We start from the raw sequence: 69,936 nt of genomic DNA on the forward strand, positions 1-69,936 counted from the left end.
AGATCATAAAGATTTTGAGAGATAAAATCTTGATAATGACACTAACCTTTCATAACTGTGAACCATTTGTGGACAGCACTCAAATCTTGAGCGAATCTTCAGTACGCTGATAAACAAAACTATCTTAACTGTCTAAGGAAACCAGTTCTACCTGCTTTAATTACACCTCATAGCACTGACAAAGCCTGTGACATTTATTTTCATAGCAAGTCACGCTGTTCTGAGGAACATTCCTGGATATTTTTGGAAACTTGCTGAAAAGTTCAGTGTGTGGGACACATGTTGCAATTAGAGTTGATAATAGCAAACAGAAAGAGGTACGTGTTGTTCAACAATGCTTTCTGTACCAGTTTGTATTGACACACGTCATAGATGGTGCAAGACAATCGCCTTGAATTCAATTAAACTTTCCTAATATAACACACTGCATTGTTTGATTTGGTAACATCAGATACTCTTTTATTGATCCCCAGGGGGGAAATCTGGTTGTTGCATCATCACAATAACAGAAATGAAGAAAAGGTATAGAAAAGATCACAAAATAGTGCAGCTTAAATGAGAATGGTGCAATTAAAGTTGTATGAGTCAACAAGTCTCTGTAAAGAGCAAAATATATGATAGGATTAAGAAATGGAGTCATTTTTTTGTCTTTATTAAAGGATCACTGTAGTTTTGGAGAACAAATTCAAACTCAGAATTTCATTACTTACGATATAAACCAGGTAGTATTACAATCTCGGAAATATTTTTTTTTTTCCACAACACATAAACAAGCTGTTCTCAGAGGTCCGCCAAATATAAACAAGGTAATTTTCCCAGAACTACATAGTGCACCTTTAATATAAAGAAATAATAGAGGTACATTATAGCATATAAAGCAAGTCAATTTAACATTAAAACTGTACTGTGTAAATGAGATATATTTTAAGGTGAAGTTCAGTAATACAGTATGATGTAGTATGTACAGCAGGTGTGCCCAAAATGAGGTAAAGTTTTGGCAGCTAGATGTTTTTGAGAAATAAAAACTATTATTTTTAAACTATAACATCACTATTTATGCTTATTTATTTTCTGTAAGGTGAAAAAGCTCATGTAGGATCCCTAATTATTATTATCATTATAATGATATTGTAACTATAATGATAGCATAATTATAATGATATTCTAATTCAAATATTAATTGTAATTATAATTATAATTATAATTATTATTATTATTATTATTATTATTATTATTATTAAGGTAACTTGGAATTCTATGACCATTGCGCATCTTAACAATACAAGACAATACAACAGGTGTGGTATAGTACAGCAATATAACATAGTACAGTATATTGTATGTATAACCAGTGATGGAATGTAACTAAGTACATTTGCTCAACTACTGTTCTTTCATTTATTGGCAATCAGATAAAAAAGTCCAGACGTGTAATCAGTTGATCAATGGTATACAATATCTACACACACACTGTACAATAATACATAATATTAACACATAATAATATAATCGTAAGTAAATTACTTTTGAGACTAAGTTACATCTTATATCAGATACTTGAAGACTTTTACTCAAGTACTATTCATATGGGTGACATTAGCTTTTATCAAAGTCATATTTTAACACAATATTTTTACTTTCACTCAAGTCTGACTCTTTACAAACTGTATGTAACAGCAGTTTGGCATACAATATTTCATATAACATAATAATAAATACTCTGCATACACTCACACAAATACAAAAATTTGTATAAGCACAGTTTGAACTGTTTGGTTTTTTGTTAATGGAGCTTTTCAACGAAACGACGTGAAAGGGCATTAAGACAACATATGAAAGAGATACAAGAGAATATAAATGATGCATATAAATCAGATAAAACATAATAAAAATGGAAATATAAGAGTAAAAACATTCCAGTGGGGTAAGATACTTCAATAAAAAGCCACAAAAATACCACAACCTTTTTAGCAACAGATCATAAAGGTGTTTGTCCTTGTTTGTTCAGCTCTGATCATTCAATAAATCAGTTCTTTGACGTACAGGAGCTTTGGGTGTGTCCAGAGTGTTCAAAGATGAAAGCAGACACCGTCATATTTTTTGGCCAACATTGCGAACCACTTGCAGTGTGCCAAATGAAAAGAACCCACAGGGTTAATTATAGTCTTTTCAGGACAATAGCATGACGCTGGTACCTAGGAGTCTTCTTCTCCCACAAAATGCCAGTGTCTCATTCTGAGCCACACCTGACTGCATAGCTGTCACTGATGTGAGGACAGTGTTCTTATCATGTCATCAACCATTCAGGAGACATGTCATCTTGTGTAGTCACTGTGGTTACACAACACAACCACACCTGTCTTAGTTATTTGTGAAAGCACATTGCTAGATGATTGCTAGATATAATTTATGTGAGCCAGATCATGAAAGAATTAGATGTTTTCAACTGTTTTATTTATTCATTTATTTATTTATTTATTTATTGGGAGGTAAGTAACTAACTTATGGTTGCATCTGTATGTCATATTATGGAAGAGGCTAGCAGGTACAGAATATATATATTATTTTTTTTTTACAAAGTAATAGCATACTTAAAGGCGCACTATGTGGTTTGGGTGAAGATTCTTCAATGGGTGGAAAATATAGGTAGTACTACATTTACATTGTGCTGCCGACAAGAAACAATCTGTTTATTCTGATCAATAACGCATTTCTCTAACCCTTGTTTTTGTTTTCTGTTCCCACAAGCTGCAAGCTGTGTCACTCTCTACATTCTCTATAGCTTCCTCCTCCTCCTCTTCTCTCTCCTCCTTCTCTCTTCTCTCCTTCAACTTGTATCAGACTTTCTGTTAATGTAACTTGTAAACTGTGATTTGTTGCTGTTTTCTGTACACGCGACATCTATTGCATGTCTGTCCGTCCAGGAAGAGGGATCCCCCCTCTGTGGCTCTTCCTGAGGTTTCTTCCATCGTTTTTTTTTTACCCTGTTAAAAGGTTTTTTTTCCATCAACATGTGAAGTTTTTCCGCACTCGAACCAAGGGTCTAAGGACAGAGGATGTTGTTCACTGTACAGATTGTAAAGCCCATTGAGGCAATGTTATTGTGATTTTGGGCTCTATAAATAAAATTGATTTGATTTTGATTTGATTTGAAAGAACTCGGTTGACTGATTTTTTTTTTATGTCTTAACAAACTCAGTGAACAAACAACTCGTTATCATGACTTCATAAACTGTATAAACAAACTGACCTTAAAAGACAAAATAGCTTCATACTGTTTTGGTTTGTTTACATTTGGCAGACCCTACCACCTTTCTAGCTTCAAACAGTGTTCTGGGGACTTATTTTCCTGTGAGAACAACTTGTTTTGTCAGTTATGGAAAAAATAAACATTTCTGAGTTTGTTATTAACTCGTCAATATTGTAAATATTAAGAAGGTACCAATTACCACAACTACATAGCGCCCCTTTAAAGTCTTTAATTGTTTATAGGAACAAAATAGAGATAAATACATAATTTAACGTTGTTTTTTTTTCATAATTGCATTTACCTTAATGCATACGACCAAGTGCTTTTATTGACATTTTAACTACATTTCCAATAACCACCCGTTTCAATTAGTATGGAAACCCATGAGTCCAAACATCATGTATTCGCCTATTCGCGCTGCTGCTGCTACTCTTAAAGGAGACGCAACCCAAACAGGTCCAGACTCTGCCAAAGAAATATGAGGTTTGCTATAGCTTTAAGAAGTAAATAATGTTGAATGTATGTCCAATTTTATTAATCATACAACGTAACTTATTTATATGCTTGTTCACGAAATGCCTGCGTAGTGGTTGAACATTTACTCTTAACCGTGCAACCAAAACTTGGTCCCATTCGGGCCTTCTACGTAACGTTAACGTACGTTGCTCTTAAATTCTCTAGTTTATAACTAACTAATAACAAAAGTCTGCAAGGGTCATAACAGTTAAATAAGAGCGGCATGGATCCGGAGGAGGACGAGGTTTCAAATGCTCGTCTTTGCAGTAAGACAGCTGGGGACTCCACGGAGGCCGCTAACCCATCCCCGGACTCGCCTGACCCGACCAGCCGAACAAGAGGAAGAAAAAGGCGGATGAAAACCGCAGTGACCTCCGCGGACTCCGGTAACTCTCGGTCTAGTACCGACGGTCCTGTGCGTGTTTTGCGAGCCAGGGGAGCTGGAACTGGAACTGGATCTGGACCTGGCAGGACTAACGACTCCAAGAATGCTGCTGGCAAGAAAAAACCTACGAGTCTGAACCGTGGACGTGGGAGACCTGCAGGATCCAAAAATACACCCGTCATGCAGTAAGTGCGTGCCTGAGGGCACGTCAAATACTATTACAATAGGACAGATACATCACCTGCAAGAGGCTTGTTAGAAGCCCTTGTGACATTGCACTACAAGGAGGCTTGTGGCTGTATTTGACGGAAGTGTGTTATATCATTGGGGTTTCTTAAAGCTATAGGTTTACCAGACACTGAAACCAAAATAAAATGAGATGATTGCACGTGTTTTCCTGTCTGTGCTCTTGTTTTCCTGTTCTTGTTCACTGTCAAAGCGCATTGTGTAGTTTCCAAGGCATACTGGAGATTTACTTTGATTTTGCATCTCTACCCTCTCACACAGACCTGCGATAAAGAAGCCCACAGCCAAAAAAGGTAAAAAAAAAGAAAAAAAAGAAAAAGCAAAACAACACAGACTTCAGCAAATTTATCAATCAGTTTCATCCATGAGCAATAATTTACTTCCTATAATGTATTACATCAGTCTCTTCTATGTGGCCTGTCTGACTTCCTCAGCATCCAAACACGCTCTTGGATCAAAGCTTTCCAAATCTAGAAAGGGCAAAGGGCGACCATCTCGAGCGTCTCGCACCACACCAGCAGCAGCATGCAAGCCTGAAGCAGAGATGGAAGCTTCATCATGTGGTAAGATGAAGAACACCTACATTATTCTTCACTACATGGTTTACAATGGTCCAAATGGTCGTGACGTAAAGAAATACAAAATATCATAACAACGCATTCATTATTTATGTTTTTCAGGGGAGGAAACGGGTGTTTTAAAAGAAGGCAGCAACAAGTGAGTGGTGTACAGCAGACACAGCAGCAGAGAAAATGCTGGATATCTATTTGATTTGTTAGTATGAATTTTATTGCGGCCAGTATGATGTTGATGTCCATATTAGCGTTGCAGATCAAGATGCGGCTCTTGACGATGACCCTCCATTCAGAGATGACCCAAATGACCTCATCTATGAACCCGAGACAAAGACGTACGCCGAGCTCACTGTTCTTTCCAACATGAATGTTACGCTTTATGAAGACTGTCATCAGTATGAGTGTTAAAATATTTGTTTTAATATTAAATTATTATCTCTTAACCCCTTAGGGAAAAATCAAGGCGGCGTACAACGTTACAACAAAAGGAGGTCAAGAAAGAGGAGTCGGAGAAGGAGGAGGAAGAAGAAGAAGAAGAAGAAGAAAATGACATTAAAAAGGAAGAATCAGCTAAGGTTATTGTGCAAAATGAAGACGGAGTGGGGGAAAACACAGAGCAGCCCAAAAAGTAAGTTAAGTATGTTAAAGGAATGCACATTAGGACAGATGGCCGACCACATCACATCATCTTGCATCATGAAGCAAGTTAACAAAATGGATATGCTCCTTTTCTGCTTTTGGCAAAAAAGAGCATGCTTATTGTTTTGTCAGAACAAACTTATCCAAGGCCAGCATTCTCACACTTAAAAGCTATAAGATAAACTACAAGATAGTGTCGGATTGAGATGCACGATAACCGCTCCATGATCGTACTGTGGCCCTCTGAATCATAATTAAATTGAATCGTGCGGTGCCTAGAGATTTTCTAGCCCTCAACTGAACCCACAAGCAATTATGACAACAGTGCACATTACTTACTGATCATTCACGATGTTGAAATGTTGCCAGTCTGGCTCGTCTGACTCTCTGCTTTTATTTGCCATTATAAAATGGTTTGAACTATAATACCTAGAGATGAAGGTTCCTGGCTGTGATTGACAAGTGGTTGTTTGGGAAGAAGTGTTGTTCGAAGTTTTAAGTTGGTTTCAAATTCAAATCTGTTTCAGAAGAGGTAGACAACAAAGAGATGACAAAGCCCCTCGACTGCCGAAACGAAGGTAACAGTCTTTACCTTATTCACTGTAAATGACTATTTGGATCAAGTAGGATTATTACACAGGTTCCCTTTGTCATGTCTTCATAGGAAAAAGCCCCCAGTGCAGTACGTCCGCTGTGAAATGGAGGGCTGTGGTACTGTCTTGGCCCACCCACGCTACCTCCAGGTTTGCCATCCTGCCCACTGTAACCATGACAACCCCAAATACTTTCAAAGACGTGGTCTTGGTTTTGGCAATAGCAACAATATTAGCTCAACAATATACACCGGTCAAATTAAGAAACCAGTGATGGGTTTTGAATAACTGAAATGCATTCCTTGAACCAGCTCTCTCTCATTATTGCAGCACCATATAAAATACCAGCACTTGCTGAAGAAGAAGTATGTGTGTGATCACCCGTCGTGTGGGCGCTTGTTTCGTCTGCAGAAGCAGCTGTTGCGCCACGCTAAACACCACACAGGTGACGTTCATGAACAGGTGTTGACGTACACAGTGTTAAGATTGGCACAATGCCTTGTGTGTATTTGTGTTTTGTTTATGAAAGCAAGAAAGCGTTTTGTTTTGTTTCCATCTCTCAGATCAAAGGGACTACATCTGTGAGTATTGTGCTCGAGCCTTCAAGAGCTCCCATAACCTGGCCGTGCACAGGATGATTCACACAGGCGAGAAGCCAATACAGTGAGTAGGCACAACATTTTACAGAGTCGTGTCACAACGTCTCAAAGGCAAACTTGGGTACACAAAGTACACACTCGTGAGGGAATGGCTTGAATGCAGTATTAATTGAAAAAGGAAGGAAAGCATATTTTTTCAATTCAGACTTGTTTGGTTAGACTCAGGGTTTTCATTTGTATGAAGGAATCCAGCTCTGAGTAAACTTACTTCACTAAAAGTGAGTACATTTAAGTACACGCCACTCAAATACCAAAGTCAAAGTCAAATTTTTTTTTTATTTCGTCTCCCCAGGGAAATATGTCATGGGTATCGGGAAACTTCCTGCATCAATAACAACAGTAAAACATACAACATACCACATTCAACAAACAAAGGCATCCAGCCACCTATTTAAAAAAGAAAAGAAATAAAAAGAAATACACAAAACATTAGGGCTACTGTGCAAATTGCCATCCATGTGCCCATGCAAAAGAACTAACCAACATTCATCTTGTTCTGCTTTGCATGCATTACAACCACTTCTTCATGCTTACATAATCATCCATACATCCAGTCCATTCTGTATACATTTCTTTGTCCAGATACATCACTTCCCATGCGCTCAATCCTAAAAATATACATTCATTACTCCATTTCTATACCCACATACATTTAACCTTGAAAAGTTTATTACTCCCTAGTTTACAATCAGTCATATATAAATACTCCATTTCTCCATACAGCCAAACTTAAATACACTTCTGAGGTTCTTGTACTTCACATGAGTCTTTTTCATTTTAGTTGCTTCGTACTTTTGTTCCACTGCGTTTTAGATCGAATCTCTGTCCTACATACCTATTACATTTATCTGTCTGCTGTAGTTCACCAGATCTGCAGATAAAGCTAAAGTAAAAATTTGAACCACCCCCATCAGAATATAGATAAGATAGAATCAGTTTCACCTCTGTTGCAATATTGAAAAGCTTCACATAAATATATTAGTAATAATAATGGTCCAGTGGTATATGGTTTGATAATGCCTTTACTTTCCAAATGCATTTTGCTGATAACACTTCAGTTTCTTTCACATGCAGGACTTTTACACTGTTGTATTACTGCTTTTACCTAAGTAAAGTAGCTGAATTCTTCTTCCAGCACTCATTTGAAGTGAAATGAAACTGCTTAAAGGCAGTTCAGATTATAACCCACTCTTTGTCTCCACCATGTGGCAGGTGTGAGATTTGCGGCTTCACCTGCCGTCAGAAGGCATCCTTAAACTGGCACATGAAGAAGCACGATGCAGAAGCCTCCTACCAGTTCTCGTGCTCCATCTGTGGTAAAAAGTTTGAGAAAAAGGACTCAGTCGTTGCCCACAAGGCCAAGAGCCACCCTGAGGTGCTCATAGCTGAGGCCCTGGCATCTAATGGGGGCTCAGTGGTAAGCAGTCCCACCCCAATCTCAGAAACTGTCCCAGTGCTCACCCAGCCCGACCAGCCCTCAACCAGCCAGGAACGCCCGGAACGCCAGGAAGGAGCGGGTGGTATGCTCACCCCACTGCAGCAGGTGGTGCTCCCTCTCGCTCCACAGACACAGATTGACGTATCTCAAGGCCAGTTCCTTCAGCTTCCCACGCATCATGTAGTGCAGGTAGCACATCAGCAGCAAGCCCCCACTTTGCTGCACCTCACTGCCGCTTCTCCTGCTCACATTTCCAACACCAGCCACCCTCAACTCATCCAGCTCTCCGCCCTTCCTGCCAACACTGTCACATCCGTGCCCGCTGCAGACGCCCAGAGCACCCTCCTGACCCTCAGCTCCGTCACCACGCTGGCCTCCGCAGCCTCCCTGACTCCCCAGCAGGCTGTGCAGTGGGGCAGGGAGGCTCATGAGGATGCACAGCTGTCCGGGGAGGGCGAGCTGTGGGAGAGGGTGGTGGTAGGTGAGGGTCATCAGGATGTGGGGGGAATGATGTGGGAGGGGGATGTGGAGAGGAGGAAAGAAGAGGAGGGGATTGTTTGGGAGAGGGAAGGAGAGAGACAGATTCTGTTACAGTGCGCAGAGGTCCACGGAGATAGTTTAATGTAGATAGAAGAACAGGAACTTTATACTCTCAGTAAGCTGAAGAGAAAACAAATCAAAAGAAAGTTTCAATTTAATGAAGAAATAAAAGACTGAAGGACCTGTCAAAAGTTGATGAGCCGAGATTATAAATATTTCAAGAAATATATACTTAAGGAGTGTAACACATTAGTTATATGTAGAACGTAGCTACAGAGAGCTACTTTACATCAGGGAGTATGATTTATAGTACTATAGATTACATACACTTCTTATATCCCCTAACGATTTTTTTTTTACTCTTTGGTTTTGCCACATTTGTGTTTGTATATACAGTATGTGTGTATGTTTTTAGGTTTGTTCGATTAAAAAGACTGAAAAGGTGATTGCACATATCGTACAAGAAAGTAAAAAATGACATTAATGTCCTTGTGGTCGCCATGTTGTTGTTCAGGTGCATCTTTTCGCAAGGTGAATGGATGAGTGTCAACATAATTGGGTTAACTCAAGCTGTTTCTTCTGTAACTCAAAGGTGCAATGTGTAAGAATTTAACAAAAAAAAAAAAAACAACAGAATGTGAAGAACTAACAGTTTTGGTCAGTGGTGTCTGTGTACTATCTTGCAGAGATATCTACTGAAGAAAGCATGCAATTTTCATGCATCCAAAGCTCCACACCAACACTTCCCTGGTGCTCTGAGCTCACAGTCCGGACCACTGGCTGCACTGCTTACTGAGCTAAATAGCTAATGGCAGCTGTAATTAGCAACAGGTAGCCGTTACTCTGGTGATATGCTGCTCCCCATTTTGAGTATGAATTTGACAGATTCATATTCTGGCATATTCTTCTATATTGCACCTTTTAAAAGTTCTATGAAAAAATGCCCTGTGAGCAACAACTACAGCCAAATGAGGTAAAACGGTGTAAAAGAATCCTGAGACATGTTAAAAATGTATTTAATTTTTCATCTGGACCTTTACATGAAGATAAATCACAGACGAAATCTAACAAAGAGGCAAGCTCTATTCTTGATGAATATGAGACGATGGACCTTTGACCCCGCAGACATTTCGACTTGTGGTAGTAATAGCACAGTTGTTGCTTATAACATTAATGATGGCTCCATTCTGTTCAAGTGTCCCAGTTAGTCATGACAATGTGGGCACAAAACCAGGACCCCAAAGTCCTCCTATGACTTGTCAAAATGTCTTGTGAAAACAGTACCTTGGTTGATGTTGTCCAGGACGTCAGACGTGTGGTCTATTCCATCTGTTTGAATTAATGTTAAATACGTCTTCACAGTGCAGACTATGCAGGCAGCAGTATTATGATGGAATTAGTTTTTGTCAGCAATTTGCTTTTGACACAATCTTAGATGATGAAATATACCTCTGTACACTGCCACTACTACTGAGCACTCGTAATCTTAAAGCCGTAATTTATCAGGAAATGTACTCAGAATAACTATAATAAATGAAGTATGTTCTGAAGACTTTGTTTATTTGTGACTCATCCTGGAAACATAACAGAGCCGACACATACTAGCACACGTGACAGTCCTACCTCTGTTGTAACAAAGGACCACAAATTGTAATTTTACAGAGTACTGGTCAGGTGAGCTTTTATAAATACAGCCCAATATTACAATATTGCCTGAAAGGGCCTAGACCACTACTGAAGTGGATAAGGAAATAAAAAAGAAAACTTTTACAAGGGAAAAAACTGAAGCACAACAGAGGATGGAGGATAATTCAACAGAATACATTTACATTAATAATTTACAATATGGACAATTAGGCTCTATTATAAACACCTGTATACATATAATACTTAGGACACGACACATAAAAAGGGCACACAAGGATTAAATATTAGTCATAACATATGGCATGCTGACATTAAATACACATTTTTTTTCCAACATTCATAAATAATGATAGTCTGCAATTTCATAAATTATATATTTTACCACCACAGTTACTTGATTTTCACTGATACCAATCTATCTAATACCAATGGGTTAATATTGGTAGATTTATTGGCCCAGTTGATCATCACCCTAGATCTGTAATTTATAAAAGTGTAAAGAATATTAATCTATTAATACAAACCCAATGAAAATTGATGAAAACAGTTCTATTGAATAATTTGCTACCTGCGTTTCAAACAAGAATTTCTCTTGTATGATTTTATTCCAACTTTATTGTAAACAATGGACAACTAAGCCCTGTGTGTATTAAAACATATGTAGTTGAACAGCTCTCGTATTGTTTAGGGTAGTAAAATGGGGGATTGTGAATTTGTTCCAGTTTTATTAAAGGTGCACTATGTAGTTTTGGTGGAGAAATTTTAATCAGAAGCGAAAGAACCTTCATAATGTCTTACTTTGTTTACATGTGGCGGACCCTGCCACCTTCTCTAGCTTCAGACAGTGTTCTGGGGCCTTGTTTTCCTCTGAGAGCAGCTTGTGTCTTCACTTATGCAAAAAAAAGAAAAATCTGGGTTGGTATTATCATCTCATTGATACCGTTAACAGTAAAATTCTGACTTAATTTCCTCTCCAAAAACTACACAGTGTTCATTTAACATGTTGATTAAAAATAATGAGCAGTGCATCATAGACAACAAATCACACTTCATCTGAACATGTATCTGGCTCTGGTATCAGAAGGGGTTATTTTCTTGTCTTAGTATTTTATCCGTCAAAAACATTTTTAACCAAACTCCAGATTAGCGATAGTGTTTAAGAAAACCCTCCTCATATTGAGAGTGGTCATTATTTGCGGACGGATGGGTGGGCCACATATTATGGTGACGTTTTTGGGAGGAAAAAAAAAAAAAAAGGTCCTCCTGTGCGTCCCCCTAAAAACGCCCCTGTGGCTTGCGGAACCAATTAAATCCCCTCTCGTTGCGAGCGTGCCAACATGAGCACCGACACAAACACGCTGCTCTGACACTCGCCGTGAGGACCTCCGGTTCGCCTTCAACCCGCTGAAGTATCCTAAAAAAAGATTCCGCGTGTTAAAGCGTCGTTTCGGTGCCGACATTGACGACGTTGTGGGGGGGGGGGGACGTGTTTCTCTGCTCGGGTCCATCAGGCTCGCCGCTGATCCACCTATAGGAACAGGGCTGGAGTGCAAATGGCAGAGCAGGAGGAGCAGCAGATAACCGTGCCGGACGCGCCGGTGCCTGGCCCGTCGCAGACCGGGAGAGCGGTGGCTCTTGCTCGGCTCCTGCACCATGAGTGTACCCGTCTGCTCCAGTTATACGTGAGTTATCAGTCCACACACTCGTTAGCTCTCTGTGGTGAGGGACACTCACTCCCGGTCCCGTTACTCGAGGCTTGTTTCAACACGAGCATGTTGCTGTAGTGAGGCAGCTAGCTACCTGTCGCATTTGAATCATGTGTTTGACTGTATGGACATTAACTTTGAGCCCAGTAACGCACTGGTGTTGTGAGAGGGATGCTGTGGTGCAGAGTGTAATCACACTAAAAGATCCCCCCCTCTTCCTCCCCTCCATTTCCCCCTGGACTGTCTAATGGATAGAGTGTATTGGATTTTTTTTCTTCCCCCTGCTGTCCTGCATGCTTCTGTGGCTCATCTTCCTTTGAGAACACCTTTTACTTGATCAATGTAATCAATAAGGCTGTCACTTAGTGTTACATTTGTGATTGATCCAAAACAGAAATAAAGGCTCAACTGCAAGGCCAGGGCCAGCATCTATCTGCTTGCTTCTGTGCTCAGCCTAAAAGGGAAATAAATCTCTTTTCCTGGCCCTTACAGAAAGAGAGGGAGACCTTCCTGTCGGACCACGCCCCAGACGGCCAGCGCATCGTGTCCCTGTCCCCCGACTCGGAGGAGCCGAGCGTGGAGCAGCAGGTGCAGCTGCTGCATGCAGCTCTGCGGCAGTGCCTGGGGCTGCTCCACTGTGTCACTGTGAAGGAAGAGGAGGAATGGGGCGAGCTGGAGGGCGACTACGAGACCATGAGGAAGAATGTCCGGGTCCGGCTGGAGCACTTGCTCTACAGCACTAAAGATCTAGGGGAGACGGAGGACACCACCCTGGAAGTCACCCCAGACCACAAGTGTAATGAGGTACAGTGTCTGTCATCTTAGTCTTCTATTTACATATCGCCCATCCTCCCAGGTGATTTATCACACATACATAAAACAAAGCAACAGATAAAACATGCATCTTCTGATCAGTAACACATAAAAAACCAATCTACTTTTTTATACTTTCAAGGGACATATTTTGTGACAACTTTTGGATAAAGTTGTCACTGAATAGCACACACACAAAAAAAAACTGCTACAAACCCCGAGTCTATCCCGATAAAGACCATCTTTTTCTTGCTTTCTTCGAGTAGCTGACTTATTTACACATGTCCCACGCGAACAGCCAACTCAGTCTTTCTGTATTTATTTGTAGTTGTGTTTTATTCACCTGACTAATATAAGTCCAGTGTTAACTTTCCTCATTGCTCAGTTTTGGTCTCCACCACTTCCTGAGAAAAAAGTTTGGTTTCTTTAGCTGCTATAGTTCTATACTTCATTATAACACAATGCCTACGTTTACTGTAAAGGTCTTACTCATAGTGACAAATTGACAAAAATAATCTCTGAAGTTCGTCTCGGCTGTAAGGAGCTTTTTATCATCTTTTAGCTCATTGTTTTGGTTTGCAGGCCTTTTATGGTTGAATGTTATGGCACTCTTAGTGTAGCCTGCAGCAGGAAGCTGTTTTCATTGAGGAATGTACACTACACTACAATGTACACTACCTGCTCGGCACCAAACGGCACACAGACAAGGTTAGATACTAGCTGGTGAACAAGGAGTATTTAGCAGCTAAAGAGACCAATGTTTCTTCTCAGAAAGAGGTGGTGGAGACCAAAACTGAGCTGAAACGAAAGTTAACATTGGACTTACATTAGTCAGGTGACTGTAATAAATGCTAATGTGTCTCTGTACCTGCTGGACATGTAAATGAGAAACTGTTTGAATTTAATTTCAACACATTTTAAGTCCTGCGTCAAGTCTTCTTCCACTTCTTTTTCTTGCGTTGAACATCCCTCTTTTAAAGTTTTAAAGTAGATTAATGAAACTGGACCGAAAGTTAAAGTGTGAACACAACCTAACCAATGTTTTAAATAAGCCTCCACTTAACATCTTGTCTTATTCTTTTGAACTGTATTAGCACTGTGGATATTAACTTCCTCTCTTCTGTTAAGGAAACCGATAGCGCTGGCGGCGGTTTTGGGCTCAAAATGTGGACCTATCGAGTGCTGCAGGAGCTAGTCCATTGGGCTAACCACGCAGCGCAGACCCTTCATGTCCTCCACAAAGAGAGGGAAGGAACGGAAGAGATCTGACTCTTTTCACTTCAATCCCCCAAAATATCTATGAATGAACTCACTCGACACTAACAGCCAGCTTTACCGTTCGTGTATTCCAAATAAAGTATTGAGTGGTGAGGAACATACTCTTTGTACACTAGAGGTTACGAAATATTCTGCTTAACTAAAATCACAGCTAAGCTCCTTTAACAAAGCCCAGTAGACAGCTTTTCCCAGACGTTGGTATTTCCACACCAAGTGCTAAAATGACCTTTAGTTTGCCACAGTTCCCATTTCCTTTGACAGAAAAGTTTGCAGATTTTCAACTTTATAGAGGTTGGTTTGCTTTGTGAAGTGGCAGAGTTAGTCTGTTTGAGAATGTGTTCTTGTTTTGTATACTGTGTGATATTTATTTTTATTTAAGTGGATTTACCTTTTGTTTACTAATTATCTGCTGTTCATAACACTCCAAAAATCTACTAACTGCTAGAATGTAGCCAAAAAAAACATGACTGATAAACTGTGACTGACGTGCAGCTGAATCTGTAGCCATTAGCTATTTTAATAGCTCACTTTGCTTTTAATGTACCACCTTATAAACATATGTAATCGAAGTAATTCCTAATCAAATTCCACATTCTTCATGCATAGACTGAATGCTCATGTTGTTTATGGTTTGGCACAATCTGTGATGATCGAGTGTTACGTTTGCTGCTCCGGTCACCAAGTTTTCTCCTGATGTTATACTTGAATGTGCTGCTACACTGTTCACAAGTTCGACGTGAAAAGTGGTTCTCAAATCCGTTTCTGTCAAACCTTCCTCTGGAAGCATGAAGAATGTTTGAGAGCCGCTTTAGTAGACTCACAGTTTACAGTAGGATTGTCGTGTCTGTAGCCAAATGATCAAACACTCTGCACCACATCCACGTCACTGTAGTGTTAAATGCTCAAAGCGGCAAAGACTGTCAGTGTAATTGAGCTGTGACTTCCAGACTTATTGTTATAGTGAATTTCTTAATGCAGTGCTTTTCTTTTATCTCTTTGGTGAATAACTGGATGTGCATTAAAGATTAAAAGCGAGTATTAACCCACATTTTGTACACCAGAGCTTTACTCTGTACAGATGACAATGTTACATACAAACTCTTTTTTTTTTTTTTTTTACTTTAAAGGGGCACTATATAGTTTTAGAGAGGAAATTCAGAAACTCAGAAAGGTAATGTATACAATATTGATAAAGAAATAATACTAACTCAGAAAGTAAAGTAACACAATATGAAATTGTGTTGTCAACTCAGGTCAGTTTGTTTATTCAGTTGTTGAAATTAAGACAGTCTGTTTTATGTAGTTCTAGAATGAAAATCACTTCTGATTACAATGTATTCCCCAAAATTACGTAGTGCACCTTCAGTGACTTAGTAACACATTATTTTAGATTTCCCCAGTGTCCTTGGGATTTCCCTTCACCTTTCCTGAAAAGAGCAACATTCTTTTATTTAAAATAATAATAATAACAATAAAAATAAATAATAATAAAGAAAAATAGAGACAATTGGTCCATTTCCAACCAGGTAATTCCATGGCGGAGCCCCAAGAGTCTGTTAGTCAATGCACAGCAGGTAAGAATAACAGGCAAACATTCTGATAATAAATGACCAATAAATTGACATTTTCATGGGTTAAATTTGAGCAGTTCTCTCAAGTTATTTCCCCTATAATTAGAACCGATTTGGATAATCCTTTCCAGTGAGCAGCCAAGGACATTAATAGAAAAGTACAAATCATTTTCTGACATTGAAGCTCCTTGTATATGGAAAAGAATTTAGGTGGTCACCCTTCACCTGGTCCCAAACTGGGCCTGTACATTTGATAAAGGTGACAAAATATAGAAATAACCATAAAAAATCAAGTAATTGCACAAAATGATTACTTGTTTTACATTTAATCAATTAAATCCTTTTGTTTGCCAGACGTCCTCCTCAGACAAATAAATATATGTTATCATGCATAGTGATTTGCTTATCATAATAATAATAATAATACATTTTATTTAAAAGCGCTTTTCTAAATACTCAAAGACACCGTACAGAAAATGAACATCAAATCAGCACAACAATAGAAAAGAGTTAATCATGGCAGTCAGTTAGACTCAACTCTTTATTAGACTTCTCTGTATATTTGAGACAGATCATGATGCACCAATCACAATATATATATATATATATATATATATATATATATATATATACATATATAAACAAACATTATTCTTAACCATGTTTCATAGAAAAGTGAAAGGTAACTCAGTGAATTTACACACGTGATGTGAGGGAGCAACTAGGTAGGTTTCTGATGAAGACATTGAACAAAAACATAAGATTACAAATGCATTATGCAAGAATTGGCTGCCTGTTTATGGTCACTCCAAGACAAAAGAGCAGCGAACTTTTCACAGGACTAACTGCTAGATTCTGGTAACTGTAGCAGCCATTAGCCAGGTAGCTCAGTTAGCCATGCAGCTAGCGATCCAGACTGGGATCTCTGAGTGGTATTACAAGACAGGATGTGTCCGGGCTAGCTGCTTGGCATGCCAACCTTATTAGAAAAATCTCTGCAACACAAATCATAGATGTTGTTGATACAGCGTCAAACCTTTTGCTTACTTACTTACTAACTCACTGTTACATTCTCATGATAATTTCAGTTATTTTTGCGATTATGATGAACCAAAAGTCCAACATATTGCATCTTAAAAGAATGAAGCACATTGTTTGAAATTAAAACAGTAATTATTTCATATCTTGTGACGCGTTACAAAAAAGCATAGTCTAATTAAGGCCCCCTGTGTTTTAGATACTGCTGTAAACTAATCAAATGGAGCCATATACAAGATTATATGTTGCAATATTGTTGCAAGATTACGTTTTTTCTGATAATTCCCTCTTTACAATTCTATCTCACAAGCCCTCATATGTGCCCACTCCCTTAGAGAGGGGGCCCTTTAGTTTGGGAGCCACTGGACTTAACTATCTAGCTGTGGGCTAAATAAAGTAGCTTGCTACAGCTAAACTAGCTCCACCATGTCCAGCTACAACAGTTATATTCTGCTCAAGCAGAGAGGGAGAACGAGAATGTGTATTGAACACAGAGGGAATTTTTCTGCAGAGTATGTATTTTTAGTTTTGATACTTAAAGTGCATCTTGTCAATAATCATCCAGTCTACTTCTGTAGTTTTACTTGAGATGCATTTAGGTTTTTTGTGATGGACTAATGAGAATGTCAACACAGCAATTTTCAACACATACCAGGAAAAATATTAAATATAATTCCAAAAGAATGTCCAGTATGTGTCTGGAGCTCAGACTGAACATCAGGTTTACCCAGCAGTGTCTCTATGTAGGCTAACTTTATTTAAAATCACTGCTATAATAATAAATAAACAGCTATAATACCGTATTTTGAATCGGCGCGTCCACTAAATGTGAATCCTGAGGTTGTAGGTCTTCATTTTCCTCAGAGGTGAGTGCACCCCATTTTACCATTAGAGCCCCCAAAGGATGTTGTGCACATGCGCGTTGTGAGATCTACCGGAGCGCGAGAGGTAGGGAAGGGAGTCCTAATGGCGGAGACTGTACGGTCGCCTTTTGACTACCGGGAACCACCGACCCTCGACAGCGACGGGGATGGGAGCAAGCCGCCGCCGCCGAGGGGGTGAGTGAGCCGAGCCGGCCTCCGGTTCGTGGCGGCGCCGGGTGGTTTTCACCGGGGATTTGCGAGGAAAAATGCCGAGAGACGCACGCGCTGCGAGCGTGCACGTTTGTTTAGTTAACGTTAGGAGCCTTTATTCGCGTGCATGACTCCAGCGGTACACTGCAGAAAACCGAGCAGGGGAAGTGATTTCTGTCCTGGTTCTGGTTGCAGCTGCCGAGCCCCGCGGGGCTTTGTCTCCCCGCTGCCCGCCTCGGCTCCCATTTAACCGCCAGACGTTTTATTTGTGCTGTTTTGACGGGACAGAAGTCTCATCGTTAGCTGCTGGAAGCTAACAGGCTAGCCGTGGTTTAGCATTCACGTTAGCATGCACCCAGCAGGAATCAGCAGCTATGTGACTAGCTGGCCAGTTATCTGCCCCTCTTATCGATAATCCCCGTCATGTCAGATATGCGAGGCTGCAGACCCACGGACATGATATTCAGTAAAGCAGCTATGCTTCTATTATTGTGCTGTTTACACCGCTCGGCTGCTCAGCTGGTGCAGATCAGGACTCGTGGCTTGTTTGGGTTTGAGTAAACAAAGTTGCTGACCAGGAGCGATATGCATCCGAAAACAGTCGAGTGTCACCGTGCTGGGTGAATCAGGGTCGCTTTGTTGTGCTGGTCAGTCTTCTGTAAATGCATTAATAATACACTCTGACGTGATTGGATAATGGGGTGGAGCCATCTCTGATATTAAGCTTAGATAGCTTAATGATAACAGAGATAGCTGATAGCTGGTGTCTACACCAGGTGCTACATCGGATCAGGGACGGATTTACACCTGGACTGCCAGGTACACTTCCTGCAAGGACTCTAAATCAGCGTTGAGGTGGTACTAAAATGTAGTCCGGTGTTGCTCAGGTACACTCAGGCTGCAATCATTGGGGTGACAACAATTTAAATGGATGATTTAATCACTTCATTTTCCAAGAAAAGCACCAAATCAGGTGTCCAGGGTGCAACTATTTTGGTTAGAGCCCATCCAACAAGCAGTTTGGGGCTGATGCCATTACTTGTATTGGGGAGTGAGAAATTCCGATATTGATTTTGCAGTGATCCCTCCCCCATGTGGTTATCAGTTACTGGGGATAGGAATATGTAATGGAGGCAGTATTGTATGTTTGGGTGCACCTTAGGCCTGCACGATATGAGGAAAATCTGCTAAAAAAACACTTCAATATTGTGATGACGATATAACTTGCAATAAATAAACAAATATTGAGGTTTGCATGTTATTAATTATACAGTTAATGATGGCTGACGTTAGTCTTGAATTGTTGGTGTAGGTCTTTATGGTTGTATTGCAGGTGGTGATGGAGGTTGGCTTTTACACAGTACCTGTTTGTAACACGTCGTCTCTCCTGAATCCAAAATAAGTCCATGTAGCAGAAGTGCTGTTTCTCTTCACCACAAGTCTTTGTCGACCACATTTTCATGGCTTTTCTCTCCTCCCTCAGCCATCATAACCTGGAAATCACCACCATACTGATGCCAATTTATTTTGTCAGGGTAGCTAACGGCTAGCTGGGGCTTCATCTGATTGGCCCTTGTATCCATGGCTCCGTCTGATAGGCTTAATGTTGGCATGCTCAAGGTGCATGCATGGCGCATGTGAACAAAATCATTTTTCTTATTCATCGCGTTTCAGGCAGTCTTTTGCGATGTGTTTATCGCACATGTTCATATCGCGATGACGATGAAAATTCGATTTATCGGGCAGCCCTAGTGCACCTGAGTTATTTTGAAAATTAGTCAGGTGCCCTGCGAGTATTTGCTATTGTCATCCGTTCTGTTTTACGTTACTGTAAAAGGCATATCTTCGGATTCTGTCCTGTTGATCAAGCAAACATAAAAAATGTCTCCTTTGGCTCGAGGAAAGTGTGATGTGTATTTTTCACACTATTTTCCAACATGGAGGCTAAACGATGACTAGACTGATTTACAACATTAATCAGCAGCCTTATCTGTAATGGGATTAATGCTCGAAATGAAAAGCTCAAACGCAGTTGATGTGTGTGTGTCTTCTTTGTCTTTGGGCCTGTACTCTCTACACCCAGGCCAGCTGTGTATGTGGGCTGTGCAGAACTCCAGGTTTCCTAGTTTCTTTTTGATTGCCTGTCAAATCCAAGAAATGTTTTTCTTAAATGGAATGACCCCCGCTGCCGCCATCACTTGTTGAAAAAGTTCAAAGCCTTATTGTTTTTGCATGTTTCCTCGCCACATGTGTCACACGCTAGGCTCATTTTGGCTGCCCTCCATTCGCATATTTACAGGAGGTCTGTCTGGAGAGCTGCCTTGTAGCGACGTATCTTTATGCTAAATGAAGCCCTGGTTTTGTTTTTACAGCCGCGTGTGTGGGAGGAAAAGAAAGGGGACACCTGTGAAGGTGTGTGACCGAGCGTATGTAACAGAAGATGAGGAGGAGGAGAGCATGTCTGAGCACAGCTTCAGCCCTGGTATATATAGACACACACACTCACACACATTTTGCCACCTGCTGTTTATTTATTTCTTTAATCCACCCTGGTGCTTATGGTGTAATTAGCAGTGTATTGTAGTACGGAGAGCCATCTTCCATCTGTGTTTTGTGTTGTAGCAGTTAAGATGTGCCTGATTTAAACAGTCCATTGTGTCCCAGGAGATAGCCAGTATCCAGAGGGTGCAGAAGACCGCCTCCCTCCACCTGGCAGTCCCTACTACCTGCCTGACCCCACTCAGCTCTGGTAAGGGGAACCTTTTCCATGGTTCTTAGGCTCAGATTCTTTTGAAGGTTGAGGATCTGTATTGCTTATGTCCGTTTATGTGTTGTAGCGTGCCAGAGTTGGGAGAGGAAGGAGGGAGTGGCGTTCGGGGACCTGTGCTCTTCCATCCGCCACCCAACTGCCGGATTCGCGAAGTCCACTGTGGGACCCAGGTGCGGCTGGTCGTCATAGCAATCCGAGACATCGCAAAAGGGGAGGAGATCACGGTGGACTACAGCCTGACGGACTGGGGCGAGAATGCAATGGTGAGATACTAAATTCATGATAACTTGAGTTAGGGGAACAAGACATTTTTGTTCATGTTGTTATTATTCTGGGACATTTTTCTGAGCAATGGGAAAAAAATAACGATAGTCGAGAGAGTTCAGTAAAGGAGGGAGACAGAGAGGGAGATGCAGCAAAGGTCCCTGGCAAGACTCGCACTGGGGGCATTGTGGTCCATCTTCAGCATCTTGGCTCAGAGCCATAGGGTGCCTCATTTATGTTTTTGTGACCTGCTGTTATAGATTTCCAGTCTTTCTATATGAATAAATGGGTTTTGGGCTGCGAGCCAAGGACAGGGTGAGGAAGTCAGACAATTAAAGCGAAATGGGCTGAAAAAAATGATATACTCAAAATGTTGTTATCAATCCATATGCAGATTATTTTAGTGATTAATCATTTAGTCTTTGCAATCTGTCTAAAACCAGGAGGAAGAGGCCGGCCCCCACCCCCTTTCCCTCTCAGTTTCTGATTACCTTACCCCCTCGTGGTCACTATCTCCCTCATCCTCCCCACTCACGCACTCTGAGCCCAGTGACTCGGATCGCGAAGAGGATGAAGAAGAGGAGGACGATGATGATGACGACGATGACGAAGAAGAGGAGATTGAGGAGATAAGGGGTCGAATGCTACGGCGCCGCAAGAAGCGCAAGCTGCCCGCGGTGGTGAACTCAAAGAAGAAGACCGCGCCCACCTCCACCAGAGGACCGGGGCGTCCCTGCTCGTCTTTTACCCGGCCCGCACCCGTCGCATCCCCAGCCAGATCCCAGTCCCAGTCCTCAGTCAGCTCCTTGGCACCGCCGACCACCAACATCAACAACAACATAAACATAAACATTGGCAGCTCGAGCGGCACCACGGTGAGCCGGCGGCAGCACTGCCCATACTGCGGCCGCCACTATCGCTCTCTGGCGCGCCACCTGGAGAAGCACCACGCCAACCAGCCAGAGGTTAGAACTGCCATGGAGCTGGCACACCTGCACACACAAAACCCTTCAAATGGCAGCGCCGCACACCCTCACCCCTCCCCGTCGCCGTCCTCCTCCACCTCCGCTCCTCACAGCCATTCCTTTGCTGTCCCTCAGCCTTCGGCCTCCAACGCCGCTCCACCCCCTCTCTTCTCCAGGGAGAGGGAATCGCCAGCTACTCGCTCTAGCACAGGTGGCGTCTCGTTCTCCCTCTCGCTTTCACCGCCGGCTTCCACTCAGCCTGTAGCCACTAAGAAGGGGCCTAGCTTACCACTGCCCGCCACAAAACGCCCCACACCCCCGATGGTGTCACGAGTTAAGAGTCCGTCACCGCCGCCTCCAACTCCACCTAGAAGGGGTCGGAGGATGAAGAAAGAAAAGCATGAAGAGCAGCAGAAGGTGGAGGTGGAGAGCTCGAGAAGTCAAGAGGAGCTGGTCCCACCTCCTACTCCAGAGCCAGACGTAGATCCAGATGAAGATCTGGAGCTGAGTGGAGAAGGAGAAGAAGATGCACCCGAGGAGAAGAATGGAGAGATTGTAAGGTGGGGTTGGATTATTGTCTTTATACTGTAATCTCTGAAACACATGTATTACCAAGTGGAAATTCATTGGTGATGTTTTGATTTGTGCTCTGTGATTTCAACTGCTCTTTTCCTCTCTCCCCTTTGTTTCTACCAGACATCATATTTCCCCGCTGCTCTCTTCCCTCTCCTGTTTGGTCCTCTACCTCCGCCGCCAGCAGCACTCCTCATTCCTCTCCCTAACCCGTTCTCCCCACTCTGCCGAGGCCTGGCGCCTGCTCTGCCACTCCAGTCTCTCCCTGCTTATCCTCTACAACCGCCACCGGGAATGTGAGGTGGCCAAACTCACTATCCAGGACTACCGCAACCGTATCACCCCCCAGGCCAGCGTTAGCAACAGCCCCCCATCTGGCATGGAAGCCCTTCTGTCTCCCTTTGAGCGCCAGGTCCTCTCTCACCTCCCGCGGGCTGGTGTTCTGGGCAAGCGTGGTCGCGTCCAGCCGCTTATTTTCCCACCACACTGTGAGTCCTGCCTGGACCTACTCCTTCAAACCAGCCCCAATGTGGGTGTGGACCCAGAGAGCCCCTACATCTTCTCCCGGCCCTACCACTCTCCTGCCACCCCGCTCCGAGGCACAGACCTTCTTAGAAACCTGGCACGAACCAGCGGGGCTAAAAACCCTGGAGCACTGACAGCAACACGTGTTCGGCGGCAGGTAGCGATACTTACACAACTGCTACTGTTGGAGGAGGGTGAGACCCAGGGTGGGGCTACCAAACGGCTGGAGGACTTCCTGGAACGAGAGTATCATGTGACCCAAAACTGCTCCGCAATTCTACGGGATCCAGCACTGATGGGTCGTGTGGGTCGTGTTGTTCTTTATGGAGAGAGGGAGGGCGTGCTTTTCCGAGGGATGAGCCTGCAGCACATCTGCCTCGAGTTGGATGGTGAGGAGTTACATCATGTATTTTACCGTCTACTGTAGGAAATGTTGAAGCCGCTGGGCCCAGGAGCTGGTATTTCAGGCATGCGGAGTTCAGTTCAAGGCAGGCTCTGCTTCTAAGAGGCTTTTCAAGCTTTAGCTCCCAGTATCTGTTTGCCAACAAACTCTCTGTTTTCATTTAATTGGAAAACACATCTATTTTAAAGTGGTACCAATTATGTGTTTTAGACTCTAGGAGGAATATCAGCCCTTTTAAATTACTTGAAAGGGGTCAAAAAATAAAACGATACGCTAAATAAAATGTGGTTCAATAATCCACATGTCTAATTAAAAACAGCTTTACTGATGGTAGAAATAATTTAAATGTTCATAGCAAGGCTTCTGGATTATCCCCAGTTCACTCGAGCTTGTTGTTGAATTTTTCTGTTAAGAAAACAGAAGTCACTGTAGTGGATATCTCAAAACCTCTTTTGATAATAAACCAGAATTATCTCTATTGCTGGATACCAGGGTTAGGTAGGATAATGACTTTATGTTTGTGTAAATGTTTGGATTTTGGTGAACTGACCCTTGTTTAGGACTTTATGTGGGGTTGTGTGCTATATAATTTCTTGGCCTAGAGTATTGCTGTCCTGTAATGGTTGTCATTATGAGGTTGCCAGGTAACCAGTTAAGACGCCATTAAATTACTGTGCCCGTCCAAGAAATGGTCTGGCACATTATCCCCCCAGTAGAACGACAATATGTCCTCTTAACTCTTGGTTTTTGTAAATTTGTAATGTGTCCTTCACAGTGGCGGACTCAGGATGTTTGAGGGCCATGGGGAAAAAAATAAAAAGGGCACCACATGTATGCGGAGGGAGGGCACTAGTTTATTTACTATTTATTTTTCCCTCTCTTAGAGCCAGGCTAGCTGCTTCCAGTAATTATGCTTAGCTAGCCAGGAGAGTCTTCTCATCTAACTCTTTGCACAGAAGGGAGAGTTATTTCAGAACATTGAGCAGAACATATAGTCTGTATCCTTGAGCTGATTTAAGATGCAATACACATATTGGTAATGTGCACACCAACACTTCCCTACTGCTCCGAACTCCCAGTCTGGACCTTTAGCTGCACAGCTAACTGAGCTAAGTAGCTAACTTGTTTCCTGAGTATTGTATGGTAGTTTTGTTATCTTGAAAAATCTTAGTTTTTCATGATGAATCTGCCAGAAAGATTGTTGGTTCATGAAGTTTATGAAGACATTTATTAAGTAACAGTAACATGTTATGGTGTTTGTTTTGTCATTTAACCTCGGTTAATTGCCTTCTGTGTTATCTCTGCCCTACAGTAATGTCTGGCAACTCAGCAGACTCCTTTTCAGAAGATTCGGAGGTCGAGGAAGAAAAGGAGGAAGTTAAGGAGAAGGCTGAAGTGATGGTGAAGAAGAAAGGACCAGGACGACCGCCACGGAAGCGGAGAGCACCCGCTCCTGCTCCAGTCAGCCCATCGATACCCAATGTTCATAAGAGGAGATGTATTCCACCAAAATCAGGTAACCATCTCCCTGCCACATCCGTATAACTCTGAGCCTACACATTTCCATTTATTTACACTTTCATCTGCACCTCACAGGGAAGCGCGGCGTGCTGAAGCGTCCCTGGTCGGAGGCAGAGCGTGTAGCAGTGGAGACTCACCTAAAGAGAAACCTCATGGAGCTGCGAGTCCCTGCAAAGGCTGACTGCGAGCGCTGCCTCGAACTCTGCCCTCTGCTGGTGAGCAACCAGCGAGACTGGAGGGCCATAAAGTTTTACGTCCACAACCGTATCCAGCTGCTGAAGAAGCAGGGGAGGAGGGAAAGTGCTGCCTCGGTCTGCTAGGGCATAAAAAAAATAAATAAAAAAAAACAGAGACATGGCAGAGGACACGTACCATAATGTATAAACCACCAGCAATCATAATGAAGGGAAAAAGTCTTGGGCCATGGTGGTGTGCAGCTTCTCTTCTTCTGTTCATTCATGGAAGCAGTACCTGATGTTAGGTATCATCATGAGCGAGAAGTGTAATAAAAATAAGATGGACCGCTCCAGTTAAAAATCTTTCATACTCAGTGTTTGGGATAGCCAGTGTTTTCCAGATGTTTTTTTAAAGCGGTTGGACAAAACGATCTCCAAGTGTGAATATGAGTTCAGACACAGTGAATGCTTTTTTTTTTTAAGATACATTTTTGTGTCATCTTTTTATTTTATTAGATAGATGACAGGGGAGATGAGGTAAAGCAGAGGAAAGGTGATGTATAACCAAGTCAACAAATGTTCCTGGAGCGATTGCAATCCAGGAAGTGGCAGTATGCACTTTAGGCCACCAGGACATGCTACAACAAATGACCTTTGGTCTGGTGTTTACTTTCATTGAAGGCTGATGACCAAACATGAATGTGTAAAGCTTTGGAGGAAGAAACCAACGGTTCGGATCTTTTAAAAAAAAAAAAAATCCCCACTGATAGAATTTGTGTCTTCAGGATTGAGACATGTATGAACTTGTATAGTTTGTGTTTGATATTGACTGGCATTATACCCCCAACCCATTCCCCTCCAACTGACGAGTTTATTAAACAGTATTCTCAGTGTTGGACCATGATGCACCTGTGAAGTGGTTCTTGCATACCCCTTATACCATGATCATAGTCAGACTATTATGTATCAAGGCACGCCTACTTGAATTTATTGCGTATCAGAATAAAAAAAAAAAGTTTATTACATATGGTCTTATTCGCAATGTAAATACTTCCTAATCTGTGAGAAGTATACAGTAGTGATGACAAAGTTAGTATTGTGTTATGATGTATATACTGTAAATACTACCTGTACTTATTAAAGTGTATGACATTTTGCTGTGTTTTCTTAAACTGGACTGTAAAGTGAGTTTTACATCGTGGACGCAGAGTGACACAAAGAAAAAAAGAAATGCAAATAAATGCAGGATCCCATCTTGGTCGAGTTTATTCAAAAAGCTGACTTTTATTTATTTACATGTCATTTTGAGAATCGACAATCTAATTACTAACAGGAATTCAAATACCAATGTCATTCTACAGAACAAAATATAAGAGGTGAGCTTTTATTCAGACACTGCTCATCAACAGGCCTTAATGGTAGAGCTGCCTCAGTACCGATGTCAAGTTTACCGCATGCATTTGCTACATTTTGCCTTTTTAAAGTCAGTTTCTAAATAGTTGTTGGTCATTTTGTACTTTAGCAAGTCACTAAGTTCCACAAAGAGAGAAGATTAACACGGCAGTTGGAAAATGTATACAAAATGTGTTGAAGAAAGAGAACTGAAACAGCATACTATTTACAAAGTAGGAAAATTGATTTGATATTTTACACAGAGCCAGACAAGAAAAGAGGGTTTATATATTCAGGTCTTCTAGTGTCCACCTACGGTCACAAACAAGCTTTGACCTTAACAGTAGAAGTCTCTCACTGTTTGGAAGATAAACAAGCACATGTGTACTATTGAACATCATGGTTACAGGCAGGGTTGTTATGACTGCACATATAAAACACTTGCAATAAATCTTACACATAACAAAAAACGCTGAAAGAATAGGAAACGCTGATCACTGTTGCAAACAGCAAAATCTACTTCAAGATAACATGTGACAAGATAAAAATGCTTATACGGATATATACAGTTACACAAACTAGGAGAACTATTATCACTGATACTAATGATCAGGCAGAGACGCACACAGGAAATGCAACAAAGGACTGCGACTAAATAAGATGTTACAAGCACTGTATATGATGTATGTGACTTAACCACAAGATTATCAAGGCGCCACAGGTTTGGGAAATACGCTGAGATTGACATCACTCTCACATCTGCGTGGTTAACTATGAAGCTTCAGCCAGAAGGCGGTTAGCTTAGCTTAGCACAAAGACTGTTTAACTGCACAAAATCCGAAATTGCTTGAATGACAGTTGACTGTTGACAACAACAACCAGTAAGCAAGGCTAACTGTTTTACCATTTCTCACTCTTTAAGCTAAGCTAAGCTAAGCTAACTGCAGCCACACAGATGTGTGAGTGGTATCACGTAGTTTGACTCTCAGCAAGAGAGTGAATAAGCGTTTTTCCCAAGTGTATTGTCAAACTATTTGTTCAGTTGTCTTAACGTCACAAACTACAAACAGTAAAAAAAAAAAAACAACATGAAATTTAACATGTATATAAAAATGTAAGAGAATCCTGAAGTTAATAAAACCATAAAGATTGTAGTTATACATGAATTCATTTTATGCACCCTCTTTTTCCCTTCACAACAGGACTGGTTTACAGTGCAGGGTTTCTTACAACACTTGTTAATTGTGGTTAGGATTATCAAAAATGTATATTTAGGATGTATATATGTATATAGATATACACATATATTACGTATATCTGTGATAGTGTATGCTTCCAGACACGTACTACAAGGAGCTTTTAACTGGTTAGGACACAGTCTCAATTTACGATGCTTCTATGCGACCCACAGAAGCAAATCAGACCATCAGCAGCACCATTGCCTGATTCTGTTTTTTATTATAGTTATTCTCGATCCCTGTCACCGGGTTGGAGAAGCTTAGGAGGAGGCTGTGTTGTAGTGTGGTAAAAGGGTATGGCACACTATGGCAGCTTGGTATTTCAGCTAATCTGACACATCCAAAAATGCATACATTACATCATCAACATGCACCCTTCAAACAGCTGTGTTTTAAAAGAATAGTATTAAAAAAAAAACATTAGTGTGTCTTTAACTGGCTTTCTAAATCAAACGACCATTCTAGCCAGACAATAGGCAGTGGTGCTTATACTTCATTTTGACCACAGGGGCCGCCAGAATCAACAAAAAAAAAGTTTCTTGTAGCAGCTTTAAAATATATATTAAAATGTTCTGAGGAGTGTCATTCAAAATGTTTATTTGTACTGCATGAGTCTTATTATAATTTGTATTTAAAAGGACATATTGTTTTGTGAAATTAAAACCAAAAAGCTTTCCTGTTTTCATTCCTTTTAAAAGGTCAGTGTAGCGAATAGCGGATAATAATAATTATAATTGTTCAACCATGGTATTTTCTGAGGGTTATTGTACTGTGAAAATCTTGTGCCGCTATAAGCTCACTTATGATATCAAGATTCATTTGTCTGTATCAACAGACTTCGCCATGTCATTAGACGGATCCTGTTCTGTACTATGATGTAATATCTTCATAGGTGACTTGTCACCCATACCAGGATTGAAAAATGGAAAAACTTCACCTGTGAATGTTGCTGTTAAAGATCCAATGAGACTCCTCTGTTCCACATCATAAAAGGAAAGCTCTCCACTGTCCTTATCCAAATACACACCAACTGTCTGCGGTTTGGAGGAGACAGGCAGTGAAACTTTGGGTTCGGTGCTAAACTGGAGGCTATCTGCACTGCCAGGAGAGGAGGACAGAAACCAGTATCCATTAGATGCTGTTGGAGAAAAATCTACGTCCTGAGGGATGGCAGTTGTGCTTGTAACTCCTAACCACCAGGACTGTTTGAAGCCCACTGTTCCGTTCCCCAAAGAAACCTCCCAGTAGTGTCGTCCAGAGGACTTTTCAAGTTTTCCTCTGATAGCTGTGCGACAGGTGACCTTGTGTTCAACAGGTGACTGCACAGGGGCGTCTCTCAGCATAAGGTTCTTGATTGTGAGATATTGATTTCCAGTCTCGACAAGCGTCACATTCACTGTTGAAAAATGCAAAAAAAACCTCAGGATGAAATCAGAAAAAGTCAGGAAGGCAACATATGGAAGTAAATTCATAATACATTGTTAAGTGATTACCATAATGCTTCTGAAATGTTGACAGATCTGTTCGCCGGATCCCTTCTCTGAACAGTTCTGTAGAGAATAAGTAAAAAATAGATTGTATACCAACAGAATTATGTGACAGTTACTTAGTTACAGGTGACAGACTTCTGACTTCTTACCGTTTGATAAAAGCCTTTGAGTCACTGGCGGGAAGAAAAACAAAAATAGTGAATCTATGGTTTGAATTCTTTTACAGGCCACTCCGCTGATTTAATTCACAGTTCACACACTTGATAGAAATGTTCTACTGTCTACAGCTTTACGATATATTCTCCGGCTCTTGAGGGAGCTTTCCAAAACTTAAAACTGCAAGCAGTTACGGTCTGAAGCGAGATGCTATCCTGTTGTCCTTTACAGAAACATTACAAGCTCAAATTTAACACTAAAACCCTGGGGTATAAATGTAAATATTATTAATTTCAAACTCTCGCATGAATGTTGAGTAAGGATAATAATTATGTGTTAAATGTGAGTATGTGGTCTTTTCTTACCCCCACCGTCAACTCCGTCAACTCCATCGTCCGGAGCACGTTCACCTTTTGATTTGGTTTTCTTATCTAAAATATATAAAACAATTTAAGGTTTGGATTTAAGTTATACACCGACATAAATGTATTACTCTTTTCCTTTTATTTATTAATTTTTTTATTTTTTTTACCACACAGTTAATTCAGTTCACCCAAGCAGATCAATGACATTTATTTCATTAAATTATCAAAATTACTTATTTGGAATTTAGGTTTAAAAAAAAACAAAAAAAACATACAACAATTATGTAAATATAATCATACATTTACCTCTCTTTTTGTAGTACAGCACTCCAAGTCCAGCTAACGTGGCTATGAGGAGGAGAATGAAAAGCACCCATCCAGCCACTGAAGATCCAGAGTCTAAATAAAAGAAATCTGATCATTTTGAGTGTTCTAATTGAAACAGAATAAGAAAACTGATCTCATGTATGCATGCAAATGCTTCTCTTTACCCTGTTTACTGGGTTGAGTAGTGTTATCCAGGCGTATGCTCGCCTTCTTTGTCTCCTCACCAGAGAGACCTACTGAGCAGGAAACCACAGAGGGGCTGGAGACCAGCAGCCAGCTGTGGACTGACCGAAGACCAGAAGACTCGTTACTGTACTTCAGACTTTTATGGGTCAGAACCTGCTTCTGGTCTGACCAGAGCAGATTAGGCTGTGGATACCAGCCTCCAGACTCACAGCTCACATTCACCCGGTTGTCTTCGACCCACACTGCTGACAGGAGCAGAGGGTTTCCCGTCTCTAGGAAAGCAAAGAACATCGTATGTGAAGGTAAGGAGACACATTTTTTTTAACCATCCTTTGTTTTTCCATGTTTTCTCCACTTTCATGATACTCACGTGTCACATCAAGATGAATAATTTGACTTTCATGATTCTGATCACTGCTCACGTAACACGTGTAATCTCCTTCATCCTTCAGCGTGACATCCACCAGCTTCAGGCTCACGTCGCCCGCCGCCAGCCCCCCAGATGCTGTATCCATTAAACCAAACGAGACTCGGCCCGCGTAGGAAGCTTCCTGGGATGAATTCTCAAACTTTTTGCCCCGGTAAAGCATGACCGGAGAATGAAAGCCATCTGTGCGGTACCAGCGCACCTCCACACCCTCCGCACTTTGTGATGGTTCGAGCCAGCATGGTAATGTGGTTGCATGGCCGCGCTGCACCAAGACAGGGGTCTTCCTCATGACAACAAAGCTTTCTGAAACTGTGAGACAGTCAACAAGAATATTGTTCAGCAAGTTTATGTTTTTAGCATTTTTTTTCCTGATATTTGCGACACCTACGACAACTTGGTTAGGTTTAGACACCAATACTACTCATTAAGCAGTGGGAAAAGATTATTCTTTAAGTTAAAAAACGACCCTTTGTCCCATCACATCACTTCCTCACCTTATGTTTAAGGTATCTACATGAATGGCATTTCTCACACAACATTACATTATCAACATTGACACTTGCGACCCACCCAAACTACCCTCCAACCTGGATTATTGGTATTAATACTTCTGCTTCATGAAAAAACATGAGCAGGTTAACTGGCAAGGCTGTTGTGATTTGTGAGTATTTGGGACTGAGATCTGGCTTTTGACTTATACACATCAATATATAAACTTAAACTTAGATGTTTTGGTAATATATAATTATTAAATTCCTCAATAAATATAAATGGGTTATAATTGGGTCATATGCATCATATGCTAATATCAGTATCAGTCCCAAAAATCGAGTATTGCTTGGATTTTAATATTTATAACTAATGATAAATCGTCCTTTGTTTATTGAGAACAGGAAGTGGACAGTGCAGATAAGGCTTAATGTGGTTTTACTGGGAAAAAAAAGTTAAGCACATGAAGTTATTATACACTGTGATTAACTCTGATAAGATACAAAAGAAGAAGAATACATGGTTAATACTAGCATGAGGATGATGTGAAGGGACTCACCAGGAGCTGCGACGCACACTGATATGAAGAGAGCAGCCATGAAGCTCGAACACATCACGACACGACCTGTAATATGAGACGGAGAGACATGCTGAGAGTCACAGCCTGAGGCTATTAACGTTACAACAACCATAATCACAGCAAACTACACTCCAAAACCTTCAATCAATACAGCTACAATAACAACAGCGCAACAAAAGCGAGTGAAAGATTTATTTCCCGCTCGTCTTCCTACCCATTGCTGAGTGTCCGGGCGAAATATCTCATGCAGCTGCGAGCTTCAGTCCTGAGAGACAGAGACGACGACGTGATGCAGATTTAGATGTAGATTTGAAGTCAGTTTCGGATTAAAGGTGCAATTTCTTCTTGGATTTGGAGAAATAAAATCACCGCGTGTGAAAAGGTGTCGTCGTTAGAGGAAGATTTACTTTCACTTTCACTTTTGAAGGGCGCAGGCGTCAGCACAGGCTGGGGGCTGGGGGCTGGGGCTGGGGGCGGGGGGCTATTTCCAAATAGATATTTCCATATGTGTGCTCCATATGGAAATATCTATTTCACAGACTGTTGCGACATAGTTTTCTATATTAAATGACTAAACAGTGAAGTCATTAAACATATGAATGAGTAGAGAGTGGAAGTCAATTGTGAACTAATCTATTGAACTAAGTCTTAATGTTCCTCTCGGGATGAATCGCAACTTTGTCTAATACGCGACTTAATCTAGTGTTTCCTCTAAATTTGTCAAAATCTAATTAATTGATTTGTTGATGAAAGACCTCTCTGTACATGGTTCAGCCACACTCACAAGTGAAAGTGCAAAAATAGACACAGACTCCTCTGAGCAACATTTGGTAGCACATTTGAACGGGAAAAGGTTCTTGTTTCATTGTCAAGTAAACATAAACGATGATCTGGATTATGCAGGGCTGTTGCTATAGCAAAACTACTTTTAAAACTACAAAATAGACACAGAAGGTCAGTTAGTCCATGGTTGCACTATTGTAACTGGATCACATAGCATATTATGGGCTGATGATACGGAACAAAGTTTTGGTCTGTTTTTGTGGTAATTATTTCTGTTTTTCTGAATCATTTTTTTCTGAGTTTAGAGAGCATTTGAAACAATAGACGCATTCATTCCTTTATTGAGAGCTCAATTTAATGGAAACAAACATGACCGGCTTTTTTAGTTTAATCAAGTTTTACTTTGATCTGGGTGTAAGACACTGGGAGATAGTCCTGTCTTTAAATCATATAGATGGTATTACCAATAGTTTGTAGACTTTACGCAGGCACCTGAGGACTATGCGGTTGTTCAGAAGGAAAGCCCATTCAGATCTGCCAGACATAGCAATGTTTCTCCAGGATCAGTTGGACAGATGAGATATGGCATGCTCCACGGATACAAGGTGATGCATTTAAAATCAGGAGCAGGAGTCACTATAGGTCCATGAGAGTCACTTGCGGGTTGGAGGTGGAAGTATCTCAATATTTCAGAAAAAAAATTACTTAGAAAAACAGGAAAAAAAAATTACTCAGATACACAGGAAAAGAATTAGTCAGAAAAACAGGGGGAAAACAATTGTCAGAAAAACAGAAAAAAGTTATAAAAAAACAAAAAAATTTTATCACAGTCAACCTACTCAGTCTGATAATGGGTAGACTGCAGGGGGCCCAAACAAAAACAAGCTCCCAAAATATGTTCCCAGTTCAGTAATTTTTGAAGGTCACGTACACTTTTCTAGAGTGGAAAACAAATGTAAAATTATATTTTATTCGTGGGGTAAATGTTACAACAGTATTCTCTCCTGTCATGCAGTACTGCGTAGACATTGACTGAATGGAAGTTTGAAGGACACATTTCATTTTATGTGTGTCTTTGTCTTACTAAAAATGTACTCAGTTCTAAAAATATTCTCATGAATGTATTCAGCACCTGACTGTGTTTAGTACCCGGCAAAATATTAGACTGTAGCTGATCCTGTTTTATATGTTTGTGCTGCAACAGTGGAGGTCAGATGTTAAACACAGCTGTGACAGATGTGCAGATGAAGGACGGCTGTGTTTATGTGGTTGGCAAATTCTCACGTGAGAGCACTGCGTCAAGTTATATTGGATACCGGAAACGGTATGCACGTTATGAGATTGTAGCTTAAAAATAAAAGCGTGTGGCTGGTCAAGGTTTACAAATGAAAGGGTATGTCTTAAAACTGCTCACTATTCAAATAGTATAAAAATGATTTGGATTATTTGGTCAGGATATGAACAACCTACTGTGAAAACGAATACAAAATAAGCGTGATCTAATTCACAATCACATTATTTTGAAAAGCTGAGCCGGAAGAGGTCTGTTTAGCTCAGCTTGGCTTCACAGTGAAGTGAAGTGTCGCCTTCTGTGGTCTCATAGTCCAGTTTGTTGGCTTCTAAGTGGCGTCTTTTGTGACTTTACGACACACTCCACCGAACATGATGTGTGGATGTAGTTACTTTAGCGTATTTGCAAGAATGTACAGCGCTAGTTTGAGTTGCTAACGTTAGCTGATACTAAAGCTAGCTTCCCAAAGCTTTTCGGAAGACTCGCAGTTAGCGTTAGCTGTGTAGTTCACTGACCCTCGGCTACATGGAGACTTGGCACTTCTGTTTGACATCTTAGAAGTTCGTCTTAAGTTTGCGGGGTTGCAGTTGTTGTTTTTTAGCGAAAATGTCTCAACTTGTTGACTCTGACGAAACAACTCCGCTGCTCGGTGATGATGCAAGCAGGTGAGTGCAGAGTTCAATGGCCACTGACTTGACAAATGAGCCACTGTGACCTCAGGTGGGGTAAACAGTAGGTGCATTTCAGGACTACTTACCCTGAACTATATGTGAGCCAGGCATTATGTTAACCTTTGGGGTGACATGGGTTTGCTGTTGCATGTTGTGTGTACAAGCCAGTATCAATAACCTCAAATCACCTGCACTTTCTTATCGCCCTGCCCGTTTACACCACAGTGATGACTCTCAGGATGAAGACTACAAGAGTAGGTGGAGGTCTATCAGAGTCATGTACTTCACCATGTTCCTCAGCAGTGTAGGTGAGGATGCCCATCAGTTTGGATTCTTTTATTTCTTTAATGTAGAAAGCCCGTTACAGAGACACTTCATTGGGATTTCAACAGAAAAGTGAAATGAATATTGATTAACTGTCCTGTGAATGCTCTATGGTTTGATGGGGACACTGGATCAGTGCCAGTAGAACTGTTTTGTGACTCAAAATACATCTTAAAAAGCAAAATGAGGAATCCTCATCCTGTAGAGATTCATACAGAACTAAATGTGTTATCTAAGGTGCATCTAAGTGTTTGTCCTGGTTGTGTTTAATATGATATGACGATAAAACAATATTCAGCATCTGTGTATTATGTTTCCTTGCAGGTTTCACAATTGTCATCACATCTCTCTGGCCCTACTTACAGAGGGTATGTATGGCTTACCGTTATTTTTGTAAAGATGGTTGACTTACTCTGCTGATGTCAGTAACAATTATCAAGGCCATCTTTGCAGACTAAGCAGGAAGTGAAAGAGGATGCAACTGATGCTTTTCTTGCCCTGTGCAATAGTCAAACTGAGTAGTAAAGCAATTCAAAATACAAGGGCACATTCTGGTCATGTGTCAAATGTACCTGCGAGCATCAATAATGAGACTCTCAAAGTTGAGTTCCATGTCTGTGTTGGTTATGTCTCTCGTAGATTGATGACAGCGCCAATGCCAGCTTCCTGGGGTGGGTGGTGGCAGCCTACAGTCTCGGTCAGATGATTGCCTCACCCATTTTTGGCCTTTGGTCCAACCACCGGCCACGCAGGGAGCCACTGGTGTGCTCCATCCTCATCAACCTGTCAGCCAATATCTACTATGCATACGCATACCTGCCCCGTACCAATAACAAGGTCCACATGCTCATGTCCAGAGCCTTTGTGGGCTTTGGAGCAGGTGATTTGTGATGGTCTGAAGATCAACTGGCATTCGCATTTAATGTGTGTGACACAAATTATGTGATCCATGTCACATGATTCCTTACAGTGGTCTTTTCTTGGCAGGTAATGTTGCTGTGGTGAGGTCTTATGTTGCTGGGGCCACATCACTGAAGGAGAGGACCAGTGCCATGGCGAACATGAGTGCCTGTCAGGCCCTGGGTTTTATCCTAGGACCAGGTAGAGCTGGCTATATTTTGTTAATATTGTGATAAGTGTGCAGTGTGTTAAACAGGAGAAACAACAAGAAAAAAGTTGTGTGTGTGTTTGTTTAAAATGTGCTTATCCTTGTCTGTGGTAGCGCTGCAGGCATGCCTGTCATTCATTGGAGAGAAAGGTGTCACGGTTAACATCTTGGACCTGCAGCTCAACATGTACACTGCTCCTGCCTTCCTCGCTGCAGCTTTTGGTATCGTCAACATCCTGCTGGTTCTTTTAGTGCTCAGGTGAGGCTTTCACATCATGTATGTACAATTTGCCTCCTTATTTTTCCGCAGATTGTGGGACATAGCCTACAGTTCATATCCTTGCTGCGGTTCCATCAGTGTACAGTATTAGGTTTCTCAATGCTATTTTAATTGGTTAAGACATCTGCTGTGATTCTTGTCAACAGAGAGCATCGTGTTGATGACCATGGAAGACATCTCCGTGCCATCAACTACACATCAGAAGGTATTTCTTCTGTCTTTCTTCCTTTTTTTTAGGTTTTGATAACCGGTAGTGATATAGTGAACAAACGGAGAAGAAGTGGGCTGCAGAGGCCGTAGAGTGTGACGCACAGAAGTGATAATAACGTAATTTTACACCAAAATTAGCTCTTCATATGGGTTTTTTTTAATGTGGGCAGACCCGCTAACAAGAGCAGACGTACGTAGACGAGTTTGCCTGCTGTTTATTTTGCGCTGTTCAGGTTTAGTGTTACGAACACACCAGAAAACAGGGAACAGCAATAAGTAGCATGGAGGCCAGCGACAATGTTACTATGGTTATTTTTACCATTGGAAGTATTTAGTTGCCAGCATCTGAAACTATGGTGGAATAGGGTCATAGGTTAGTGAGTCCATGCGGGTGTCATTCTTCCATTACAGTCAATAGAATCTGGAGCCCAGAAATATCCTTCACAACTGCATGGTCAATTGAACTGGAATAAATGTTGATTGTACCCTCTCCCAATGAAGAATAAAGCCCAGTGTCATGTGTTATGGTGTGTTTTTTTTGTCCAGTGCAGTGGAGATCATAACAGAGGGCAGCCTTGTTCAAGCCTCTACCGCCATACCTCTGAGATTAATCATCAAAATACGAAATTGAATTTAAGAAGTGTAGTTTCCGTTGCAGAATATTGGTTAGCATATTGTTCAAGCCAAACTTCGAGCCTTTACTGTCTTCTTCCCTTTCCCACAGATAGAGTTGACATTTGTGAAGAAACTGAGGAGACCATCGATCAAGTAGCAGTCCTGACTTCCAATGCCCTCTTCTTTGTCGTCATGTTCATCTTTGCTGTCTTTGAGACGTATGTAATTCATTCCACACTACTGAGGAATCCAGTTAGATATATCCAAGACACCAAAATAATTTATAATATAATAATAGATTATAATAATAACTCTAACCCTTCATAATCAAGGTTTGGAAAATCTGACACTGTACATTTTTGTACTTTTGATCAGAATTGCCACCCCTCTGTCCATGGACATGTTTGCTTGGACAAGAAAAGAAGCTGTTCTCTACAATGGCATCATCATCTGCTGCATCGGATTTGAATCCATATTGGTGTTTGTGATCGTAAAAGTTGTCTCTAAAAGGTGCCCTCCCTCATGCAATTATGGATTACATCAACAGTATATTTCATCCTACATGAATTTGGTTAAATAAGCGTTTCTCTCCAGGGTCGGGGATCGTCCTGTGTTGCTTGCAGGCTTGGCCATTATATTTGTTGGCTTCTTTATTCTGCTTCCATGGGGAAATCACTACCCGAAGATCCAGTGGGCAGGTGTGCACTGTTTTTATTGTACAAATTATCTGGCTTTTTCTGCTTTTCTTGATTTAAAATATCGTTTTTTGAGATTCTCTTGGGTTTGATGGTTTGAGATTTCTAACAGAGTTTCTTTGGGCTGCAAGAATACAGCTGAGAGTAACATTAGGTAACATTAGAGTCTGACGGAGAACTTAAGTGCTTGTGTTCTGCTTTTCCTTTAAAAATACAGACCTCAAAAACAACTCTTTGGTCAGTCGCATTTCTGAAGCCACGATAGCTTCCAACAGCTCTTTGGAGCCAACAGGCTGCCCGTATGACCAGACATGGTGCCAGTATACTCCTGCCATCCACCTGGCACAGTACATCTCATCAGACTTCCTCATCGGGGTTGGATACCCAGCCTGCAATGTGATGTCCTACACACTGTATTCAAAAATCCTTGGACCTAAACCTCAGGTATGAAGACTGTAGTGTTATTTTTAAAATAGCAATGAGTATAGTGCTTTAAACCACTTCTCAAAATCCTGTTCACTGTCTGCAGGGTGTGTACATGGGCTGGTTGACAGCCTCAGGGAGTGGGGCGCGGACATTGGGCCCAGTCTTTGTCTCCCAGATCTATACCGTCCTGGGACCTCGCTGGGCCTTCAGCCTCATCTGTGGTATGGTGGTAGGGGCCATCGTCCTCCTCATCTCTCTGTACCACAGACTCATCGCCTTTTCCGTACGACACGGAAGAGCTGCAGACTAACAAGTGAAGTCTCCTGCTGAAGAGACTGATGGCAGTTGCCTACTTTTGTTCTCAAAGACTTTAAGCTAAAGTCCAGGCTGAAATACTCTGTTGATGTTACTTACTTAAAAATATGGTAACTGTCAATAAGCCTGAAGATTATGTGACTCAGGGTTGACCTTTAAACTCGAAGTCGAAGCGATAAGGCCGGGTTATTTCTCATGGCTGCACCGCCAGTTAATAGGGAGCTGCACTTTAACGCACTCGTTGTGGAAGAAGCCATGTGACACCTTTTTATAATCTGACATGACATTGCCTTGGATGACATCAAACTGATTATTATTTTAAATTAAAGAGTTACTTAATATTTGTTACTGAAAGCTCATGTTTTATGTAACCGCATCGTTGCTCTCAGAGATAAATTAATTGTAACATGGTTTTAAACACTGACTACTTTTACAAAACTTACATGAGATCTGAAAATGTTATCAGAATGTCTCTGCATTAGATTGTAACTTTAGTTTAAGATGTATGTGGGCACATTGAAGCTTAAGAGCAACCATCACTTGAGAATACATTTTTTTCAGATCGTTTTATATTTAATTTTTACTGACATAAAAATGTGGTGAGGGCTTAATTATGATTGTTTGATTAGGTGTGACATTCCCTGTGTATTATTTACTGATGGAACATTTTGAGGTTTTGATCGTTGTGCAAGAAATGTGGCTTGTGTGAGAGACGCAAACACTGCATTTGGGGTTTAGATGATTTACATATCCACATTCATTTGTTTTCCTCTGAAGGAATGTAATGATATGATGTAATATATTTCCTCTTTCTGATAACGACTCCACTTCTGGTTGTTTAAAACTGCAGGTTGTGTCTGATGTGTGAATGTGTGGATGCTTATGAGTGACACATTAAATAATTGTTGTGATGTAACATTCTCAATCTCGCTTTATGTTCTTTATCAGAGTTGATAAATCATCATGTCAGAAGAGGTCTTCTCATCCTTTATGTGAGCAATGCAAAACAATACACCACTGAGAAAGCATTTAAAAGTTACAGCAGCACAATAGACAAAAAAGGAGCTATTTACATCAGAATCAGCATTCCTTCCTCCTCATATGTACCGCAAACGAGGAAATGTATTTGCCACGGCAGCCAAAGGCCAGTAATATTACAATAAACTGAAATATTATTATTATTATTACATTTATTTGGGTAATATGTCTGTATAAGTATAAACAGTAGGAAGGCTGTATGGCCATGCGGCCAGCAGAGGGCGGCAAAGGGCGCCAATAAAGTAATGTCGCAGCGCGCATGCGTTAACAATAATAAAAACCCCAGGTTGCGTCCGTTCTCGCGGGAGTAGTTGAGAGCGCGGAAAAGGCATCCCCGCAGCAAAAGTTAGGGGCTGTTAACAACAGCGTTGGTTTAATGCGTGTTTACGAGCAATAAACTCGAATGTACGAGTATATGACGCGGTAGGAGGGCATGTATTACTAAACATGGAGATATATCAAGATGAGGGTGAGTGAATCCATGTTGCTTACTTCAGCTAACGTGCTAGCTCGCTCGTACCAGTTTGTTGGAAGTTACAACGGACTGTACACAGACACACGACTGCCACGTCCTGTTCGGTTTGTTCAAGACATTAATATTTGACCTGTTGTTTTTTTCTCTCCCTCTATTTCAGAGTATAATGTTACACATATCCCAATGTTCGTAAGTACAACCTTTTACATTTTCCTTTTTATGTGCGTGTCTATAAGCGACGGCGTCTGGGAAGCGCCCACATGTTGGTCTGTGGGTGGTGATAGTGTCGTCCAGACATGTTGCAACACTGCTCTGTGTGCAGACATGGCATCAGTGTGTAAACAGTCTCCGTGCATTGTATACTTCTAACGTAATAACGGATTAATCAGCGTAAAACTTGATCAGACTCGTTGGCTAATGTTTGTTTATGTTTGTTTGGAGACTCCTTGAACGATGCACGTACTTCCTTCCTGTCTGCACGCTGCCTATGTGAAGTGCGCAGTTAACATTCACGTACTTCTCATGATGACACGACACAAAACAATGAACCAAACAACGTTTTAACACAGATTAGGAGCTTTGCAGCGTTAATGGATTGAAGACAATGATATTGGAGACAAAAACCGCGATGATTATCAGCCAGCTGTTTGCAGGATGCAGCCACACACACTGCATTTTCATTTCCACACAACATGTGTGTTTAATGCACATTCTCTCGATCAGAACACATGATGGATCAAACACATGCAGAGCCTCCACTCCTGTGTTGAAGCCACATTGTTTACATTGGACAGCGCCATCTACCCCTGTGGATGACGCGCTCTTCTCTGCGACGTGCAGGAAGAACCACCACATACCGTATGAAGAGGATGCACTCAGAAATATAGAGCTACCAGATCATTACACAACTTTACTGGGTCTCGACCTCTTCACCCGCAGTGTAATGTGTCGACAGTTCAGTCTGATAGCAGGGCGATATAAAACTGAACAGCCAAAATAATAACCTTTGTACTGCTGTGATTAATATCATGACACTGGGGCTGTGCAACATGACCCAAAGCTCTTACTGAGATTCAGGGAAACTTCACATCGACAGGATATTTTCTGTAGTTTCTAATAGTTTTGTAAAAACAAAAAATAAGCGCGTATATTTACACAAATATATGTATATACATATACGAGGCACAAAAGGCATGTACGGTAATTCTTTTCATTTTATTTTGGACTTTGAGCAAATTTCCAATCAAACATGTTGTATAATATACGATATTATTGTTCTGAGCACTCCACTTGAACGTACTATCATGTCTCTCACATGTAGACTTCCTCAGAACTGTTTGCCTTCATTGCCTTGTTTGTTGTTTGACCCGTTTGCGGTGTAATTCATCCTTTGCATGGCACGACATTATGACTCGTCCTGGCAGGGAAAGCACAGGTGTGGCAGATAAAATGAATAATGGCTGAGTCGGCATGCACGAAACCAGAGCCCTGAAACTGGATCAACTAAATGGAAAGCAGCCATCATTAATGTTATGAATTCCACCTTGTGTGTTTCCTCCTTAAACGAGTCAAAATGTCTACCATGAAAAGTGTGTTTTTCTGGTCCATGTTAGGCCATGTGACATTCAGAGTTTGTACAGGTACTGGAAATGCTTGAATTTTAAAGGTAGTTGTTTTCAAGGTGGCTGCAATTTTCAAACTGCTTTAAGTTGTAGGCCTACCTGCATAACTTCATTATAAATTGTTTTATATTTGCTCAGCCAGGTCATGTCTGATGCCGAGTCCATCTAAAGGCCGGCGACAGTTTTGAAATGCGACATTTCTTTTGTGTTTTCGTTTAGAATGCCAACACAAAACATTATTGTGGCTGTTTAATGTGATGAAGTGCAGTGATAATTTTACAGATTAAGTTGCTGGAAAATGCACCTTGAAAGTGCTTGAGAAGCTCTTGAATGTGACTGTGGAAAAGCTGTAGGAAGCCTGGACATAGCCATGAGCACCGTGTTTTGTCTCAGCTGTCCAGAATCCTTCCCATGTTCCGAACTAGCCCGTTCTGTGTCTGTTTGCGTTGCCTTCATGCAAATTTCCTGCTTGCATCCGTGACTTGTGGGACAAGTAACACAAAAGCTTTGTTTACACACTTTAATGTTGCACTTCCTGAGGATTTATCTGGAGCTTAACATTTCTGCTGGGGACATACTGTTGTTGGTTTTAGGTGTGTCTACTGTTGTATCAGTGCAAAGAAAATAGCTTCTGTGCTGATGAGCCAGTGAGTCAGCTGACACCGGCTGAAGGAAAGTGAAACTTAAGGGTGCAGTGCATCAGTTTCTGTAAACTCACCACAACTCCACATCGCAGTCATTACTGGTATTGGCAGTATGATGCAGCTGTATCGGCCAGTTTCCAGTCTGAATATGCTGAGCTGATCTGATGTTTGTCAGAAACTATGTGGAACTTAGATAAGCTCTCCTTTTTTCCTAAACAGCAAAAGGTTGTGGATATGTTTGACTCGCGTCCTGGGTTTCAACGGATAGTAAGACTGGGCCTCCTTGGTAAGCAGACATCATATTATACATTTGACACACATGCACACACACATTTGTTTCCAGTGTTATATTTGTATTATGCATTACCTGCCAACCTGATTGAGAAATTGAGTTTATGAAATGTGTCGTCAGACTAACGCAAGTTCTCTTTCATAGCCAATATGGGCTATACTGATGAGCTAGATGATACAGGTGAGGAGGATTACCAGTTTGACCCCTGGGCGCATGGTCAAAACAGTTCCCATCAATACTCAAGGCTGTCTGACAGGACTACTGGGAACCATACAAGGTTGTCCGGCTCAGTTTATCCACTTCCAACACATTACTACGCTGCAGCTCGAGACGTTCCTCTCCCATCCTCTGCAAAAGTTCAACCCAAGGAGAGTGTGAGTTCATTTTTATTTTGTATGACTCTCTTCCAGTTGGTCCATGATGGTGATGTGATGTGAGTTGAGATGGTCACGATCCCTGTGCTCTTTTTAGAATGCAGAAAGAAAAGCCAGATTATTACAAGATGAGAAGAAAAGCAAAGAAAAGGCTGACAAGAAGCGTCTTAAGAAACAGGTAAAGTCTGCAACATCCATTGTGAGTTTCATAGCACTCGGTGAATGTCGGATTGTGTAACTTCTGGTTGTGTATATTGTTGTCCCACAGAAACAGAAGGAAAGAAGGCGCCTTGAGAGGGCAAAACAAAACCCTGTGAAAAATAACGAGGTAGTCTTCATTTTTGTGAAACATGTTTCTAAAGTGTTGTTTATGTGTGCACTCATGTTGTATTTATTTTTTTTGTTTTACAGGAAGAAGTCGATGAACAGCAATCCAAAGCAGAGGAGAGTAAAGCAGTTAATGATAAATCAAATTCCAGTGCTTCAGCCAAAGATACAGACAGCAGTGACGGTAGTGAGGACGAGTCCAGTGATGAAGATGGCGACACCAAGAATGACTCGGACGACTCTGAGGTACCCCAGAGGAATCTCTGTGTTACATAATAAGTCTATAGTTTAGTTCAGTAAAGTGTGTTTAAGACTTAAATACAATGTGCATGTTGTGTGCCTGTAATTCAAACATGACATACTTTTGCAAATAATTGATGCTCAACAGTGACAGTTAATCACACTCAGGCAGGACAATTTGTAAATGAGCGACGAGGAAGCATTTCGATTTTCTTATTTTTCATTCAAAACTCGGTCCTGTGGTGTCGACGAGCTTTATAAACAATAACGTGTTTTTATAAATGAGGTTCCAGAACCTTTTCTAACACCTCGTCATAACTGTTCAAATGTAGATGCTTTTGCCGCCCATGAAAATAATCTCGCACTCTTCAGCTTTGTACGTCTTATCCTCTTGGGAAGGTGGCTCATTGTGTCTCTTTCTATTCTTTTCTAAGGAACTGGATATGACGAGTACTTTTGTGAGTAAAGCTGCTCTTATAGCACAGCGGAAATTGGAGCAGAAGCCCAGACCTGAGTGGAAGGAGAAAAAGAAGACCCCGGTTAAAGGAGAGCCGAAAACCGTCCCTGAAGAACCTAATGAAGACCTGGAGGCAGAGAAGAAGGTGAAGAGATCTGCGTCAGAGACAAACTGTCAGCAGAAACAACATTAATAATATATTATTCTAATGACAGCTGCTCATCTTATTTCTCTTGTGCTCTCTGGACAGAATCCTGCCGCCCCAAAGAGTCCCACTCTTGAAGATAATATAAAAACAAGTACTGATCTTGCAAGTAAGTTTAGTCCATCTCATGTACACAAACGCTGATGATTTATACATATTTATTAAGTGAGATTTTTATGTTCTCCTTCTCTCTTTCTCTATAGATGTGGGAAATAAGTTTGCAAGTGCTGGAGACTTTAATATGGCTGTGAAGTATTTTACGGATGCAATTAAATATAACCCGACAGAGTTTAAGTAAGAACATGATCCTTTACATCACTGATCATTCTTACATATCACACATGAGACTTTTTAACAGTTATTGTTGTTTTGTTTTTTGTCGCAGGCTGTTTGGCAACCGTTCCTTCTGTTTTGAAAAGATGCAAGAATATACGAAGGCGCTGGCTGATGCAGAGTTGTGTCTCAGCATGTGTCCGGGCTGGGTTAAAGGTCTGTTTAGGAAAGGCAGAGCTTTGGCAGGTCTGAAGGTAAATATTCTCAAAACCGGTCTGCATCGAAGTGTTTGTCCCACAATGCTCCTACGTGTTAGCCACCTCTTAAACCTACTTCAAAGTTAAAGTCATTTTTCACGAGTGTTTCCATTGTTTTGTTTGCCTCCAGTGTTTCAGGTTGGAACAACTTTGCAATCGCTTCGGCCTTGTTGCGACACCATTGAATCAATTCCAAGTGTCACTGAGCAGCGGCGGCTCACATTACTTACTCATACTTGTTTTGACTAGCTGTTGCTGTAAACATTAATAACTGGGCTGATTAGTCCGGCAGCCATGACACCCAATGAGCCTGAACTTTGATTTAGTCCCGAGGACGTGAGAGCTCATCATGTTGTGTTTGTTTCCTCTCTTCTTCCTCCAGAGGTATGAGGAGGCTGCTCGGGCCTTCATGGAGGTTCTCAAACTGGACAGTACATGTGCAGAAGCTGCTCAGGAACTAATGCGGGTGCAGATAACACAGCTAATGGTGTGTAACAACAAATAAAGGGCTGCAGCAAATGAAAGTTGATTAATCGGGCTGAAAGAACATTTTATTTCCAGCATTTTGTTGAAGACAAAAACTCATTATGTCTTTCATACAGCTCTCTTTCAAACAAGTATAGACAAAGCCACTGTAATAAAAACAGAAATGCAGGAGGTGTTTTTAACCTGAAATTCTGTGTTTTGTCTCAGGGGTACGGTTTCACCCGGGAGCAGAGCTCAAACGCCTTAATTATACATGGGACAGTAAATAAAGCATTAGAGGTTCTGTCCAAATTAAACCAACAACCAGGTGAGTGTCTGCCTGCCTGGGATCTTAATATCCAGGATCAGATTTAAATCCCTTTGTTTTGTTATTGCGAACCTGTCTAGAGGGCAATACCTCACACACGTGTACACCAAACTCATTTTAAACACTTGTCTTTGTTTTTAAGGAGCTTTTCAAAATGGCGGGCTCCCACTGGCTCGGGTAGCCAATGTCAGCGGCGTCTCTCCCGTCCTTTCAGCCAACATAAACACTGCTGCTCCTCCTCAGTCCCAGGAGGCACAGAGAACACCAAATAAGAGCAAACCTTTAGGCCCAGTCCAGAATATGTCCAATGTTAAGACTCAACCAAAGCCCACCAGTGAAGATCACCCACCACAGTGAGTATAGATTCTGTATAGAAATGTCAAACATGACTTTGACAAAGACTCGCCAGCATGTTTTGATTATACCTCTGTAGACCGTAGACACCTAGGAGATTGCATTTGCCAGTATTTTATTGTCAAAGCAATCTAGATTAGCTTGTACAGACTTTATACTCCCGGTCAATCTACCCTTACAGTGATCAAAGTCATTGATTTCTGGGGCTAGTTCTGTTCTCTGTCAGCTGTTGGATCAGTATCAGTGACAGTTGCTGGCTAAAAACATGCAAATGGTTGCAGATCTTTTAATTAATGCTCAACTCCTCTGCAGATGGACTCCTTACACTCAGTGTTTTAACCATGTTTTAGTCTAGTGGCATGTGTAGAGAGAAAAAATAAAACCAAGACCTTGTTGAAAGTTTTCTTGTTGTTGGCTCTAGTCACAACTTTGTCATGCAACGATTATGTTGTATAGAAAAGTCTGATACTGGCGGTTGTTGCTGTATAATACATGCAGTGTCAGTGTGTGAAGGGTAAACTGTGCATGTGGACTGGATGTTAGTCGGTGAGCTGGCAAGCTTATTTAAGCTCTACAGACAGGATTCTATTATTTATGATGTTATTGGGATTGCTTCTTGTCTAATAAGATGGTATATTCATCAGAGAGCAGAAAATCATTGGACGCTTTCATGCTGTTCAAACTTTGTTATGAATGATGGTGCTTTGTTTTTTTTGTCTCAAATATTCCCTACAGAGGATGTCACGTTATCTCATCACTGTGTTCTTCTTTCAGCAGGGAGCTGTTTCCAGTTTGGGTGGGAAACTTGATTTATCCGGTAACAGAGGCCATGATAACTAACCTGTTTAACAAGTAAGAGAACATTGGTTAACCGTCTTAATACAATTCTCTTTATCTGAATCCTTTGTAGTCAAACACAGGAGTTTAATAGGAAGTGATAACTGAGACTTGTCTTCTCTTACAGGGCCGGGCTTGTCTATAGTGTGCACATTCTGCGATTCAAGCGATGTGCCTTCGTAAACTATACAAAACAAGAGTTTTGTGAAGAGGCAATCCGGCGCTTTCATGTAAGAACATCCTGAACTCTAATGAGCCTAAATCACCATGTGCATTAACATGTTTCCCTTCCTCTGTTCTATCTTCTGAAGTTATAATGACGCTGATATGTGTAAAAAGAGTGTTTGAGGTTTTTGAAGTTGCTACAAAAAAGCCCATTCAAGACTGCGGATGAAAGCCTGAATTCTTACAATGTGGCAACTTTTTGCAACTACAATTTCAACAAGTTTTCTGCAGATTTGTGTTATCAGAACCTGTCGCTCTACACCAATGATTACAAAGATTGAAGTTTCATCTCCACAATCAGCTGCAGATGCCTCCTACATTGTCCCCATGAGCCTTGTGAGCTGTTCTTGTAATGAGTGGGGCTCTTGAATTTGACCACCAACAAAGACACTGTTGCTCTGTTTTCTTCAAGCCGACTGATATTTAATATGTGTGATCTCAGGGCTCTGAGCTGAACGGCAACAAGCTTGCTGTGAGATATCCAGACAGGATTCCTCGAGGCATGGGCATTTCCAAAACTGCCCTCAAGTCTGACGACATGCAAGATGAGAATGTTGGGTGAGTGTTTGTTGGAGACATACTCGACGTTGTTATCTAAGAATAAATACTGAAAACAGGGAAACCTACTTGCCTGACTCTGCAAAGTTACATATTGCAACTAATTCTTGACAGTAATTGTATGTAAACATTAGATTTTTTTTTTTTTTCTCCAGGCAAAACAATTATGTTGACGGGAGGAATGCAGCTGGAGGCTACAGACCTTTTCGTCCAGCTAGACACGTCCCCGACTACAGAGGCAACTATAAACCCTGAGAGGAACCCAGATGCCTGATTAACTGCCCTTATCAATAAAAACAGTCACTTATATTGTCCGTCACGGATTCATCTACACAGTTTTAAGGCATTGCTTCCTTTTTGAAGTATTTTTAGTTGACCACAAAACTATTCTTAACTCTTTTCGTTTAAAAAAGAAGGATTATAAGTGTTAGCCTGAAAATGAGACCCACTGATGAGCGAATGATGATCTTTTATATTTTTTTAATACCAGGAGGTAAAGCCTCAAGTTACAAGGTTTATGTACAATGATTCCAGGTGTTTAATAAAAGCGTCTCAATGCCACGATCGTTAAAGCCACAGCGATGATATTCTAGGAGGCTGTTTTAAATGTCAGTATTTAGGAACATCAGTTTGTATGTTACATAATTCACTGCAGGTTGAAGTTTATCCAGCAGACTGTCTACAAGTTAAATTATCATTCCAGTAGACATAAGACACACAGATGTGTTATGTTGATCTTAATTACATATATTTACTTTAAAATACGGTATTACACGAGCCTCACATTTATGGCCTGTATGGAGATCATCTATATTCACCATCAACACGTAGACTCTTTACTATTCATGATGTAACACGAGCTGCTTTCTATAAACAGTCCTTATATTCTGTAATACAACTGGCATTACTTTGTTGAATATTTAATCACGGTTGAATTCTTAATGCTCATGTTTCAGCCACAAGACAAGTTTTAAAATCTTCCAGCTCTTCAGCGGTGGCTGATCATGCGGAATGGCTTATATTTCTTCTTTTATTCAGATTGCCTCATTAATGATTGAGTTACTGTTCTTAATGCCGGAATTAAAGATTATTTCATATTCTGAGTTTCTGTCTCGTTATTTTTTTAAACATCTGTAACCACAAGGAGCCCCAGAATATACTGTATGGTTCATAGTCTTGTTAGTGTGTGTGTGTGTGTTCCAGCTTTCCTTTATTATCATTTATTTTATTTAACCAGGAATATTCCCACTGAGATTCAATATCTATTTTATAATAGAACAGTCCTGAGTTGGCTAAGACAGCAGCATACAAAGTTTGACTTCTAACAATCAAGAAAACACAAAGGACATAATGGAAACTTATACGTATAGTTTCCTGAAGGGCCCGAGGAAGACAGCTGAAAATGTTTGTAATATACACAAAATGACCACAATATGAGCTAAATAATAAAATATATTGATAGATTAATGCTGCTTGAGTTGTGGTGCATATCTCTGAACAAAATCTGAATGAACTGAATTAGGTCTAATTGATTTACAGTAGACCCAGGTCCTCAGAGGTCTCTTGGTCGTCTGCCCTCTTTGTCCAGACGGTAATCCAGCTTTGAACTTGAGTTGATTGAATTTTCCAAATGTGATCTTGAGCATTCAGAACCAATAGATGGCAGCACAAGCTAAGCACTGGGTCTAGGCTGAACAGGCAACTGCAAGAATCCAAATATACATCGCCTTGTTCAACCTGACACCCAGACGTTTCTATTGCAGCACAACTTTCTTATATAGATATTATAAACGTTCCGTTATCACACGCCGAGATGGACTTCTGCGCTCCTCTGCAGCACCTGGAACAGCAACAGCCGCAGTGTGAACAGTTAATCACTATAATTTGATGTACAGGCTCAGCTTAATGTGAAACTGAAGTAATGAACGGTGGCGCTGTTAATACTATATAGGTTTGTGTACTTTGTGCTAATGACATTTCCCTGCAGCCTCAATTTCAACAAAGTTCACTTCATTATGTGGGCGACTGTACAAAGCCGACATTATCCAAACCGCAGGAAGGACGCCGATGTGCTTTTAATTGGTAAACTCTGCATTATGTTTTACACAGAGGCACACTAGTAGTACACTTATTAACTAGGATTCTAGATATGATGGATTTGAGACATTTCTGCCTTGAGCGTATTGAGAAATGACCTGTTTGTACAGTGTTTGGTGATGCAGCGTCCACCATGAGGCGGTCTGAAGAGTAAGTGTGAAGTTTAAATACACAAGCGTGATATCCTGATATACGACAGTTAACTTGGTGTACAAGTAAGAAAACAGTCAACATCGAGCACAATCTAATATGTAAGGTCACATTATAGTGTAACACTATGTTATGAGAGTTATTTGGAATTCAGACAGTTTTGGTTTTATAGTACTATATTTTTCTTGATAGACAATGTGCTGTTTTTGCTCTGATAACTACACATAAATAATTAAATAAATAAATATGAGTTGCATGCAAGCAAAGCTCAGCTCAGATAAGGTTATAAATACAGCAAATTCCTCACTGATTAAAATGGTGTTCACATGCTGAAAATAAAATAGAAACAGGCTCAATATTGAGATAAAATGCTTCTATTCACAGGGTTCGTACACATTTTTCAAGGTCAAATTCAAGTACTTTTAAGGGTAATTTTAAAGATTTTCCAGCACCTTATTCCTGGGGTAAAATACTTTTCTACAGGAATATATAAACTCATTATTTTTTCTTCACTTTTTATCACAATAATGTACATTGTATTATGCTGTAGACATCTAAAATTATGTTTCATAATGGCAAAAACTTCAGAAATTAATTCAGACACAGAGTTATAATGTCAAGCACTTTCAAGCACTTAAACTAAAATCCAAGCACTTTTCAGGCCTTGAAAACACAACATTGAAATTCAAGTACTTTCAAGGATTTCAAGCACCCGTACGAACCCTGTATTCATGAGTGAAACCCAGTATGTGATTCGTCTCATGAGAACCTGATGGCTCCATTCTGATTTGATCCTACGTCAAACTCGCGCCCCCCCCAACTCTCACAACAATTCCGCACAAACTTTTTTGTCTCCAGGATTAAAAAACGCAAACATTCACTTTTTATAACAACATGCACATAAAGGTATGAATCCAAAGCAGCCCTGATCTCTGAGGTCTTCGGCATCTGCTGCCTGCTGGAACCAAATCAATGTTTCAGCATGATCAGAAATGCAGAAATGGAGGCCTTTAGCCAGCAGCAAAAACATCCAACTCCCTAATGCGAACTGATTACTGAATTTTTGCAAGTCTCCACCACCTTTCACCTGTCATCCTGCACGCTTAATATGGAGTTTGTGTATTCCTGCCTGTGAACGGCAGTGAATTATTAGTTAAGAGAGACATGATGCACACAAGTCATGAAAAAACAACCTTTTGTCTGAGGGATAATTGGGTGACATGTCGAGGCAAACAAGATGGCGTGACAGCGGGGTCACATTCAATCAAGTCCTATCTATTAGTATCTGCCCTCGTTAATCTCCACCGTCAAAAACAGATTTAAAGTGTAGATTTAAAGAAACAGATCAGCTGGTGTCTATAGAGCCGTTCCACATGAAATAAAGTACAGCAGCTACAGCAGTCGTTTGCAGCTCATCTGGCTTTTTGATGGCAACTTTGGGCTTAATTAGAGCCAGAGAACTTGCGATGTGCACCCAGCCGTGACTGTGTAGCAGCAGGCTACGATGATACCCGCTCTTTACCCCGGGTTTAAAACGTTCTCCTCGGGCCAGCTGTGTTCATATCGCCTGTGGCCACGGAGAGCCTGTGTAATGTCTGAGGCTGCAGGTGAAATGCTGAAGCTTCTCCTCTGTGTGAGACACATGTCAACATTCCAGGGAAAGAGGGAATAATTAAATAAAGCAGCTGTAGAGAAGATGTTGGAGCCATCTTTGTGTTTTTTTTTAATGTTACACTTGCAGGTTTGTGCTCTCTTTTTCCTGAGGCCATAAACAGGCAAGACTTTATTCAAAAACAAAGTGTTTGAGTGTCTGTTTGACTCATTAAATCTGATCTGGAATCTGCTTATTTTGTCTGTTTATCTTCGTATATTTAAACACCGCTACGCTTTGTAGCACTGCGTTGATCCTGTTTTGCGTAATAATCTCATTTCACTCTCATACAGTCACTGAAATGATCAGTTGAGCGACAGAAAATTAACTATTTTGATACTCAACAAGTCATTTCATTATGCTGAGATGGCAAAAAAGTCCTCTAGTTCCAGATTCTCAGATATGAATATGTGCTTTAATTATATTCACAATTAATTTACTATCATTAAGTCAAAAGATTGTGAGAAATGCTCACATCACAACTCAAAAGTGACGTCAAACTAACCATGACGAAAATAACTATTGTTATTGTTGACATGGTTTGAGTTTTTGGTTTAATTAGTTTTATTTTGTAAATCTCTTCCTCCCTTTGTCTTTTTCACACCTCTTGGTTCCCAGTCCACTTTTGATTCATTTGTACTTTATGCCTCGTCTATGTAGGCTTGTGTTTTGTCAATTTGTCTGTTCCGTTTCCTCGTGTGTTCCTTGTGTTCCTGCCTGTGTTCCCAGTGCGTGTTTGGTTTGTACTTCATGAAGGATTTGGGTTTGAAGCCGTCTTTCTCTGTTTTTGCTTCCTTCTACTGACAGCTTTTTGTCTACTTCATTTTGTATTTCTTATTGACCTCAGCATTGTTATTAAAGCTCATCTTCTGCCTGCCTCTGGAGTGTCTCCATTTTATGCTTATATCATTTTAATAGTCTGATTTTATCTGGCTCACTGAAATGTTTTAATCCTGGATCAAACATGTAAAGCGCATTGTAACTTTGTTTTATTATTAGCAGCCGTTTTGTTTTGGCTCTCTGTGGCGGTTACTGCGGCTGTATCATATGATAAAGTCACATTAGGCATAACATAATTTAGACATTTAAAATCAAATGTAATAAATCTTTTGGATTTGTCATTTCATTTGGCTGGAGAATGTCATTTAGGCAAATGAGATGAATCTGCGGCATCTCAATTAACACTCTGCTAATGAGAATGACACACACAAACAAAGCATCTTTGTTAGTGTGTGTGTTCAAAGCACATCGCCATCACAATGCCACTTAAGGAAGACTCAGTGTGGGTAGTGGACAGCGCGGCTAACAGTTCTTACCAAAGCAGTCGGTCTCTGCCGCAGGGCGATGATGGAGGATGAGGATGAGGATGAGGAAGTGGAGTGGAGCGAGGCGGACCTGCTGACACATGGCTGCCTGCCTCGCTCTCAGCTGCCGTGCCAAGGTCAGCCAGCCTCGTGTCAACGTTTATGTATCCAACCCTAAAAAAGATGCAAGATAAAGATAGCATGAATTTTATTATCGTGTAAAAAAACATTTGTTTATAAACTTCTGACATGATCCTTGTTAGCAGATTGAGGTTTTTCAATAGTCATGGACTTAGAGTATTAACTCAAAGTTAAAATTATAAGATTAAAAGCTCTAGAATTGGTACTAAACGGACCTTGTGGTGAGATCTTTTTCTCAGCTGCTGTTTTTCAAGGTCAAGAATGAAGCCAAACTGCACGAGAAGCCACAGTTGTAAAACCTGAACATCTGCAAAAACTCCACCTGCTGATGAAGATCATGTGATATGTTCTAAAGCTCCAGAACAGCTGCTTAGTTAACCTTCTTGATCATTTTATCCACCAAATCACTTGTGTTTAAGTATCAAAATCAGGAAAAGGCAGAATATTTACCTCAAAGTAGAGACGTCCCGTGAAGCTTTACCTGAACATTCAGCACCTCACGTTCATGTTTTAAACAGGTCTTGATCGCTTCAAGTAAACTTCAAGTACAAAGTTTGCCACATAAAAACATGTTTAATCCCAAATGAAACAGCTGCTGACATACTGGAAAAAACTAAAACATCTACTGAGGTTATAAAAACATGACAGAATTGTGCTTACTTGTGTCCTTCGATCATCACAGCCTTAATACAGTTAACTTTTCTCTCTCCGACTTCACTGACAGGTTCAACGTTGGTCACAATACGACTTCCTTCAAAGCTAAAGGCACCTGTGTTCTACCTTTTCTCATCAATTATTTCACGACAGTCACTGTGTGTTTACGATGAACCTAAAGTAGAAAAATAAACGGTGTGTCCTCAGACTCTAAGGTAGTGGAAATGTTCCTGTTCGCGTGGGATATTCCTGATTTCAGAAAAGCTGCTCCTCCAACGCTGGTCAGCGGTACGAGAGTCCCGACATCCGACAGACGCGTGCAGGCGGTGGACTCGGATGCTTCTGTGCTAATCTGAACTCAGCTCAGACAGTGAAGAGTTTGAGCTCCATCTCCGTCCGACTCTCCATCAAACGGAGGAGTCTCAATCTCTGTGGAGCAGATGTTGAAGGTTTCCCCCGATCCCTGCTCCCAGGTCAGCTCCACAGGCAGATGTTGCTCATGGCCTGGCAGGTGGAAGTGCTCTCTGCAGGAGAGAGGTAGATCTTGCCGCTGGGGCAGACGCACACCTCGTATACGGCCTGCTCATGGGAGGCCTGGGTGGGCGACGCCGCGTAGACGCCGTCAGGGAGGCTACCCAGCTGAATGGTGTTGGCGTCTAAAAGTATCTGGGAGGATAAAAACATCAAGGCACATGCTGGAAGTCATTCAAATAACATCGCCCAGAAGTGCCCTGAAGTGATGCATTACCAAGTGGAAATGATAAATGACTCTGGAGCAATCAGTAAATACAATGTGACAGGTGGAGTGAAGTACAGCAGCACTGATCTGGTGAGGCAGGATAAGCAGTGAAGGAAGAACTCCATCTCAGTATTAAAAGATTTACAATTCAGAATTGTTCATTTTCTGCCGTGCTAGCAGCGTGACTCCAGGGATGGCACTGTTAGCTGGTCAGTCCACCACTGGATTGGATGGATTACCATGTTCAGACATTCATGTGCCCCTCAGGAGGAATCCTACTAACTTTAATCTGCTGCCAACATCGGGTCAATATTTTAAATGTGCGTGGTCCTTGCAGCAAAAATATTTGTAAAATCCACGACAGCCAAAGTGCTCAACTCAGATAGTGTTGACCAGTTCTGTTTGAGTTGGCTTTGGTTGCATGCAGATGAAATGCAATACAAGAACCCATCAGCTGTCGTCTAACAACAATTTCTCTTTATATTACAGATATCTGATTGATTGATATGTTTTATTTCAAACATGTAAAAACCAAAGACCACAGCTAGATAACAGCCTTCAAAATAAACTGAAAGCAGAAAGAACCGAAAACTAGAACGAATTAAAAAAAAAAAATCTCAAAAGAAAACATCAGTTTGTGTTAAAAAAAGGAGAAGTATAGATTTATTCAATCCTACACCTTCACCAGTTCCTCTGTATAATCTGTATTTATTATCTCATTAATCCCATAATCTTATTTACTCATACATCATTTGTGTTACATGCATACATAAACCTACACGTACATAAAACAAGTACTCATAATCTTTCTTATACACATATTCAACTAATTCATTTACATAAGTATATATATTAACTCATTATTTTTCTTTATCTTGTTTACATGCATTAACTAAATATCTTTATCTCATGTGAAATTATATTTCTCATTAATAACTCATCTTTATACTGTGTACATATCATATCTTATCAGCTATCACCACTACAATATTATAAATAAGTACAACTTATTTAATATAGAAAGCTTTTTATATTATCTGGTCTCATTTTCAAAATATTACATGAGCTGGCACCTCCACCACTGAGTTTATACAGCAGAAAAACAGCAGTGGCAGGGCAACTAACTATACAGTATAGACGTAGCAAGTTTGGCCAAACAGTCTTCTCAGTACGGGCGCAAATTACTGGGACTGCCTTCCTATTGAATTTAGAGAAAGCACCCGCTATCTATCATTTAAAACAAAACTTAAGAGATGGATTAAAAACAAGCAAAACTGCAATCATCAATAACTGACCTACTTCATCTTAATTGCTGCACTTCTTTGTACTGCACTTCTTTTTTATTTATTTATTTCTCATGTCTCTTTTTTCTCTCTTTTTTTTGCTTTCTATCCTTCTTGAATTTTTTATTTTTTTTTCATTTTCTTTCCCACTAATGTAATGTGATGATGTGTTGACCTGCCAAGGGACTACAGACGAAAATGAGCTTTCTTGCTAACTCTGGCATATTTACATTTTGAGTGTAAACTGAAAATGTCAATTGATGTGCATTGTCCCTTTTAAATAAACAAACAAATAAATAAATAAAATATACATTGCCTCTTTAATAAACCTATTTCCCTTAACTCAGAACTCATTATTTAATTATTGTTATCTTGTATCCATATATGTAAATATAAAGATATCTCTCAATTTCAACTCCACTCCTGCATCTTACTGTAAATTGCTGATCAGAATGTAAACAATGAGCTGTTTACCTTCAGCTGCACTAGAAGCCTAAAATGATTGGAAGTTGTCCGTCTCAGACCAGAGCTGGTGGATATGGAGGCTGCCTGTTTGTTTGCCCTCAAGTATTCACGTTTTGGTGCATTTTGGTAAGAAACAATGTGATGCAACGTTTGCTTGTTTTCAAGGAAACTCCACAGGGTTCCATTAGCAACAAGGAGACTGTTAAGAAAGCAACAAGAACGTTCGTCCCACCTCACACACTAACTCTGGACATAACATTAAAATAAATTAGAGCTACTTGAGGATACAAACAAATAAGGGTACAAAACCGGAGCTTTCCACTCCCAGCATGACTTTTAACTTCCTCACCTCTCCCTCTGTGGACTCCAGCTGCAGGTCCTTCCGGCCGCTGACCTTCAGTGGCCCCTTGGCAGCGCTCACTTCCACCCCTCTGGGAGCCTCCATGGTCAGGGTCCGTGTTGGAGACTCGAGCCTGATGAGAGAAGACGAGCGCGGGCTCAGAGACGTGAACTCGTAGATTACTTCTGTGATTTTCTCTTAGGATGTTTGCATTATAACTTTCAGTTTGATTTAACGTCAGGGGATGCATTCAAGGTTACATTGTTTATTCAGTTCTTATAAATATGCCTGTGTAATTACTTGTTTAGGGCATGGTGATGGAATCCAAACGTATTATTACGTGACAACAGACCCACGGCAGAGACGCATTGTATTCCAGACAAAATATTCCACATTTAAAAGGGAAAAAAGGCTCATTGACATTTCTGCTGCATAAACATGTTTTGGGTGCTAGTTATACCAACATCATCTCTACCTGTGGAATACTAAAGCCGCTGTTCACGTTTAAGCAGCTCTTCTCATTATTCTAATCCAGTATGGCTCTTAAACAGCCCATAATTGTATCAGCTGATTTTGACCTTCAGCAACATTGAGGCTAATGCAATTTGCATTTTTCTCCCGTGGACTATTTGTTTACACAGGGAAAGATAAGTGTGAGAGCCAATCAATGTGGAATTTGTTTTCATAACTCATAACCGTTTCAAATTGATTTTCTCTCCCCCCCCCCCCTCCATCTTCCCCAAATCTGTTTTCAATGAATTTTAAATGGAAGACTTTAAGGAGCCGTCTTGAAATCGCTTAAATCTCCATCGCCTGTGAAAGTGACACACATTTCGGATTATGCACTATTGGAATAAAAAGTGGGGGAGAGAAGAGCAAATGAATTTCATCTGCATTCGAAAAGCCTCTTTGACTTTAAATCAGCTTTCAGTAGAGACAGTTTGGAGAGCATCGGTGAGATGAGCCTCTGACCTGGGACTTTGTGCCCCGGACCTGTTGAAACAGACCAGCTAGATCTCTGCTTGGTTGCTCACTGATAAAAGTGGTGAAGACTGTATCATTTATTATGGATAAGCGACAAACTATTATTGTGTAAAATAAACTTACGGTATAATAAACTTTTAAAAACGTCCTCAATCGATCTCCTGTGGCAACACAACACACCATATATCTCCCCCGAGCCTCAGTCGTTCATCAGCAGGCCGCAAGAATCTCAAGAGAGCTCCTCGACTTATCATATCTTTCAATAATTATTTCTCAAGCATCCACTGATTATCCGCGGCTTCGATAGACGAGTTATTAAAAGACCCATTTAAAGCACTTTGCACTGAGCTGTGCAATAAGAATCTGGTGATATGTGATGTGTGTGTGATATATTCGCTCCATTCAAAGCAGTTCTGTCATCACCAGTTACACACACGCACACACACACGCACACACACACAGTTTGCCAGAAGACAAAGTGCTCAATTTCCAAGAGTGCTTGTTTCAGACACAGTCCAAAATAAAGCATTCAGTGAATTAAATTAAATTAAATTAACAATGTCTCTCGGGTTTTTATAACCACCCGGCACCACTTCCATTTTCATGTACAGAAAGCTTATGGTCTCGTCTCCGAGGCTCCAACAGCAGCATGAAGTCTAAATCACCTTACTGCTGACTGGTTAACATTCAAATCACAGTTAATGTTAAATTCATGTCATTTATAATACACGAGACACATGGAATCTAAAACATGAACTTCACTTTTTGGCTGCTGGTTCCAAGCTCAAGAAAAAGGAAAAGGAAAACTTTAATTTATCAATAATGTCTCAAAAATGCCAGACGTTGTGGTATTTTTGGTTATTTGGTATTGATTATAAGGAAAAAGTGCTTCATTTGGAGATAAATGTCCTTCGTAGCTTCTTATTTTGTTTATACTGGATGAATTTTATGCTTTCCTTTCAACAAATTTGACAACCGTAGTAATTCAAATAAATGGAAAAGTGGCGACCGTGTTCAAACTGCATTGTCCTTTCCAAGAACCCTCTTGAGACAGAACTTCTAGGGCAATTGTTAGAAAACTGTTGGGCCCATAAAGTGTCCAATAATCCATCCTCCTCAGTTCCAAGGAGCTTCTTGTACCCAGAATATTTAATGTTTAAGGGCATCTTGCTCCGACTACAAAACTCTGATATGTAAAACACTCACTGCAGATAACCTATGTGATATTTGCACTCATATCAGCTGTTGACAACAGGCTCGTCCGTTCTCTAAGTAATCCGAGGAGCATTTCTTGCTGCATTCAAGATGACCTTTCCACAGAAAGGTCACCGTCTCGCAGAGCTGTAAGCGACCAAATGTGCTGATGGCCATCGCTGAAGTCGTAGTGGATAAGGTTTGGTTGAAATACTGCATATCTACTCAAGTAACCGACGGGATTCCAAAGGTGAAAGTCAAGTTTATTTATATTTCACTATCACATACAGGCTCTCAAAGGGCTTTACAGACCCGCAGCAGAAATACTTCCACACCGGTTACTGTTGCTATTCTGGCTGGCATGAAAACGTCTAACTATAGAGAGCCTGAACCAAACTACCTTTGCAAAAACATCAGCTGACTAGATATATAGATATATAATGAATATAATGAGCCTCAGGGCTCCTTCAGACTGCTGTGCACTTCACCCACACAACTCAAAAAAGACTATGTATTTTTTTTTATCTTTATATATTTTCTGTTTGATTCAAATTTTTACTAATTTCTATTTTTTTTCCTTCTGTGTTAAAATCCGATTTTGCCTTGTGTGTCCTTGCTGGGTATTTGATGATGGCAGTGAGCACTTTTCTACGGTCCGACCAATACCGGATGCTAATTTAAACATAAACATGCACAGAAATTTAACAATGTCTTTAATTTTCTACGGTCCGACCAATACCGGATGCTAATTTAAACATAAACATGCACAGAAATTGAACAATGTCTTTAATTTGGTAAGTCGGGAAAGAAAGACACATCGTGTAAATGAAGCCGTCAGACGAACTTTGTAATGAGCACGCTCGTTTTTCTATCTTGGCCATTTTCTGCGTTGCCATTTCTCATCGCATACCAAGAAAACAGATCTATCAGCAATAAAATAATATCTGCTGATTCATTTCGGATCGGATGACCTAGATAAGATGCATCTCGCAGCCTTTGCGACACACATAACTCGCACAGATTTAAATATCAGATAAAAACATCGCATCTCGGACACAACCTGTTCCAGCTTCTCCTCTCCGGCAGGCGCTTCAGAACAACGTATGTCAACACAACCGCACAGAACAGTTTCCCCCCCCCACATGTCATCAGCTGAATCAGTCACAGTGTCAACAAACCCCCAGCACCAAACATCCACCTATTTCTATCACAGACCACATTTCTACAGCTACAACATGTCATCATGCTTCTGCTACTGTCAATATAACATTGCTGCACGTAACTGTCAATTATTTTTATTCTATTATACTGTATATACATATAAATTCCATTCATCCAGTTTTTGTTTGACCTGCATTTTGTACAACAAGTTTCTTTCCAGAAGTGACATCTAATTGAATTGTTTGAGTAATTCTCTGAGCAATTACGAAAAACCTTTGCTTACTCCAGCTTCTCAAATGTGATGACTGTTCTGGCTGTATTAGCTGTATGTTGCAGCTCACATATTTGGACTTTTGACAACCTCGTGCACCAATGATAGACGTTGTTCATTCATACTGACAGAACCTTAATCCCAATTATTTCCACTGTATCTGCACGTACTGTTCTCTGCTGTCCAAACATTTCTCTCATGCCATCACAAAAGCAAAGAACCACCGTATTTCTCCGCTGCAGTCAAAACTAGAGACGAAAGACAACAGTCTTGCCGCACTACATCTCAATCCAACCACATTGGTGGGAAAGAAAGTCCGGAGCTAAGTGGCACCGAGAAGAGTTGTTCTGTTCTGCCTTTATCTTCTTAATGAACCTGTCACTCTCTTGTGGACACAGCTACTGCAGAGACTGTCCTGAAAGCTTGCTGGGGAGAAGTACGTGGCTGGCTGCGCTGCAAACAGACTTTAAAAACCTGAAGAGACGGCAAAGTCTAGCGGCGGAAAGTTGTGGAGAAAATCAAATTGAAAGCGGTTTTCCTGCTCTCTGATGCACGGCCTGGAAACGTACCATGTGATGTGTGCGCTGTAAGGGAGCTGAGAGCCTTCAAATCCTGTCTGGCCTGCCTTTGCTTCTTAATGTCAGACTTGTCTCCCTTCAGATTCCCATGCGGGTTTTCAGCAGCGTTCTTATTTACAGCGTGCACGAAAAAAAAAACGTGTTCTTGTTGAGACCTGGGGATTTCTTGTCGCATTGATCAGACATCCACGAACCATCTGTCCTACATACATGTCAAGAGAATACCAAGTCTCTGTGAATGTGAACAAACTGGATGATCACAGTGAAATGTTCAGTGAAACTACACTGCAGCTTTACCAAGTGAATATCACAGCATTTATCACGGAGCTTCCCTGCCTGCTCAGATGGATTTGGGCCATGTGCATCAGGAATCAGAGCACCATCCTCCGGAGTACGATGCAAAATGATCCGATTATGTAATTGACAGAAATATTTTCATATTTAGGCCTGTAATATCTGGTTCGAAGCTGCTTCTATTATCAAACTGAGTGGGCAGCCAGCTGGGGAGTGAAAACATGAATCCTCAGAGCTAAATTTCCTGCTATTAACCATCTTGATTTCTGTCCTCAACAGTCAGCGCTGGAGGGTATTTTCAGAGTGAAACTGAGAGGTGACTGTCAGGTGAAGGAGCTGATCAGAGCCCCACAAGAGCTATGACTAAGAAGTAATGAAGCTGTGAGCAGAGAGCAGGACATGACAAACTGACATGCCTCCTCTGTGGGACTATATCCACTTTATTACTGCGCTGCCCTTGTTTTAGAGACCTCAACATCAAGGCCTCTGCTCCTGATCGCTCCTCAGCACAGGTGCCATTCTTCACGAGTCACCAAACACAAACATGTTTCCTGGGTTTGGGTGCGTCAGCTGACAAAGAGGATGCACTGAAGAGTAAAAAAGAAAGAGTGAAATACGACTACAGGGGGACCAAAACAACTGATGGACTTTAAATCAATCACACTACTCAACTGTTAACCTTCTGCACTACCGCCTCTGCCTCATAAGAGTCACTCTTCACTGAAGCCTCAATGATTAGTTGATAAATCAATAGGTCTATCGACAGAGAATTACTGATTCTGGTGTTTTAGACTTTGTTTGAATTTGAAGACGTCACCTTGGGGTCTGGGAAATTAGGAATTGTAATTGATACACACACATTTAGCTTCTACAAGTGCAGTAACATTATTCCATCCTGCTAACACTGCTAGTGTTAGGCTCTTATATCCCAGAACCCAAATTGACGTCTTCAAATGTTTTTTTTTTGTCTGACCAACAGTCCAAATCCAAAGACTTCATTTACTGACACACATGACAGGGAAAAGCAGCAAATTCTTACATTTAAGAAGCTTGAACTAGCAAATGTTGGACACTTTGCTTGAAAAATGACTGATATGGAAATGTCAAATGTTCAATTGTCAAAATAGTTAGCAATTAAAATGGTTTACATTTATAGAACAATTCTAATTCTTGTCTCAGTACACTTAAAAGTCAATATTGGTATTTTGGTTTTAGTTTGTTTTTTTCAGGTTTCATTTTCTGTTTAGTAAAAGTCCACAAAAAACAACAAATTCTATTTTTTTTTTGGCTTAGTCTTTTGCTGTGACATATATAAAATATTTTCTTACACAGTGCATATCTCTATAATAATTGTAGCTACAACTTCAGTAAAAAGTAAATACACAGAAAGGTGTTAAGTCTAACAATCATTCACATAGTCTCTTGATATCGACACTGTATGCTAACTGAACTTTACGTTGGTGTTTATGAGAGGAAAATAAACCGAGATCAGAATTGATTAACAACATTTAATGCCATAAAGCATGACATTTTTTTGTTACGGACCAAAACTCTGCTTAAGACCAACTTTAAGCATCACAACCTTTCACCAGCACCTGACTGAATTCTACTGCTATACAAAGGATTCCTGGTTTGGCTATTGTAGCTTAATAATTACCATCTCAAGTATCATTCAGTTGTTGTTGTTGTATGAAAGTATCCAGTGGGAATATAAACCTGTATATCACCGTCCCTTAATGAGCCTTTATAGATTGCAACTACCAGACTAACAGCACACATAGATAAATTGTAGGAACCGAAAAGTAATTAAAAGCCAGCAGAATCATTAAACTCAGTATATTCAAATATTCAGAAGCAGCTTCCGATGATGACAAATGAAGACAAACTTGAGTGCCAGCGTACACAGATACAGAGCTCAGGGATAAGAACAGGTGCTTCAAAGTAGAGGAAGATCTCAGGTGGCTTCTTTGATTCCATCGCAGCTCTGTTCCTCTCCCAGATTACACTTGGCATGCAGTGAAATAAAAACGCGTCACAAAGAGAGAAAACGATATTTCTTCAAAGAGGAAGTGAAGGGCGACATGGACGTGAGCCAAACCGGATCTGTATCATCCCGAGGGGTTTACTAACAGGTGGCGAGTGGTTTACAAAGAGGGTTCAAGTGTAGGGTTATGGAGAGGTGGCTGGAAGGTCCCTGAGCCACATCTATAAATAATGCTGGATAAGATGCCAGTTGTGACACAGACTGTGGGTTTTTAAAAGGAACCTCCATCTTTGTGATAACACGGGTATGTTTTTCATTTTATATTTGACATAGTCTCTACTGTCGCCCTAATTATACGGTATGATGTCATCATACTGGATGATGAATTAGATTTACACATGTGTAATCAATCATCCAGCTGTGCCAGCTCATAATTTACTGTCTGGATTTATAATGAAAAAGTGTCTGCTTTGGTACCATTAAAAGCAACCATGGAGTGAGTTGTCACAGATGGTGCTGATTTTCTGCTAAATGATGGGGACCGGGTCTTGATGTCAAATCATATTACACAGGATTGTAGATGAATCACCTGCCACCAGAAAAGACTGTACGAGCTACAGTGTGCAATGTGTTGTCAGTCCATGTTGGAAAATGTTTTTTCGGTAATTCTGAACAACCACACTCAAATGTGGAGTTGCGATGATGATTGAATATGGGGACAGGGGCGTACATTTCAGACTGTCCCTCCTGGAAGGTTTTTAAAGTGTTGTGTGTTTGTTTACATCAGAGGTAAGACAAGTGTCACATCATGTCAGATGGTAGATTTACAGAAACGGTCAGAAGGATGGTTCCGATGGTTTTCGACCCTCTGACGAGCAGCTGAAGAGGCATAATGGCTGCTTTATTCTTTATTTCTTTCTTCCCTATGTCTTCTTAAGAAGACTCAAGTTATTTTCAATGGGTCACAAACTGAGAACATGGTGTTGTGGTCCCACGTTTTAGTTTTGTGATTTCCTGTTTGATGTTGAAAGTTTATCCTCATGTTTCATGTTCCTTCCTCTTCCTGTCTTTGTTTCCTTTCCAGCCCCTTTTCCTTCACTAATGTCTTCCATTAGTTAATCACTCCCTGTGTATTTAAGCCTGTTTTCCCCTCACTCTTTGTTGGCCTATCTGTTTTTATCCCATGTCTCTGCGTTTCCTTGTCTGATCTTTTACCTGCATTTGTTTCTGCTTTGAACTTTATTTTTTGGCTTGTGCTGTGTTTAGTGTTTAAACTTGTGGATTACTCCCGTTTTGCTGCCAGCCTTTTGAGTTACCTTTTTGATTTCCTAGACTATAGCTTTGGTTACATTAAAGTTCAGAGTTTACTTTTTGCTGTGTTTACATGCCTGTCTCTGAGTGTGTTTTGGTCCATTTTTGCAAAATACTGGCAAAATTGGCCCACTAAATCAGTGATAATTGTGTTATTGGCAATGATTGGCAATCGCCCCTCCAATGGATGAAGGCAATCTGTCCCAAAACTCTGCTTTGGAATTGGAAATGAAATCTTTTTTGGAAGGAAAGATAATATTTACATGCACCTCTTGTCCACACAACACAGGAAGGATATGAGCTGTGTAGCATTGAGTGTTCTTTAAAAAAAAAAAACTAATATTTTATCAATTTGCTGTTTACTATAAATGATGGGGTAATTTTCCTATCTTTTTTCCCTCCTACACTTCAACTTTGATCATTGCTCATCCAGTGAAGATTATTTAATCTTGTAGAGAAATACTTTGCGGGTTTTAAACCTTAAAGTAATAAACCTTTAATGGAAAGTGAAATTCTCTTCTTCACAGCAAAGGAACGTAACTATGCAGAGTGTGATTTTGGTTTTATGAATGTTAAAAGAAAAAGAAAAATGCTGTTGAAAAGCTTCAGATGTTTTCCTTGGTTCCAGCAGCATTTTGATGATTATGTATTAACAGATGACAGGATAAACTGCACGTTTTCCAGTAAAAGCTGCTTAAAAACAATTAAAAAGTGAACAGTACTGAACAGGTTCACAAGTGAGATGCTGCTGCAGTGATGGTGGCTTGTTTACTTTGCCCACAGCCAAATTAGACTCTGAGAATGAAAAAAAACAACAACAACATGATGACAAAAACTGTTGTTGGGCTTGAATTAATGGCCCACATGATTTCTCCATTTTGCTTTTTTAATACTACTGTATGACTTAATATAAAAATATTCTCTGATGTGGTGCTTGGAAAATAAATTGGGTTTAGATAAAAGGAGCATTTAATTGAAGCCCTGACAGTTATGTTTGTTCGTCTGCTTGTTTGCAAATATTTCAGTGAAGGAAGCCTGTCATTTCGCAGCAGCCTGGAGGAATTGTGAATTCTTGAAAAACGCAATACGTTTTAAATTAAAGCACACAAACACAATCAAACTGTGACAAGGCATAAATTAAATATGTTTGATCAAATATGCATTTAAATGGAAGGAAATCAGAATCCTGCTGAAGCACAGGACATGTTGGCGCTTTTGAATTCTCTCCCGTTCGCTTGCCTCTCGTTAAGATTTTGACCACATTGCAGATGGTCACCCCTGAGCTGAGCCTGTGTGTGTCAGTCCAGCGCAAGAGTGTGTGTGCTCGCTTTAAAGTGGACCTCATCTGTATTCCTCTCACTCTGGAGGAATTAGATGCCAGAACACTGCTTTTTCTGCCAACTTTGATCCCAGCCCTCCCTTCAGGACCAGTAAGGTGGACAACAAACCAAACTCGTTATAGCTCGTTAATGGACCGACACAGGGCTCAGAGCCCCAGGCGGAGTGCAGTGGGGATCACATGCACGGGCGTGTACGAGTCTAATAAGCATCTCAACCTTACCCGCTTCCCCAATGCTCTCTCGATGCTTTAATCAATTCGTGACTGCTACAGAGAATAACTAACCAATTAGGTCACCCCTCAGCTGTGAAATTAATATAATGGTCAAATCTAGTTTTAAATTTGTGTGATAACGAGCCAACCAGTAGATGCTTGAGAATAATGATCCTGGTGAATAATGGTTCCCGCCGCGTGTTTTTTTTTTTTCCCTTAGCGCAGGCACCGACTTTGAAATGCCATGGAACATTTATCATCATCATTTCAAGATCTTCATTTTAATTGAACAGGATATGAACATGTGGCATTAAGCTTTAATGAATTTCTGTAAAGTCAATGAATGTGAACTTACTTAAGGTCTTCAGAAGCCCTCGACTGGATCAGGGGAGTTTCTACTGAGTGTCCAAACACGGCGCCTTCCGAGCCTAGCAGGGAAAAAAAAAAAAAAAAAACGTTTTAAAATTCAGCAAAAGATACCACCAATCTAATAAATCAATACTTAGTACTTAATGTGTATGGCACAAAAAAAAGAGTTTCAAAGAATCTCTTATGGCTCTTTAACACTCAGTTTGTTTCTGGTGGTATCAATCAAACCCTGGTATGGACCAAATAACCAAGACCAATCTTCTTGCGTGAGTGAGCTCCAGTTTTGTGAAAACAAAAAGGACCAACCACAGGACTTTGCAATAGCTAGGACAGGAGGAGACATCAATCACTGTCTAGTCAAGTGAAGCAGCAGGGTGGTGCTTGCATTTGTCACAGCCTCTTGCCCGCGGCACTGCATTTGTGCATACTAGGGATCGGACTATAAAACACATTCACAAGAAGTTGATCGTGTTGAGTTTTTATTATAAGGGTAATCTGCATTTAGAAACAAGGCCATCACAAAGTAAACCTCCCCTGTATAATTTCTGTTCAAGACACCTCTTGTGATTTCTCTTTGTCGATATCGATAATGCTCCTAACAAGTTGTTTCATCGTAGGCTCTTTGTGACACCAGAGAGCATTCAGCATACTGTACACATACAGTAAGGGACAGTCAAGTGCATTTTACCTGTGATGGTGAACTTTTCAGTCGTCATGATGACCTCCTCCTCAGTTGCAGTGAACAGCAGTTTGCCTCCATCTTTACTTCGTACCTCCAGCCTCTGACACTGGGCTTCCACAGCCTCAGGTCCTGCAGAAAGAGAGACATCCTCAACGGAGCTTCTGGCTTTCAGCAAAAAAACAACTGCAGATGTTGCTGCCTGCAGTTTAAGCGAGTTGCTGGAAATCACACTGCAGCATTTGTACGCTGGGAATTTAACCTATTTGTCTTTGTTTGTGACTGCGTGACTGCATTGTTCAATACTTTATGAACCTTTCTAGGACTGAACATTTATTTTAGTGTGATAATTAAAAAGGATTAAAGAACAGATTTCCAGCCAAAAGGTTGTATTAGCCCACAAATCCAACAGTAATGTTCTTTTTGTAAATGGTACTGTCAAATAAAGGTTGCCTTGTGTTTTTTCTGGCCTTGCAAATCAGCTTTGGGAAACCATGTTTCGGCAAGTGAGCAATCTGAAATACTGTGCACAGTGCTTGCTGTGCAAATGAAAGGCGTCTAACAAAGCTGGATCAGCTATGCTTTTACAATAGATGAAGAGAAATCAGTAATCTGTTCCGCTGGTGAGGAATATTAATTCCAGTTCTCCAGACTTTGGTGTTTTTCCAGATGTGCATGCAGAAACTTTTTAGCGTCTCCCTTCCCGGCGAACCCCCCTCTCTCTTTCATTAATCCATGGGCTGCGACGGCAGGGGAATGTAATTATTCTCGCCAAGTTTCATCTCATTTCAGACAAAAAGCACTTTCTACAAAAGCAGGCACTAATTTTCGAAGGAAGGTCAAGTGTGTCCAAAAAGTGTCATATCACCAGTCTTGTCAAATCAGCATCAACTCTCAACTTATGTTGGCCAAGATCAATAGCTATTAATGTTAATAAGCAGGTCATTTGCTTTCCAGTGGTCATTAATCATGTAAATTACTTTGGTAATTTGGACTGACTGATGGTTGAGCTTGATGATAATAAGAAGAATCCATTGTCCTTTCATTAAGTGCACCAAAGGTTACTGTCTGGAAGAAACTACAGTCTTTCTTTTTTATAAAAAGGCACAGAGACGATTAGAGGTTTTAAAGATGAATTGTTGCGTTAATCTTGATTAAAGTCATTAATAAAATAAGATAAATCAGGCAATTTACAGTCATGGCAAGATGAATCTAAGATCACTTTTAATAAGTTGTAAATAGAGAGAGATATAAAGGCCAAACTTCAGTGAAAATAAACACGCAGGCCGGCTAATTACATGATTTCTTTTAACAAGAAATGAAAAATGGCACAAAACAGACAGTTGTTGAACCCCATGTTTCATCTACCTCAGTATGTGGTTTCCATCAGCGACTGGCAATTCATCATCTCAAATGAAATGGCTCCCAAATAAATCAGTCCAGACGTAAGAACTGGAGACTCACCCACTGTGAGCTGACCGGTCAGCTGGCCTTGGTCGTTCCTGACGTTCAGCGTCACGTTCTTTTCTGACCGCAAGACCAACAAGCTGTCCTAGGGGAAGCATGAATGTGCCAGGAGAAAGACAGAGAGACGGAGGAAGAGAGAAGAAAAAGAAATGTGTTAGGATCTTATAATGGAGGGAAAATCAATAGTTAATTCTCTCCTTTCTTTCTTTGTCATGATGCCACTGGTATATCTAAAGCAGCTAACGTGTGCAAAACACTTTAACACTGTTTTAATCACTGATTTCATATTAACAATGGATTAAATTATTATGTGTTATGCTCAAGGCGTTGAACCCAAAAGATTATGACTGTTACAACCCCAGAGGTCATATAAATGTTTCTATTGGATGTGCTTGTCTCTCTACTTGAATAACTCTCTCTGTTACCGGAGTGTGTGCGATTGGTTGCAGGTGTGTTTGAGTGATTGTAGGCTGTCCATAGAGCTGATTGGTTCCAGCCTCGCAGCCAGGGTTTTAAGGCTGGCTCGTCGACAGTTCCTGTGGGTGCTCCTCTGCCAGTATGTCTGTGAGTGTGTGAGATGTGTTTTTGAATTAAACCTTTAAAAATGCTTTGCTGCTGGTGGTGCTTTAGTTAAGTGTCGTGGTCATCTTTTTTGTTAATTTTGTTGTTGCTGCATGTTGTGTTTCTGACGGAGCACCCTAACTAGATAGCCGCTGGACAAGTTCAATAATTTGCCAATGTATTATTCATTTATCTTAATTTTGGTGGTAATCTTGAGTGGAGGAACGCTTCAGTGTATCGCAGTTGACTAGATATCTTCGGTGATGCACTGAGTTGAGCGTTTAGAGACACCTCAAGCTCGGCAAGCCACTGAGAACTAGTTGGTGAGTTAGCCATCTTGGTAGGGAGGTAAAGTTTGGATGTCTCTGCAGTTTGTTTTCCTTTGATTTATACTCTGCACAGCAGCTTGGTTTTGTGTGAGATGGCTGCTTTTGTTTTGGTCATGTTGTGATGTGTGGCTGTAACTAGTACTTGTGTGCAGTAACTATTAGTTTGACCTTTGCTTGTGGTAACTGTTCTCCACTTTTGTTGGGTCATTTGTGGTTGCAGCTTAGGTGTAGGCTGGCACCACATTTGTGAGTAGTAGTGACTACACAGTGACGCCTTGTGTTTGGCTGTTGCACTCCATTGTTGCGTTGGTTGCCTGTTTTGTGGTGTGTTATTACCAGTAGTCTATTTGGATTTGTGTTCTCTTCTCATGGTGTTAGCCATTTTGTTAGTGGGAGTGGCACCCACTGATTTTGGTCCTGTGGAAAAATAAGGTATTGCTTTTATGCAGACCGTGTGGTTCAGCATTACAGGAGGGGGTTGGACTTGTGAGGGCTGAACACCCTACTGCATTTGTTAAATTGAACATTTCTCCCCTAAAGAAATATTCAGTAGTAAGGGGTGAGGTGTACAATGTTTCTGGTTGTCTCTACTTGAATAACCCTCTCTGTTACCTGAGTGTGTGATTGATTGCAAGTGTGTTTGAGTGATTGTAGCTTGTCCATAGAGCATACAGCTTCTACCAAAGTTAATAATTAGCTGGTGAAGCTATTGGTGTACTAGCTGCTAATGAGCCAAATATTTTACCACAAGAGGCATAGAGACAAAGAGGAGAGTGATGCTGCACTTCAGCCTTGGTTTAGCCAGAAACACTGACAAATTAACGCTATTGTTGCTCTGTCTCAGCTAGATGTGTTATTTGTTTGCCGACAGA

General features: G+C 40.7%; 6 protein-coding genes across 11 annotated transcripts in view; 4 read left to right on the forward strand and 2 right to left on the reverse strand.

The window, feature by feature from the left end:
• The first annotated feature begins 3,439 nt into the window (after positions 1-3,439).
• Positions 3,440-10,391, forward strand: LOC115589707 (E3 ubiquitin-protein ligase ZFP91-like). 2 transcript variants are annotated; one of them, XM_030430800.1, is made up of 12 exons: positions 3,440-3,733; positions 4,034-4,336; positions 4,659-4,690; positions 4,832-4,960; positions 5,078-5,114; positions 5,221-5,307; positions 5,424-5,600; positions 6,139-6,189; positions 6,276-6,354; positions 6,535-6,649; positions 6,768-6,867; positions 8,076-10,391. In XM_030430800.1, exons 1-12 carry the CDS (start codon positions 3,729-3,731, stop codon positions 8,926-8,928), a joined length of 1,968 nt encoding a protein of 655 aa, XP_030286660.1. In that variant the 5' UTR covers positions 3,440-3,728; the 3' UTR covers positions 8,929-10,391. The 2 variants fall into 2 exon arrangements, with proteins under 2 accessions (XP_030286660.1, XP_030286659.1); XM_030430799.1 differs by having other exon boundaries at positions 3,440-4,336.
• A 7,407-nt stretch (positions 10,392-17,798) lies between these two features.
• On the forward strand, positions 17,799-26,319 carry LOC115589701 (uncharacterized). Its single transcript, XM_030430783.1, has 8 exons — positions 17,799-17,952; positions 20,340-20,449; positions 20,632-20,716; positions 20,805-21,000; positions 21,445-22,526; positions 22,663-23,453; positions 24,780-24,983; positions 25,064-26,319. The coding sequence occupies exons 1-8, from the start codon at positions 17,810-17,812 to the stop codon at positions 25,306-25,308; spliced, it is 2,856 nt and encodes a 951-aa protein (XP_030286643.1). The 5' UTR covers positions 17,799-17,809; the 3' UTR covers positions 25,309-26,319.
• A 104-nt stretch (positions 26,320-26,423) lies between these two features.
• Positions 26,424-32,262, reverse strand: LOC115589713 (butyrophilin subfamily 3 member A2-like). Its single transcript, XM_030430812.1, has 9 exons — positions 32,032-32,262; positions 31,797-31,862; positions 30,689-31,057; positions 30,297-30,590; positions 30,112-30,204; positions 29,806-29,871; positions 29,434-29,457; positions 29,288-29,344; positions 26,424-29,190 (listed from the first exon to the last, which is right to left on the reverse strand). The coding sequence occupies exons 1-9, from the start codon at positions 32,033-32,035 to the stop codon at positions 28,610-28,612; spliced, it is 1,554 nt and encodes a 517-aa protein (XP_030286672.1). The 5' UTR covers positions 32,036-32,262; the 3' UTR covers positions 26,424-28,609.
• Positions 32,263-34,146: 1,884 nt separating this feature from the next.
• mfsd8 (major facilitator superfamily domain containing 8) lies at positions 34,147-39,460 on the forward strand. The gene is made up of 12 exons (XM_030430814.1): positions 34,147-34,556; positions 34,788-34,870; positions 35,211-35,254; positions 35,526-35,766; positions 35,874-35,987; positions 36,109-36,253; positions 36,421-36,479; positions 37,209-37,317; positions 37,475-37,609; positions 37,694-37,797; positions 38,012-38,238; positions 38,324-39,460. Exons 1-12 carry the CDS (start codon positions 34,498-34,500, stop codon positions 38,528-38,530), a joined length of 1,527 nt encoding a protein of 508 aa, XP_030286674.1. The 5' UTR covers positions 34,147-34,497; the 3' UTR covers positions 38,531-39,460.
• A 364-nt stretch (positions 39,461-39,824) lies between these two features.
• Positions 39,825-48,609, forward strand: LOC115589709 (tetratricopeptide repeat protein 31-like). 2 transcript variants are annotated; one of them, XM_030430803.1, is made up of 18 exons: positions 39,825-40,042; positions 40,209-40,237; positions 42,534-42,600; positions 42,751-42,980; positions 43,078-43,158; positions 43,249-43,308; positions 43,392-43,553; positions 43,982-44,149; positions 44,255-44,318; positions 44,413-44,503; positions 44,595-44,736; positions 45,122-45,226; positions 45,433-45,532; positions 45,675-45,885; positions 46,664-46,738; positions 46,851-46,953; positions 47,391-47,506; positions 47,662-48,609. In XM_030430803.1, the coding sequence occupies exons 1-18, from the start codon at positions 40,021-40,023 to the stop codon at positions 47,759-47,761; spliced, it is 1,926 nt and encodes a 641-aa protein (XP_030286663.1). In that variant the 5' UTR covers positions 39,825-40,020; the 3' UTR covers positions 47,762-48,609. The 2 variants fall into 2 exon arrangements, with proteins under 2 accessions (XP_030286663.1, XP_030286662.1); XM_030430802.1 differs by having other exon boundaries at positions 39,826-40,042; positions 46,661-46,738.
• A 4,134-nt stretch (positions 48,610-52,743) lies between these two features.
• The window catches only part of LOC115589728 (zeta-sarcoglycan-like), a 40,274-nt gene continuing 23,081 nt past the window's right edge, over positions 52,744-69,936 (reverse strand). For 2 of the 4 annotated variants that reach the window (XM_030430839.1, XM_030430838.1), the window contains 5 exons: positions 68,172-68,259; positions 66,717-66,839; positions 66,015-66,087; positions 56,340-56,463; positions 53,403-54,169 (listed from right to left, as the gene is read on the reverse strand). In XM_030430839.1, the coding sequence (XP_030286699.1) occupies positions 53,978-54,169; positions 56,340-56,463; positions 66,015-66,087; positions 66,717-66,839; positions 68,172-68,259 (600 nt within the window). In that variant the 3' untranslated portion in view covers positions 53,403-53,977. Of the gene's footprint in view, positions 52,883-53,402; positions 54,199-56,339; positions 56,464-66,014; positions 66,088-66,716; positions 66,840-68,171; positions 68,260-69,936 lie in introns of those variants that run through there. The other 2 variants (XM_030430840.1, XM_030430841.1) reach the window with 2 other exon arrangements.

This window comes from Sparus aurata, chromosome 10 (assembly GCF_900880675.1).
Source record: "Sparus aurata chromosome 10, fSpaAur1.1, whole genome shotgun sequence".
In the NCBI taxonomy this organism is placed as follows: Eukaryota; Metazoa; Chordata; class Actinopteri; order Spariformes; family Sparidae; genus Sparus; species Sparus aurata.

Coding starts and splice junctions, on each gene's coding strand:
- LOC115589707 (XM_030430799.1), top strand. CDS start 3,990: ATGGATCCGGAGGAGGACGAGGTTTCAAATGCTCGTCTTTGCAGTAAG. Junction 5,115..5,220: donor TTAAAAGAAGGCAGCAACAA/GTGAGTGGTGTA, acceptor TGTCCATATTAG/CGTTGCAGATCAAGATGCGG. Junction 5,601..6,138: donor AACACAGAGCAGCCCAAAAA/GTAAGTTAAGTA, acceptor AATCTGTTTCAG/AAGAGGTAGACAACAAAGAG.
- LOC115589701 (XM_030430783.1), top strand. CDS start 17,810: ATGCGCGTTGTGAGATCTACCGGAGCGCGAGAGGTAGGGAAGGGAGTC. Junction 20,717..20,804: donor CCTGACCCCACTCAGCTCTG/GTAAGGGGAACC, acceptor TATGTGTTGTAG/CGTGCCAGAGTTGGGAGAGG. Junction 22,527..22,662: donor AAGAATGGAGAGATTGTAAG/GTGGGGTTGGAT, acceptor TGTTTCTACCAG/ACATCATATTTCCCCGCTGC.
- LOC115589713 (XM_030430812.1), bottom strand. Junction 31,058..31,796: donor AGTGTGCGTCGCAGCTCCTG/GTGAGTCCCTTC, acceptor ACTGTCTCACAG/TTTCAGAAAGCTTTGTTGTC. Junction 30,591..30,688: donor TATTCATCTTGATGTGACAC/GTGAGTATCATG, acceptor TTGCTTTCCTAG/AGACGGGAAACCCTCTGCTC.
- mfsd8 (XM_030430814.1), top strand. CDS start 34,498: ATGTCTCAACTTGTTGACTCTGACGAAACAACTCCGCTGCTCGGTGAT. Junction 36,254..36,420: donor CTGGTTCTTTTAGTGCTCAG/GTGAGGCTTTCA, acceptor TCTTGTCAACAG/AGAGCATCGTGTTGATGACC. Junction 37,610..37,693: donor GTAAAAGTTGTCTCTAAAAG/GTGCCCTCCCTC, acceptor GTTTCTCTCCAG/GGTCGGGGATCGTCCTGTGT.
- LOC115589709 (XM_030430802.1), top strand. CDS start 40,021: ATGGAGATATATCAAGATGAGG. Junction 42,601..42,750: donor AGTAAGACTGGGCCTCCTTG/GTAAGCAGACAT, acceptor TCTCTTTCATAG/CCAATATGGGCTATACTGAT. Junction 44,150..44,254: donor ACCTGGAGGCAGAGAAGAAG/GTGAAGAGATCT, acceptor CTCTCTGGACAG/AATCCTGCCGCCCCAAAGAG.